This window comes from Aegilops tauschii, chromosome 6 (assembly GCF_002575655.3).
Source record: "Aegilops tauschii subsp. strangulata cultivar AL8/78 chromosome 6, Aet v6.0, whole genome shotgun sequence".
Classification (NCBI taxonomy): Eukaryota; Viridiplantae; Streptophyta; class Magnoliopsida; order Poales; family Poaceae; genus Aegilops; species Aegilops tauschii.
In genome coordinates, this window is record NC_053040.3 from 462,738,266 (window position 1) to 462,809,517 (window position 71,252).

A 71,252-nucleotide genomic window follows, 5' to 3' on the forward strand; every position below is an offset into this window, starting at 1 on the left:
GCTTGAGATCGACTTCCCGCCCGCATTCTTCGACGTTATGGTGCATCTGCTGGTCCATATCATGGAGGATATCATCCAACTCGGGCCGACGTTCCTGCACAGCATGATGCCGTTCGAAAGGATGAATGGTGTCATCAAAGGATACGTTCGCAACAGGGCATGTCCAGATGGAAGCATAGCCAAGGGCTTTCTGACCGAAGAGTCCATCTCCTTCTGCACAAATTATCTAGGCATCGAGAACCCCGTTGGTCTGCCCGTCAACAGACACCTCGGCAGGCTCGCAGGATGGGGTCACCGCGAGGGTCGCCGCGAAATGCATGTCGACTTCAAGGGTCGACTCGCCGACTTTGAAAGAGCAAACCTAGTCGTGCTACAACAGATAGACGTGGTCGATCCTTGGGTGGTAGAGCACAAAACCTTTATTGAGAAGACGTACAATGACCGAGGCCAACAGAGGACGGACGGAGATATAATCAAAGAGCACAACTCATGTTTCACGTGTTGGTTCAAGGAAAACTCATATTCGCCTTGTCACAGGGCACCGAGCACAACCTGATGACCTATGAGGCGTACGATATCAACGGCTACACATTCTACACCGAGGAAAAGGACATGAAGAGCGATGATTATTAGAACTCCGGGGTAACGATGGAATCCTACACCGGTAACGACAAGGACAGATACTACGGAAGGATCAAGGAGATCTGGGAGCTGAGCTACGCTGGAGAGAAGGTCCCGATGTTCCGTGTCAGATGGGCCAAGAGTGTCCTAAAAGAAGACCGGTATTTCACCATCATGGTTATACCCGAAGCCAAATACAAGACCGCAGGCGCAAACGTCACCGCGAAAAATGAGCCATGGGTACTGGCTTCCCAAGTGGACCAATGCTTCTTCATTACCGACCCGTCAAAGCCCAGTCGTGTTGTCGCGAGGAGAGGCAAAAGGAAGATCATCGGAATGGATGGAGTTGCCAATGAGCAAGACTTCGAAAAGTACGGCGATCCGAAGATGGAAGATGATGATGACGATGAAGTATCATACACCACAAGAAGAAGCAGGACCACCCTACCTAAAGGACGTCCGTTCAAGAGAAGAACTCAAGGGGTTCCGGGGCTAAATTATTCAACCGCGAGAAAGAAGGGCAAGAAGATTGTGAAAAGATAGCTAAGGTCGAATTACGACGTGTCGGCCGCGTGTGTGTGTCAGTGGCAAGCTCAATTATTACATGCAACTAAATTATTACATGTATCACTTGATTTCAACCATGTCATCTAATTTTAAATCTTTGCACAATGGTTTTATCACTCCATTTGCATTTTCCTTTTCTTTTATCTCAAATCTTAAATTATTACATGCAACTAAAAATGCAAAAAAAATAATAAAAAAAAGTTAGTAATGGCGCACCAGCAGAAGGTGCGCCATTGCTATCACGGTGTTTATGGCGCACCCCTAAAAGGTGCGCCATTCATATACCAATTTTTATGGCGCACCCCTAAAAGGTGCGCCATTGCTAACCCTCCCCCCACTAAAATATCCAAGACCCTCGCCTCTCATCCTTCTCCCCAATCTGCATCTCCGCCCCGCCCCGCCAAGCGCCTCCGCTCCGGCGCAGCCGAACCCACCGTCGTCGCCCCCGCCGCCTCCCTCTCCCCATCCTCCCCTTCCTCCCCCTCCGACCCCACCCCGCTCTCGCCGGAGCAGCACCGCAGGGCCGACACCAACGTCGCCCTCGCCCGCGCGCGCCGCAAGCTCCACCTCGCCGAGTCCAAAGGTACCCTCTTTCTCCACGACCCCGCTCCCCGGACCCTAGCTAGCAAGGGTTCTAACTGAACTGCTGTGGGTTTCGCATCATCTAGCGGCCGGCGGCACCGCGAAGCTGGAGGAGCTGCTCGTGGAGGAGACGTGGCTGGAGGCGCTCTCCGGGGAGCTGCTCAAGCCCTACGCGCTCGACCTCTTCCGCTTCGTCGCCCACGAGCGCCGGCACGCCAAGGTGCCCGTCTACCCGCCGCCCCACCTCGTCTTCCACGCGCTCCACACCACCCCCTTCCACGACGTCAAAGCCGTCATCATCGGCCAGGTACCCAAATACCAAGTCACTCAAGTCTACGAATCCTGTACTTGTTCACCTGTTGCTTCACTGTGAAGAAATATGCGACAGTTTCACTAATTCAACTTCAGTCTGAGGATCATGTTGCTTACTTACATGAAAATTCAGCTATTTGGTCTAACTGTGGCCTAGAGTTTCTTTTTGTTAGAATGCTACCTGCTGTATGGAGTACTGAAAGAAAATTGAAACATGGATAGCTAGCATAATTTGGAAGTGCCGTATGCAGGAACAGAAACTGTTGCTTCTGTTCTCCATATTCATACTATGCTAGGATAATTGATTTGGTGCTGCTTTGTTTCTGTGATCACATTGTGTTCGTTAAAATATATTTTTGAATGATGCTTGAGATAGGATGGAAACTAGAGTTAATTGCCAGAGACAGAGCCTCAGAATTCAGATGTTCTTTTGTTGTTTGTTAGCTGCTTGGTGTGAGCATTTAAATGTTACATCTGCTACTTCCTTGGCAACGGTCTGTGGTGCTCTGCATGTGCTAGTAGTACTAAGCATCCTATCTAAGATCATCCAATCCAGGTATCTGCTCTAGTCCGATTGCCACCAATATTTTGTGCAGGGACAAATAGTTACCCCTTTCTCGTGAAATGTTGATTAATTTCCGTTTCGGTTGAGAATGGGGCACTCCTAGGTCAAGAAAATTAGCAAAGGTCATGCCCAATTTTCTTGACCTAGAAGGTGCCCAATTCTCAACCGAAACATAATTAAGCATAATTCTCTGCATGGAGGAGGTTCAGATCAACAAATCAGCAAGTTAAGCATAAAATGGCAATAAAGAATACAGGGTCTTGAAAACATTTATGAAAATGTTCAGGTTCTAAAAATGTTTAACACGGTTTTGAGCTACTAACTGAAAAACTTCAAGTTCTGGAATTTACCAAGTTTGTTAACTAAATTCAGATTCAGTTAACTGAATTTACCAAGTGTTAAAAGTGTTAACTGAATTTAACACTTGGGACTTTGGGACTTGGTACAAAAGTGCTCAGTCAAATATTGCTTCAGTGCACAAGACACAAGCAATCATCATCTGTTCATAATTACTCCATAATTATTCTAACTGATCTACTCCATAATATTGCTTCAGTGCACAAGACCTTTCAAATTAAGTTAACTGAATTAGAATGTTACCTCTGCTAATCATTCCTTTTTGAACGAATTTTGTTAACAGAAAATTCATTGTATATGCATTCATTTTTAGTGTATATGCATTCTAGTACACTAGGAATTTTGTTAACTGAATTCCTTTTTGATCCATATATATGCATGCACTGAAAGCTCTTGCAATGTGAATAATTACAGAAGGAAAAGAAACAATCTTTTGGGTAAAGGGGTGTTTATAACCTGTAATGTGAAAATATATAGGATAGAAGAATAGATACTACCCTGATCTCATCCAATAACTCTAGTAGCCTTTTTTCCTATTTAGAGTGAACATGGACGACAACGATGAGGCCGGCGGTTCGGGCAAGCCATTCTGGGAGCTGTCCCAGGAGATGGAGGAAGAACCTCACCGCTATCAGGACGTCGCGGAAGACACCGATCCCGACTACACAACCCCTAGTGGCGTCGGGGATGACACCACTGATGGTGCCGCCGAGGATGCCACCACTGATGATAGCAGCGAACGCACAGATGGCAGCCAACCGGAGAGGCAACGGAAGGACCGGCGCCCGAACGTGCTCGGCACCGTCAAGGAGGAATTTACATAAGTGTCCTCCAGTGGGCATCCAACGGCGCTCAAAGAATTAGTCAGTGGGTACGAGGGACAACTCGGGTGCATTCTCCGGAGCACCGTCTCGATCAACACCAAGAACCTAAGGCATCGTGACCGAGGGAATTTGCGCAACCTCCTCTTCACGAAGCTGCACGAACGATACAAGTCCCCCAGTGACTTCGCAAACACACGCCTCTCAGGGAATAAAGTGAACAGTGTCGCCCTCACGAAGATGAGCACGGCCCTGGCTACTTGGAGAGCCGCGGTGAAGAGAAGGATTCCAAGTGGTGATAGTTATGAGAAGATCAAGGAGACAAATCCTTCGATCAACGAAGCTGACTACCTGAAGTTCAAGATCAAGTGCGAGAGCAACGCATCCGCGGAATCAAGTCAGTGGGGGGAAGATATGCGGGACTTGAACTTAGGGGTCCACAAACTCGGTCCCGACGGTTACAGAGTGGCGGAACCTATATGGGACAAGGAGGACGTGGAGCGTGCCGAGCAAGGCCTACCGCCCCTCTTCGATAAATGCCACGAAAAGAAGACTAGGAACTATGTCCGGGCCCGGTACAAGGTGGACCCGGTAACAAAGGAGCTTACCATGGATCCGAAGGTGAAGGCGCTTGAGCTTGTTCTGGTAAGGAATACACCCCCGCGTAATTAGCTCCATATGGTTGCATTCTAATTAATGAAGCCAAATTTCTAAATGGTTCACGTTCCTTCCGCAGGAAACTGAAAGCAGTAGCGCGGGGTCTCAGAGCTCCCCGTCTGCCCCTTGGGACACCACTTTAAATAGGGCATTGAACATAATGAAACACAAGGATAAGTTCAGTAAGCCGTCGTCAGCTGGTCGTGTGGTCGGCAAAGGGTTGTCCACGAAATGGTCAGAATACTATAAGGCTGGGTGAAAGGAGAGAAAGACCAGCTCAGAAAGCCAGGAGCGCAAGGTTAAAGAACTCAAGGCACAAGTGGCGCGGATTCCGGAGATAGTCCAAGAGCAAGTGCGAGACCAAGTGGGAGCGAAGATCACCGCCATTATGCCTTGCTTGCTTGAGGGGCTGCGGGGGTGGATTGCGGGCGGCCAACAGGGGCCGCCCCCGATTCCCAGCTTCACGGGCAGCAACTCGCACAACGCGTCGGCATTGGTGTCTCCGGCGGAGGCGCCGGCATTGGAGCTTAATGCACCCGGGTGTGGGAAGAATACGCCGGCCGGCACCTCGGCAGCATGCGGCCCCTCCGTCACTTGCACGCCCGCCGTTGGCGGTACCTCGACATTAGCCGAGCTCAACGCCATCACGGTAACTAAGCCTCGGCCGATGACTTCATCTCCTTGCCTTTGACTGGGCATCCCTGACGCCCTACATGTTTTCGCAGGGCGCCGCCAACGTTCCATGCACTCTCCTGCACTTCGTGGACGGCGAGTTGATCGATGTTGCCAAGGCCAAAATCGTTGAACCGGGCAACCGCATGTTCCACGGTAATCCGATGCCACCCACCGTGTATAAAGTTCAACTGGTTCGGGTGCTGCGGGGCTGCGACGACTTGTTGCCTCTGTATCGACCCCCTCGGGCCGACGAAGATGATGTGATGACCCTCAACGCCTGCTTAAACTGGTCCATGCTTTGGCCGAAGAGCCAGATTCGTTTGGGGGCGGGGGACACCACCCCACAGACAACACTGCCAGTCGTGTCGGCGCCAAGCCATGGCAAGACCGCCGCAACGCTACCGCCGTCAGCTGATCCGGACATGCATATGGCACAGGATCCGGATGACAACGACGGTACATTTTCCAACGTCGATAAGTACATGAACGAACATGGGTACGGTGAAGAATTCTTAGGGCCTCCTTTTCAAGAACCCAACCCTGCAAAAGACGATCGCGATCTAGCTGGTACCGCGGAGAACCCCAATTGCAACAGGCGTCGTCTGGCGTTCAGTTCTCAGGAGACGCCTCCAGCTGCCGCCTTCACCGAGACTCAAATAGCTGAGGTGTGAAATATTATCAGCCCCAACACACTCAAGAAGGTGGTCTCTGAGCAGAACTCGATCCCATTACAGCAGAAGAAGCAGAAGGGACGGAAAAGAAAAAATAATAAGGGTGCGAGCCAGCCGGCACCGAGTACGATCCGTGCTCAGGACGGGCCACCAATACCTAAGGATATCTCGAGGAGGATGCATGTGGCGGGTAGGCCGATGCTACCGACTAATCTTCTCAATGCTGCAACCGGTGCTATGCGGAGTCTGCATGACAGTGTTCTTTCTATGGAGAAGCGGCGTCTCTCCGAGAATGATGTGGCATACCCGGTTTTCGTGGCCAAGGTGCCAGAGCGCAAGGGCTTTGTCGATAGCACCATCGGGCGTATGATCGTCCTGCGGTTTGATGACATCTTCGCTATGTTTAACCTTCATCCGCTGCACTACACCTTCATTCGGCTATTTTCGCTCAGTATGGAGATGCGGATCATTAGAGAGTGGACCCCGGACATCGTGATACTCGACCCCTTCTACATGCGTGCCAAGATCTTGGGCAGCGCTGGGGACCGGCAAGTCGCGAGGTCATACCTCGAAGGCGTCATTCTGGCGAACCCAGATAAGGATAACTTTCTCGTGCCTTACTTTTCCGAGTAAGTCATCCCCTCACCGCCCCGTAACATATGATTTCTTAGATTTCGATCTTTTTTTTCTAACATTCCGTGTTTTGTGCAGTGACACACATTGCACACTCATCCTCTTACGCCCGAAATATTCCATGGCCACGTATTTCGACTCCGACCGTCAATCGAAGAAAGACTACACAAATATCAAGAAAGTTCTTGATGATGCTCTCCCCGGCTACGCCAAATCTGGAGGCACCTTCAGGAGGCCAATTTGTAGGTACGGCAAGCACGTGTTCACCCACGTAACGACGTTCCCCTGGGTCAAGCAGCCGCCTGGCAGTCAGAAGGATGCCTACTACGCCCTCCATCACATGCGGGCGATCCTACGGGACCATAATCACCTTATGCTACCAAATAATCTCAAAGAATGGGCCGCACGCTTGTCGGCAATTCAGGACGAGGACATCAGACAAGAATTCTTTCGCATCTAGTCGGAGTTTGCGGAAATCATCTATCAAGATGTCCTTCGTACCTCGGGCAGTTCTACCTCAAATATCAACCGTCCAACAGTGAAATAGAAACAACGCTACAAATGCAGGCTGACAACGACCGCACATTCATGACCATCACGAAAGACGGCGGCTTCATCCACGCTCCGGTCCCTGAGTCGAGTCGAAAGTATTGATGCTATATAGTTCTTAAATATCGATTAGCTCATGTTGTAATTAAACTTTAATGAACTTGTATGTCTCTTTAGTTTGGATAGTCGTTCAACTTATATGTAATCGATGCTATTTATTAGTAGGACCATGAATCGTGCTATTAATGTGTTGCTTTTCTCTTCCGATCCTTTTGTTGCATACTTATATATTGCTTATATATTATCTGTGAATTGCTACTAACGTTTTGTTTGTCTAGTGCATAGAGATGCCGTCGTATGTCGTGTACAAGGGTGAGGTTCCCGGAGTCTACGACGACTGGGAGGAGTGTCAGAGACAGGTCACCGTTTCAACGGTAACAGTTACAAAGCGTACCCCACTAGGGCGAAGGCGCAAGCTAGATACGCGCGCTATCTACCGGGAGAGAGGAGGGAGCGGAGGAGGAACCGGATGAAGATCAGTTTTATCGCAATTATGCTCAGCGTGACCGCAACCCTCTTCTATGTGATGGTAGTTTAGATATCGACTTGTAATGTGAAGACAAACTCGCTACTCGCGGTCTCGAGACTTGTATTGTTCTAACTTTGTTCGGTATTTTGAATTCGGAGACTAATATGATGAATTGTATTCGGAGACTAATCTTCTATTGTATTCGATAAATCTGCTGTTTATATGTTGTGTTGTTTATATTCTGTGTTGTAATGTATTTTGTAACCTGTGCAAATATCAGAAAAGCAAAAAAAATTCCTAATATTCATAGTAGTGGCGCACCATATTGCACTTTAGTGGCGCACAGAAATAAACACAGCAGTGGCGCATTATCTAAAAGTGCGTCATTAGTAACCCAGAGCACAAGGTACACATGGCCCCTTGGAGTAACAACAGTGGCGCACTTCTAGGCCTAGTAATGGCGCACTCTAGCTGCGCCATTAGTGTCTGGGATAGTAATGGCGCACCAGGTGGTGCGCCACTATTATGTAGATTAACAGTGGCGCACCAGGCGTGCGCCATTACTATTTATTAGTAGTGGCGTGATAATAGTGGCGCACCTATAGTGCGCCATTAATAGCCAAAATAGGTGCGCCACTAACAGCCTTTTTTATAGTAGTGGTTGTGTTGCCGGCCGCTGGCTGTGTTGCCGACGAGGACAACTATTCATTTTGGAGGCTGGCTGAGTTGCCGGCGATGGGCGTGTAGGCCACTGGCTCTGTTGCCGACGTGAACTAGGGCTGCTGGCCTGATGAACTAGGGCTTGGCATTTGAAACGTTGCTCTCTTTTTTAAATGGAGGCGAACAAAATGGGGCAAACGGATGCGGCCGCGAGCTGGACGCACGACCACCGCATCCCAGGACACGCCCGGACACGACCCCATTGCCCTACCCAAACGGATAGAATCTGAACAAAATGAACGTCCGTTTGGGGTCACGCGGTGGAGTCGGCCTCACGGTCGCATTACCGCAATGGCTGTTTGGCCTGCGACGGGTGGCGATGCAATGAGCACGGAGCCACAAAATCCCCACTACCATCTGTACCCATCCATGTTTCGATCCGACGGCCTCGAATCAATGTTTCTATGTTTTCACTATAGACCCAGGTTCTACATTTCTACTGTAGTTGCTCCCGAGCCAGGAGTATTCCTTTTCCATATGGCCCGCTTGGTTCATCGTTGGCCCAAAACCAGTGTAATATCAGCGTGTTACGTTGGAGTAATTGGAGGTAGGGAGTGAAAATTAAAGGAATGAGAAACTTTTAAACTAGTGTAATAGATAGGTAGGGTTTTGGTTCTCACAAGAACTTTGATGTGATTTATTTGGGGTGCTTTTTTACTTCCGGTGAATCTTTCTAATAGATCTGATATTTTCGTTAAAAAATGTGCGCATGCTTTTCATACTACCTTGACAGTTTATGAATAGATCGAATTTTTTTCCTCGCAAAACAGAAAAGACAAGACACACACAAAATGGCGGAGCTATGTTGATGTTTGGGGGGGGGGGGGGGGGGGGCTCCAACTTTTATTTGTGAAGAAATCTTTTCTAAGGAGGCTTAGATTCAGAGAAAAATAGTTATTGCCCCCCTCAGATTTTCATGATTTGCCTTTGGCCCCCCGGAACATTTTGCCTAGCTCCGCGACTGCACACACACTTCTCATCCAAGCACCCGTACTACTAAATCATCAACTATCCACCACAGACAAAATATATGACATCAGCATCCTGTAAATCTATTTTTGAAATTTCATAAATGGGATTCCACATGCTTTCCTTCGCCGCTAGTTGATCACACTGAGCACAATATTTTTTGATATGAGGAGAGTACTTCCCTACGCTCGTGCATGTTGGTATAGCCGTACTTTGTAGCCTCAATGCAAAGGTCTGTACCCCGGTGAACATTCCTTTTCCTTTTCAAGTTTGGTAAAGAGTTGAGTAATCTCCATCGACACTTGTAAAGGTTCTCTCTGTTGCACATCCTGCAAGCAAAATACCTACAAGCACTTTGGGAGGTGCATTTCCATCGTCTACGAGGTTTCCAACAAAGAATGGTTCATCCTTGATGATGCATAGGCCTGGGTCTTCCCCTTCTCAAAAAATACCAATTTTTGTGTGTAATTGGGGCATAGTCTGAGTTTTTTTTAATATAAAGGGTGTAAATGAGATTACCTTATGAAACGTCGGTCACTTGATCGTGATGCTCACATATTGCATTTGCTAAGATCCCGCCTCGGCCTATGCCCCAATATCGCCCTTCCCCTGCCCCATTGCATTTAGCAATTTGGCGGACTAAAATGAATCCATAAAATTCTCCTTTTTTTTTTTGCGAGGAAGGTAATTCTCTTGTTATTCTGCACAAACTGTAAGCTGTATAAATTCCACCAAATCGAAAAAACTGAAAGCGCACATCTCTACATAAATTTTTCTGAAAATGTTGGCATCTAGCTTCATTCTCTACATCACGGCTTTTCTGTGTAATATGCGTTTTTTTCAGGTGTCCCCAATATGCTTTGAAATGTCGCAGTTTCCCGGCCCAGCCCTCATCATTGCTCCATTAGCCACAAACGCATGATGACCCAGGCCCAGCCCCATCGCCTCATCCATCATTGCTCCATCACGAAGGCCACGCTTTTCCCTTTAAGCGCCCTCTAATTACTGTACCCATTAACACTGGTCCCGCAATTATCACCCCATCGATGTATCTATCGCCCACGAACTGTTCCAGCATAAATGTATAGCATGGCGGCTCTCACCTCTCTGTAGCCACGGTCCATCGATGTATCTATCCGCGTTGTCCGTCCATCGATCTGTCTGTCTCCCGTCATCGCATCTAGGAGTACATGAACATGATCCGTCGACCCGTCTCGTACCGGCGACAGGCAGGCAGCCAACATCGACGGCGCCTGCGTGACATCTCCTATTCTCCTGGTACGCGACTAGGCGCACGCCGGCAGCGCGCTGTTTCTGGCGCGCATGCCATGGTCTCCCTGGTGGCCTAGTCACCGTGGTGACCACTGCACTGCTCCGTGGTGACCACGCCGAGGCATGGTCGGGTGGCGCCGTGGATGGACTCCCGGCCACTCTGAGCGCCTTTGTCTCTTTCTGGCGGCCCGGTGGCCTGCAACCGAGTATGCATTTTACCAGCTCGGCGCAAATGCTCTTGTGAGGAAAGAACGGTGGCCTTTTACACTGTTTGGGTCAAGAATTCGAACGCGACGATGGACCAAGAAGATTCACTGCGGCGCGGGCTTGCATCTGCACAGCGTGCGCGGTGAAATTTAAGCGATGTTGGGGCGGTGAGCGGACGGGTGCATGCGCGATCGCGCAGGACGAACAGTGCGTCCTGCGCGCGTGTCAAATCGGCGGTCAGATCGAGGAGAAAGACGATGCACGGCGCGGTGTTCTCCGTGGTCTCGCCCCGCTCGGCGACACGCCTAGCCTACGTGCGTACGTGCAGGCTACAGTAGTAGCTAGCTAATAGGTGTAGCTGGTCGCACGTACACGGCAGCTCGTGGGTGCATGATCAGCGGCCGGCTGTGTGTGTTGCCCGGCCCGGCCTTGCCGGCTTGCCCACCGTCGCGTCGTGTCCCCAGCTACGCCAGCCTATCTACTACTGTACGTACGTAACTGGACTGGACCCAACGCGCGGGCGTACGTACGTACGAACTCATGTGTCGGTGTGCGGCAAATTTTCGTATTTGGACCCTTTTTGATATAAAAGCGAGATCTGACCCCCTTTGATTTTTTTTTATGATTTGATCCCTCGTACCGCCACGAGGCCCGGCGGTAGGATACTATAGCCTACCGCCAGCACCTGCGGCGGTACCAAACTTATCCACGTCAGCAGCGATAACGGCCTCCGTGCCCCCTCCGTCACACCCTACCGCCGCTCCGCCTGACGATAGGGTGTGGACATATATAAACCGCGGGCCGGCCGCCCCACCCCCTTCTCCCCCCACCCAGCCCCCCCCCCACCACCACCACCACGAAGAACAGAGCAGTTCCTCCAACTCGCCCTCTCTCATCCCCTCCAGTCCCCCCCTCCGATCTTCTTCGTTTCTTCACGAATTTTGCGGATCGAGATGGCGCCGAAGAGAGAAAAGTAAGCTCTTTCGACCCCTCCAATTAGTTTTAATCAAACACCTTTCGATTCGTCGCATTATTCGATTTAAATCACTCCTTTTTTGAACTAGATTGAATATTTTTTAACCCTAGGATCGATTTAGGTTGATTCTAGATGTTATATTGTGTTAGATATGAACTCTATGCACTAGTTGGTATGGTTGTGTTAAGATGAACCCTAGTTCATATTTGATTTGAATGTTTTTTTATATATGATGCATGTTGGAGGCATTTGTTGTGATAGATGATGCATGTTCCTATGCTATGATGCAAGTATTGGATGTAATGTATGATGAATATTGGAGATATTTGTTATATGTAGAGTATGAATCCTCGGGATGAACCTAGTTCATATTTTTTTTGTTATCAAAAAATTTATTATATGATGAATATTGGAGATATTTGTTGCATGTAGTGTATGTTAGATGATGCAAATACTGGATTTTGTCGGGGTAAAAATGGTGAACCCCTCAAGATGAACCCTAGTTCATGTTTTTTGTTTTTTAAGAAAATATGAGATGATGCATGTTGGATGCTGTTGGAGAAATATGTGATATGATGCATTTGAACCTTGATGAGCCTTTGTTATGCATCTGTATGTCCCCTAGTTAATGTTAAAAATTCTTTTGATATGCTTATGCTTATGTTTATGCAATTTTTTAGGAGGCCACCTCTTGCGGATGACATTGGCATCAAGTGTACTAGGCTTGACCCTACGTTCGACAAGGGCCATCGTGCCTGTTTTATTGAGAACAGAGTGGTAAGTAACTTTCTTAAAACAGATATTTCGCATTGATGAAAAAAAGTTACTAATTGTTTGGGTCTTCATTTCGACAGATGCTCCCGCCACTGCGGATGAGGGGTCACGGGACGACCGTGAAGATGGAGTATGACGAGCGGTACGCGCCGTTCTACAGGAGAGCCCGACTGCTGGGTTTCGTCCTGCAGTTCAAGTGCAAGCCGCCGACGCTCGTCCACTCAGGTCTCATGGTTTTGGTCGATCGGTAGCGGCCAGAGACGCACAGCTTCCATATTCCATGTGGGGAGATGACGGTTACACTCGAGGATTGGGGGATGATTACGGGCCTACCGCTCGAGGGTCATGCTCTGACAGGACGAGTGGAGAGGAAGAACTGGCACGACAGGGTTGTCGCCCTCATCGGCGACTGCCCCCCAGATAAGAAGAACCGGACTTCCGGCGTCCCGCTGCCCTGGCTCCTGAAGTACCGCAGCAAGTGCCCGGAAGGGGCCAAACCCCGGGTGGTGGAGCAGTACGCCAGGGCCTACCCGTGGTATCTTCTCACGGAGGTAGTGTTTCCAGACTGCTCTGGGGGCACTGCCCTCTGGATGTATCTCGACTTCCTGGCGGACTAGGATGCGGGGTACAGCTGTGGGCCACCGGCCTCGCCTACCTATACCGTTCAGTAAGTGAATATCACATCATTGTTTCAAATATCATGGACGTGCGCTGCTTTGGATTTTGGCATCTTATCATCTACACTTGTTTTGTAGCTTGACGATGCAACCCGGAGGACGGAAGCTACGTCCGGTATGTGTGGATGTGTGTGGGGCCTCTCCATTTGGATGCGGGAGCGAATCCCGGTGGGTCGTCCGAAGAAGCTTAGAGCGCGTGCATGGACTGACTATGGCGAAGATGGCGACGATGCTCGATACCCGACCGCCGCATACGCTTGGGACGTGGTGGGTACAATCTCGGGTGAATCCAAGGCCTTGTACAAGATCTTCATCAACGAGCTTGATGCTCTGACGCCTCTCCAGGTATAAGACCTAGCTTTCGAATGTGGTCGACAACACTTTCACTTGAGCTTACCACTTTTGGTGCTAGGTTAACTGGCGGTCGTACACTGACGACCGAGAGTGGGGGTTCGAGCTCAACGTGATGTGCAAGCAGGACCGGCTTCTCTGGCGGTGCATCGTGCCCATGATTTGTGTCTATGCCGTCGAGTACCACTTGCGCGTTGCCGCGCAATTTGGTAAGGCGCAACGTAAACCACCAGCCAACATCGTCAAAGATACCGGTGGCTACGACCTGCACTTGTGAGTACCACCGCCCGTTCTCATGGTTACCAACTTTCGCTTTGATGTTTCATATTCTTCCTAATTGAAAGAACATGCGGTGCCCCCATGTTTGGTTTGATAATTGATGACAATCTTTATGGACTAATGGTTGCCTTGAGTTATATTTGAAGGTTTTGTCCATAGGCTTTTCTTGGAGTACATTTGTTGGTTTCAAGGAGAGTTTGTGATGACCAAGGTGCTATTCAAAGAATTACCTAAAGATTGGTCTTGTGAGAGGTTGATCAAGTCTAAGTAAAAGAGTGAATCAAGTTGATCAACACACAAAGCGTAGAAGATGTACCGAGTGGGATCAAGCGATCCCATGGTATGGTAAGCATTGTCAATTACGCTTTGTGTACTAACCCATGATCTTCATGAGAGTTCTTTGTGGGGTTAGGTTGCGGTGTGCAAGTTCAGAGAAGCATCACGAAGAGATCAAATGCTTGAAGCTTGTCGTCCATTGTGGTGACAATGGACTTGTGAAGATGTGCGGAAGAGTGGCTCACCCATAGTGGAGTATGGGGGAGCAATCAACTAGTCTTCATCGAGCCAACGCAATCAAGAAAGGTGGTCCAACTTGAGGGAGTCAAGATCGTCTTCATCTAGCTCAAGTGGACCATGTGCAAGGCAAACGTTTACCCTTGATAGGTTTTCTATTTTACCGATCTCATGATGGTAGTTGGGAGACCGGGTTATAGGATCGATTGCCGTACTATCAAGGGGGGCTCTCGATGAGTATCTTGATCGTATCATTCGTAGAGAGCTCAAACCATTGCATCCTTGCATCATCTTTCTTGGTTCTTGTTTGCTTCTCTTTGTGAGTTTTGGAGCTTTTGGTCATCTTGTTGACAAGCTCGAGTTCATCGAAAACGGAGTTCACTTGCATCTTCTATGATGTTTTCGATGTTGGAGGTTATGCCGGTTCTTCTCTGTTGGAGGTTTCACTCCTCTATGTGTTAGGCATACCTCCCCTGTCGTTGTTTTGATGCCACTCGTTGTCTTGTATCCAACAAGCTTGAGTTTGCTCAATTCGGAGCTCATTTGCAGAAGTTATGGCAGTTCTGGTTTTATTGGATCCATCTGTTGTCTTTAGCTGTGTTTTGAAGGCATCCAAGTGCTAAAGCCTCTGTGGCGTGCGATAGTACTGCTCAAGGGAGCGGTAGTACCGCAGGGGCCAGCGGTAGTACCGCTCCTGTGAGCAGTAGTACCGCTGCCTCTAGCCCAGAACGCTGGCGCGCACGGAAGTAGGCGCAGAAGTAATTTTTTACTTCCGCGTCCTACGCGGTAGTACCGCTCCTGGTGAGCGGTAGTACCGCTGCCTCGCATCCTGTCGCTGGTTGTGTGCGGTAGTAGGCGCGGATGTAATTTTTTACATCCGCCCTTGCGCGGTAGTACCGCTCCCTGTGAGCGGTAGTACCGTGCCGCCTTTTTCTCGTAGCTAGCTCCAGCGGTTGTAGGCGCGGCAGTTATTTTTACTTCCGTGGTCGCGCGGTAGTTCCGCAAGGGTAGGCGGTAGTACCGCTCCTGCAGTAGTACCGCCCCGTTGCCCGTTTGCAGTGTTATTTCATTGGGCTTCTGCCGCCCTAGCGGTAGTACCGCTCGTAGGAGCGGTAGTACCGCTCGGTGCGGGCTGTGAGCATAACGGTTGGATTTTTTCCCCACCTATAAAAGAGGGTATTCTTCCCCAATGAACCTTATCTTTTGAGATCGTGTTCTTCCCCCATTGTTGACCTTCTTCGAGCTTGCTAACTCTCAATCCCTCCATGGATTCTTGCTAGTTTTTGAGGGAAAAGAGAGAGGAGATCTAGATCCACATTTCCACCAATCACTTTCTCCTCTATGTGAGGGGAACCCCTTGGATCTAGATCTTGGAGTTCTTGGTGTTCTCCTTCTTGTTCTTCCTCTCATTTTCCTCCCTAGCATTAGTTGCTTCGGTGGGATTTGAGAGAGAAGGACTTGGGCACTCCGTGTGCCCATGCCATTGCATTTGGTGCATCGGTTTGAGTTCTCCACGGTGATACGTGGAAGTTACAAGTTGAGAAGCTTATTACTCTTGGGTGCTTGGTACCCTTCAGCTTGTTCCTCTTGGTTGCTTGGGCGCCCTAGACGGTTGGTGGTGTTCGGAGCTCAATCATTGTGGTGTAAAGCTCCGGGCAAGCGTCGGGGTCTCCAATTAGGTTGTGGAGATCGCCCCGAGCAATTTGACGGGTTTCGGTGACCGCCCCAAAGGGTTGCCAAAGTGTACGGGTTCGGTGACCGCCCCCAAGGGTTGACATTTGTACGGGTTCGGTGACCGCCCTCAAGGGTCCCTTAGTGGAATCACGGCATCTTGCATTGTGCGAGGGCGTGAGGAGATTACGGTGGCCCTAGTGGCTTCTTGGGGAGCATTGTGCCTCCACACCGCTCCAAACGGAGATTAGCATCCGCAAGGGTGTGAACTTCGGGATACATCGTCGTCTCCGCGTGCCTCGGTTATCTCTTACCCGAGCCCTTTACTTATGCACTTTACTTTGTGATAGCCATATTATTTCTTGTCATATATCTTGCTATCACCTAAGTAGTTTTTCTTGCTTAGCATAAGTTGTTGGTGCACATAGGTGAGCCTAGTTGTTGTAGGTTTTGTGCTTGACAAATTAACCGCTAGGTTTATTCCGCATTTGTTCAAGCCTTAACCGTAATTATTTTAAAGCACCTATTCATCCCCCCTCTAGGCGACATCCACGATCTTTCACTAATGGTGTTTTACAATCTTTCTTGTGCTTTGCAGGCTGAGTAGGAAGAAGAATTAGTCTATCACCGATTGGGGAGAGCAATGTGCCAAATACGTGACTGAATGGAACCGGTGGAAAACTCGCAAAGATGTGGAGAGAAGAGTGATTGACTGGGAGGAGTACTCGGATCACCTGCTGTGGTTCGACGATGGCATCAATCATCGTTTGCGCCTAAGGCCACAGTGGACGACGGCAGACGCCGAAAGTCTGTACGACGACGACTCCGAGAATGAAGCCTACAATGACAACATCAGAGAGCTACATGGCGGATTTAGGGAGTACGGACCCATCTTGAACAGAGTGGTAAGTTATTTTTATCTATTTTCAACCGACGTTTGGATGAAATCAACTTTAGTGCTACTGACTCATTTTATTCCATTGCAGTTTTCGGAGCTGAACAAAAGCATTTTTGATGCCTCTGATGCGCTTAGTTCTATCCCGGGGACTCGAGCTAGTGAGAACAAGTTGAGGGGAACGGTGAAAGTACCATGGAGTTCATTTGCTTATGTTCATCATGAAGTTGATCCATATTGTGCTTATTGTTTCGTTCTCATTGCAGAAGTTTGTCAAAAAAATGTCGCAAGCTTGTGGGCCTGCTTGGGTGTGCCACCTCCTCCGTTGATGTGATTGCTCCTGCAGCACCGATGCGTAGCCTCGCTTCATCGAGCCAGGCCGCCTCATCGTCTATGGCGGTTCAAGATGACGAGGAGGAGGGCGAGGACGATGATGATGAAGAGGAAGATGAAGAAGAAGGCGAGGAAGAGGGGGCAGAAGAAGAACATGGTGAAGAAGAGGAAGAGGACGATGAGGAAGAGGACGATGAGGAGGAGGAGTACGATGATCCCGACGGACCTCCACCAACTCAGAAAACCCAGCGTGAGAAGAGAAATGTGCCGAAGAAGGATTGGAAGAGTCCATCCCCATTTCAGAAAGCGCGTCCTACTCATCGCAAGAAGGCGGCCGAGAAGCGATCAAAGAACAACGAGGACCAGACCGCGAAGAGGGGAAGGACGGACCGAAGTTGCTGCCGTGTCGTTGAACTAAAAACTTGCATGTTTGCTTCGTGAACCATATGGATTTGCTCGTGAAACTGTTTCTTTAATTTGCTATGTGTAACTTGATGAAAACCTTTGTGGATGTCTATTTGCTATGTATCCAACCTATTTGCTATCTTTGTGGATGTGTTCTTGATATATCATACATATGCTTCATGTTCAGAAGTGTTTAATTGTTGCGTGCCAAAAATTGAAGACAAGAGAAGTTAGGAGGTGCAAAAAATGCACTCTGGGCCACCCTACCTCCAGACACTAAGGCGGTAGGTCTGTACAACCTACCGCCATGCCACCCGGCGGTAGGGTGCCCCCCCCACGCCCCCCTCATGTGACCAAAACAGCCAGCGGCTCAACGGTAGCGGCTCAGCGGCTCATGTTTTGGTCACAGAAACCTAACACACATGCTCCGACCCTACCGCCGCGCCCTATGGCGGTAGGTTGTCTATCCCTACCGCCGGCGGCCCTGGCGGTAGGGTTTGGGCATTTATAAACCCAGCCGCCCCGCCCAACCCACCCCACCCCCTTATCTCCACCCACCCAGCCGCCTTCTTCTTCCTCTCGCCCCTTTTCTCATCTCCTCCACTCCCCCCCTCCGATCTTCTTCGTTTCTTCACGGATTTTGCGGATCAAGATGGCCCCGAAGAGAGAAAAGTAAGCTCTTTCGATCCCTCCAATTAGTTTGAGTCAAATCAATCCGCTTTTTTGTAGCCTAAAAAAGGTTCATTCAAGTTCATGTTCAAAATCATGAGGATCCCTAGTTGATATGATGAACCCTAATTAATATGATGAACCTAGGTGATTACATCATGATGAACCTAGTTGATGAACCCTAGGTTTAGTTTTTTTTACCATATGAAGAACCCTCCCTAGGTTTAGATTTTATTTTGACAAATGTTGAACCATCAACTTCTCAATTTTTTAACCCCCCAAGATGGACACTAGTTTATGGTTTTTGTTGGAGAAATATGATATGATATTGCATTTGACCCATCTTGATATATGTATTTTATTTAGTTAATGATGAACTTTTGTTATGCGTACATATGTTTAGGTCTACAACCGTGGCGCAACCATCGCCCATTCATCTCCAACACGGTCCGTCAGAGATGCCGCTCCCGTACGTGTACGAATCCTTCCCCGAGATGCTGCAGCCGGTGGGATCTGTCTCAGACGAGGTCCTAGAGGCGACGAGGGCAGTGCGGTGGCAGGAGAGGGTCAGAGCGGATCAGCGATGATGTCAAGTGTTGGTCGCAGAGTGTGAAGGAGTGCAAGAGAGTGATTGCAGAGATGGAGGCAGATCCAACTATCTCCACTGTCCGCCGAGAAGGGACCATTGAAGCTGCCAAGCAGCACTCCAACTGGGAGCTGCGCAATTTAGGCCGGAGGATCTACTTTGCAAGCAATGCGGAGGAGAGAGCCAGGATGCCGCCCCCAAATGCATCGGCGTTCTATATCATCAGCTGGGGAAGGGCGGAGGCGAAAACTACAACGGGCAAGGCAAGGTGGGAGTGCTTAAACGGTCGGATGTCGACCAGCGTTCCGCCTTCGCCTGAAACGGTGGATCCGCTGCCGTATCTGTCTCCACGGCCATGCCTGACATACGAGGGGGGGATGTTTAACCGCTCTATAAACTTGTCTTAAGAACTTGTTGCACCGTTTGTTGGCTTTGCGAAAGCTTATTGCGAAACTACTTGCGTTAGTTGGGGTTGTCAAAATATGTAGACAAGTTTACTATTTGTTATTTGCTATTTGTTATGTGGAACCTTTATTAATATGTGAGCTCATATTTTGCTTTCTTTGTGAAACTATGAAACTATGTGATAAAACTTTACAAAAGAAACAATCACTAAAAACTTGTAAAAACCTAAACCATAAAACAATAACTAAAGTTTTATGAATGTGTATATGATGCCCAAGTTTAATTGTTTGAGATCTGTTTTTTAGGTTCAATATTATTGCTGTGATATGGTTTTTTAGATACAGGACCCCACCGCCAAGGACCCTGGCGGTAGGGTCAGACAGGCTACCCGGCGGTAGGCTACTTATCCACGTCAGCTCGGGCAAACGGCCGCCGTCGCACCCTACCGCCAGGGACCCTGGCGGTAGCCTGCCTGGCCCTACCGCCAGGTTCCCTGACGGTAGCGAAAGGGTCAGATCTCGTTTTTTTTCAAACGGGGTCTGTTGAGAATATAGACCTTAGAGTCACCCGCCAGAAGGGGCCGGGTTACTCATAATGGTCATCGCCAGAAGCCCGGCATCAAGCTTGAAGACGGTGGGCCAAAGATGGGCTTAAGACCCGGATACGGCTTAAAGCCCGTAGTTATAAACATTATTATGGTAGAACTTGTAGTGTAAGGCAAGAATAGTTGAGAGTCCGAGCCGGACACTCTTATGAGCCGGCCGGGACTCTGAGAGCTGCTGGGCGTCAGCCTCCCTATATAAAGGGACGACCCGGCAGCGGTTTAAGGACAAGAAAGATCTCATCGAGAGCCAGGCGAAGCAGTTTAGTTCCCTGGTCATCGAAACCCTAATCAATACCACCTCAAACTGGACGTAGGCTTTTACCTTCACCGTAAGGGGCCGAACCAGTATAAACCCTCGTGTTCCTTGTCCCACTTAACCCTTTCAAGCTTCCTAGTTGCGATGGCTCCACGACTAAGTCCTAGCTCGAGGACATCTGCCATGACAATTCCACGACAGGGTCAGATCTTGATTTTATACCACAAAAGGGTCAAAACACGAAATTTGACCTCGGGTGTGCTGGGCTGCGACTGGAATGCAAAAGGGAAACAGTAAAACTTAATCCTGCGTGCCCAAGAAAAGATTTCCAGACGAGGATCAGCTCTCGGACAGTGTAGATCACAGACGCACCATCAAGCCAGCTCTGTCTGATTAAATCTGAACCACTCAAAACGAGAGCACGGGCGCAATGTAGCCGGTCTCTTCATCAGATAATAATAGCTGCTGCTGCTAGGCAACACCTTGTCCTCTTCTGCTTCCCCAGGTCACACACCCCTAGTCAGTCAGGTGATGGCTTAGCTTTTAGCTGCTCGCTAATACTGTAACTTTAAACACGTACAGCACCAGGCCACACAGACACGACCCCACGCCGGTGTGCGCCTAGCTTCAGAGCACCTAGAACCCCGTACCGGTACGACACGACCACCGTTGCCTCTCCGTCTCTCGGTCGGAAACTCGGAACGGAGCTCGATCACGCCCTGTCCGTATTCTTTTCCGCTTTGTTTACGCGGCCCAACGTAGCTCGGAAGCATAGCCGCAGCGGAAAGCGGAGTCCCGATGCGGTGCAGCGAGCTCATGCAACGACGCCATTGCCATGCATCTCCGGCTAGCTCTGCTCTGCTCCTCACCCGCCATGCATGCACGCGGCGCAAGTTGCTCTGCCGGCATTCCCGGTCCCGGACAGCAAAACACCAACGGCGAACGACACGACGCAGGCCCATGCATGCACCTCTTGGCGATACCTGTACGCACGTACGTACACGTCGACACATACGCCCACCAACGCACCTCACGAGCGACGGAGTACCGTACGCTGCTCGCCTCGGATACGCTCTTCCAAGTTTGTTTTGTCTCGGCCGGTTCGTGCCAGCAACAAAAAATAATCGGCCCGAGCGGCGCGGCCGGGCTCATCCCTGTCGCGGTCGCGCGCCCATCTCGATCGGCGCGGCACGATCCACATGCATGCCACTCGCTTTTCAAACAAGACGGCGTCGTCCGTCCGGCCGGTCCATGGCCACGGCCGCGCATCCGGTCCCACGGATCAGGTGGGGGCGCCACGCTTTGAGCAGTAAATGCAACTAGCCATGGCCGTAGCCCGTAGCCATAGCTGACGCCCTGCGCCTGTCACACACTCCCACACCCTCTCGCAGAAAGCGGATGACACAAGTTGAACGCCCCGAGAAGGCGACATGGGGAAGAAGACAATGGAATCGGGAAGCTCAACGAGCAAGCAAGCGACGCAGCAGGTCCACCGGCCGGTGCGCGCGCGCGCGTGCGCAGCCGCGGCGGAAACGGCTCGGCGCGCGCGGCGGAAAGCAGGGCCGGCGCCACCTCCGTTTCCAGCCGCAGCCCCGTCTTCTTCCTCCTGGAGCGTTGCCGTCTGGCCGGACGCCACGCCACACACACACACAGCTCCGAACTCATCATGGCAACAGCAACGGACCAAACTTAATGCGTGCTCACTCATTCGTCGCACTCGATCGCTCCATCGCCCACCCACTGTGCGGGTTGAATCCAGAACAGCGGCAGCACGGCACATGCGCACAGCCGGTCGACCGACCGATCGATATGGCCTGTGGATGAGAACGGACGGACGGACGGCAAGAAACAAAGGGGACGGGACAAGGCTCGGACGGAGATTTGCCATGCTCTCGAAGCGCACAGTGAGAGTACTTACTGCTAGCTGCCCGCTCCATTCTGTTCCTCTTTTGCGTTTGCCAAAGCTTTTTTTCCATTCCGAATCGGGGAAACCAACAAGAACAACAGATCAAAAGGGAAGAAATTACACGGGGAAGAGTATGCAATCATCAATGGACTGAACGGGGAAAGGAGCGCAAAAACAGCAAAACAAGGGAAAGAAAAAGTGATTGAGCCTATTGTGCCAATATCTTACTACTACTCCGGAGCAGGCAGCGCGCCTCTGGTAAGACAGGGGAGGAAATCAGCAGCAGCTCCTCCCCCACCACAGCACCCTCGTCATGATCCCATCTTCCTCGCCGTCTTCTCCTTCATCTTCGTCTTCCTCGTCTTCTTCCTGCTCCTGCAATGCCATGGCGCCTCCTCCTCTTCAACTTCACCGGCACGCTGACCGACTGTAGTGGGTGGGGAACCAAATGGTGGTGGAAGAACAGGATGCCCACAAGCTCAAGCTCTATATAGGGGGAGAGGGATCACACAGTCGCTCACTCCCACACTCACTCACACTCTATCCCTTGCTCACTCAGTGAAGCTTGGTGCCTTTCTTCCCTGCAGCTCGCTTTCTCCTCTCCGCCACCTTCTCTTCCTCCTTCCTCGTCCCTTTATGCTTTCCCCCACCTTTGACGTGAGAGGAGATCCTCCGCCTCCTCCTCCTCCTCCCACCCCGCCCTCCCCCTCACCTCAGGGCCGGTGGGCCCGCCCCAAGGCTCCTTTCCGTTAGCCTCGCTTCTTCGCCCTCACCTTCTTCTGCTCTTCCTCTTTTCACCCTCTCCTCCATGCGATGCGCCGTGCCCGCGGCTGCCTGCTACCTCCTGCTCAGCAAGAAAAGGCAAGTGCGTGTGAGCGTGAGAGGCTCCAACGGGAAGAAAGGAAAAGCAGGGGAAGCTAGCTAGGCCAGCCGTAGCCGTAGCCTGCTTTGGGGCGGCCAGAGCAACTTCTCAGAGGCGGAAATGCTAAAGAAATCGAAGGTGCTGGATACAAGGACGACATGTACAAGACCTCGCTTTAGCCCAAAAGATCATACGCACATGCACGCAGCAGGGTGCAGACGAGACACCACCAAAGCATGGACGAGAGCTGGCTGTGAGCTTCGCCGGCCTGGTATCCTCCTCCCTTGGTGCTCCTCGTCTTCCTCCGCCGCTGGCTGGTGGACACTCTCAAAGGTCTCAAGACGGCGCAGCTCCTTCCTTTCTCTCTATATAACTAGTGGCCTTTCTCTCTGTAGCTAGGCTTGCGATTTCTTGTTTTGAAACGTCCAATCCACACGGCCGGAACGAACGAACGAATTGGTTCGGCTTCCCTTTCCTTTCCCTCCCAACCCTCCACAGTGACACTGAGCGGCTTAGACGAAATTAAATAGGGCGCCTAGATCTGCGGCAGCGGCGGTACAGCATGGGGAGGGGAGGCCGAAATGACGGGGCTGCCCCCGGGCCGGGCCGGTCTCGGCGGGAAGGCGACCGCGGCTGGCTCGCCTGCATCGGAAGACGTACTCCCCCGGATTTTACGTATCCACCGTGGGGTGGGGTGATATGGTGCGGTGGTGGGGCTCGACGTGCCGGCGCTACTAGCCACGGCCTGCGCGTCCCGCTCCGGGAGGCACGTAGAGTACGTTCGCGCGCGTGGGCCCCGCCGTCAGCCACCCCACACCCACGCCACGCACCCCGACGGACGGACGCAGACTAGCTGCCCCTGCATGCTGCATGCTGCAGCTAGTGGCAGCAGCAGGCAGCGGCTAGCTAGCCGCCTGGCCAGCCAGTTCACAGCAGTGCAGTGCCCTCCTGCACTGCTGCAGCGCCGCTACTGGGTGCTCCATCGGTGTAGCGTGGCTAGTTACCTAGCAAGCGATTAGGTTAAAAAATGGACATGTTACCTCTGCCTAAACGGTGGTTGCTGTACCAAACTACCCCGGCCCAGTGCACGTACGCTTGCGCTGCATCTGCTAATTTTGGCACGTATTGACCGTGACTGATGGTTGTTTCTCTTCCCTGCGTGTTTCCCGGTGGATCAGTTCAGAAATGCCATGGAGTGTCTTGTCATCTACTCCATCTGCCCATCCAGTGGCCAAGACGGTCGTGATGTAGTATGTGAAAAGGGGTAGGGGCTATTCCGGTTATAGTAATCGGGACGTAGGCGTGGCAGCAGCAAGTAGTTATTGCAGCAGGGCAGGGAAAGGCCGGGGCAGGGCAAGGGGGTTGCTGCTGCCGTGCCGATGGTGGCCGGTGCTGCGCGCGGCCATGTGCCCTCCTGCCCCAGGCTACCGCATCCCAACGCCACCACCATCGCCACCATCAGGCGAGACCACCACACCTCCCCTCCGCCACCGGCCACCGGGACCAGCCAGCGACCTCCCCACACCGGAGCGAGCAACGAGAACGAGCCACAGTGACAGCCACCCGCCCTCATCATACCGTCTCCGTTTCGCTAGCTCCCAGTGAGCTGCTAGACGCCAACCAAAACTCAACAGTGCCGACGCTTGGACCAGCCCGGGACACCCAGGCCCCAAAGCTCAGACCGTGGACGCATCTACTGCTGGTATTAACCTCAAACCGATCAGCTCTAAATGACAAGTTAAGCTTAGCCATAGCCCTGCATTCAAACGCAACGGACGAGCATGAAGTCACATGCCTGCAAGATGTATTCAGCCTGGCCGGCCGCCTGCACGCGCGCGCGCAGGCAAGTTGCGGCCGTACGTGCGTCGCCGGCGGCGTCTGGGCACCCCCACCCACCCGGCCCGGCCGGGAGGAAGGGGCCAGCGCGGCTTTGGATATGCTTGGATAAACCAGGAAGGGAGGAGCGGGACGTTGCTCCACTGCCGTGCTTTCCGCATTAATTACGGCCGTGCGTGACGTGGGGTGGGGGCGGCCCGCCCGGTCTGGTCGTTTCGCTAGCTCCGGACGGACGGACGACCCAGGGGGCCGGACAGTGCTGCTTGGGCCCAACAGCTTGTTTTATTTCTTTCTAAATTTTTACTTTCCCTTTTAAACATGCTGGACCCACCCTGTAATCAACATATAATCTCTCCGGTACATTACGTTCGCTGTGGCCTGTACCCTGTAGGAGGACCCGACTGCCTCCGGTACATTACGTGCATGTAATGTGACTTCAGGCTTGCATTTTAATCTGTATTGTTTAGGGAGCAACTAGTTAACGTCGGAGCGCTCATAACGAGCGGTTCGGGAGTGCTCCGCGCGTGATAAGTGTCGCGCGCGGAGCGCTCCCGCAAGGAAAAACCAGTTGCGCGGTTGGTTCCCGGTTTCTCCTTTTCGGTTTGTGGTTTCGTGCGTTTTAGTTTGCCCCTCGAACTATCAGAATTTTTCGTTTTCCGTTTCCGCGCGAAAACACAAAAAAAATACCAGCTCGCGCGGTTGGTTCCCTGTTTCCCTTTCCCGTTTCCCTTTTTGTTCCCATTATATTTCCGGGTAATGGAGATTTATGAGGTAGTTACGGGCGGGGACTACCAACACTATCAAATGTCACCTTTCAAATAAAAAAGCAACTTTTTAATGTAAAACAGCAGTCTCCAGAGTCATTCAATCGTGTGACTTCTTTATAGGCACAAGTGAACACTAGGAGAGGCACGGGTGTATAATAACTTTACTAAATTGACGAAAAGCGCCTCCGACTCGCCTTCGGCTCGTTCAATTTTCATAAACATCTTGAAGGGAGGGCATAGATCGAAGTATGTGTTGGTCGTGCGGCGTGCTGGTTCGTGTGGCGCGTTGTATGTCGTCGTGTGGCACGGCGCCTCCGGCGCGAGGGAACTTCCGGCTCGCCTTCGGCTCGTTTAATTTTCATAAATATCTTGAAAGGGGGGCATAGGTCGAAGTGTGTGTTCGTCGTGCGGCGTGCTGGTTCGTGCGGCGCGTTGTACGTCGTGGTGTGAGACAGCGCCTCCGGCGCGAGGGAACCTCCGGCTCGCCTTCGCCTCGTTCAATTTTCATAAACATCTTGAAGGGGGGGCATAGGTCGAAGTGTGCGTTGGTCGTGCGGTATGCTGGTTCGTGCGGCGCGTTGTACGTCGTGGTGTGACACGGCGCCTCCGGCGCGAGGGAACCTCCGGCTCACCTTCGGCTCGTTCAATTTTCATAAACATCTTGAAGGGGGGGCATAGGTCGAAGTGTGTGTTGGTCGTGCGGCGTGCTGGTTCGTGCGGCGCGTTGTACGTCGTGGTGTGGCACGGCGCCTCCGGCGCAAGGGAACCTCCGGCTCGCCTTCGCCTCGTTTAATTTTCATAAACATCTTGAAGGGGGGCATAGGTCGAAGTGTGTGTTGGTCGTGCGGCGTGCTGGTTCGTGCGCCGCCTTGTACGTCGTGGTGTGGCACGGCGCCTCCGGCGCGAGGGAACATTCGGCTCGCCTTCGGCTCGTTCATTTTTCATAAACATCTTGAAGGGGGGCATATGTCGAAGTGTGTGTTGGTCGTGCGGTGTGCTGGTTCGTGCGGCGCGTTCTACGTCGTGGTCTGGCACGGCGCCTCCGCGCGAGGGAACCTCCGGCTCGCCTTCGGCTCGTTCAATTTTCATTAACATCTTGAAGGGGGGCATAGGTCGAAGTGTGTGTTGGTCGTGCGGCGTGCTGGTTCGTGGGGCGCGTTGTACGTCGTGGTGTGGCACGGCGCCTCCGGCGCGAGGGAACCTCCGGCTCGTTTAATTTTCATAAACATCTTGAAGGGGGGCATAGGTCGAAGTGTGTGTTGGTCGTGCCGCGTGCTGGTTTGTGCGGCGCGTTGTACGTTGTGGTGTGAGACGGCGCCTCCGGCGCAAGGGAACCTCCGGCTCGCCTTCGGCTCGTTCAATTTTCATAAACATCTTGAAAGGGGGGCATAGGTCGAAGTGTGTGTTGGTCGTGCGGCGCGTTGTACGTCGTGGTGTGGCACGGCGCCTCCGACGCGAGGGAACCTCCGGCTCGCCTTCGGCTCGTTCAATTTTCATAAACATCTTGAAGGGGGGGCATAGGTCGAAGTGTGTGTTGGTCATGCGGCGTGCTGGTTCGTGCGGCGCGTTGTACGTCGTGGTGTGGCACGGCGGCTACGGCGCGAGGGAACCTCCGGCTCGCCTTCCATTCGTTCAATTTTCATAAAGATCTTGAAGGGGGGGCATAGGTCGAAGTGTGTGTTGGTCGTGCGGTGTGCTGGTTCGTGCGGCGCGTTGTACGTCGTGGTGTGGCACGGCGCCTCCAGCGCGAGGGAACCTCCGGCTCGTTCAATTTTCATAAACATCATGAAGGGGGGGGGGCATAGGTCGAAGTGTGTGTTGGTCGTGCGGCGTGCTGGTTCGTGCGGCGCGTTGTACGTCATGGTGTGAGACGGCGCCTCCGGCGCGAGGGAACCTGCTTGTTTAATTTTTATATAGCAGGTTGTGCAAAAGGCAAGCTGCTTTGTTTCGAAAGGCACGGGTTTGAAGCATGTGCAGTCACGTCTGCTTATGAGCTAGGTTTGTGCGTGCATTCACATGTGTGTATACTACGAAGGCATTGGTATGTTGCCTCCGGAGGCACGGGTTTGAAGCATGTGAAGTCACGTGAAGTCATTGGTATGTTGCCTCCAGAGGCACGGGTTTGAAGCATGTGAAGTCACGTGTGCGTAGGAGCTAGCCACGGTTGAGGCGTTCTTGGTATTTGTATGTGGATATTGCCCGGATGCATTGTGACCCAGGCTTTGGTGGCACAAGGCCATGTCACCTCTGGAGTCACGGGAGGGTGGTCTCCAGAGTCACGCGTAAGGGTATCTGTGTGTGTGGATATTGCCCGGAGGCATGGTGACCCAGGGTTTGGTGGCACAAGGCCATGTCGCCTCTGGAGGCACGGGAGGGTGGTTTCCAGAGTCACGGGTAAGGGTTCGTTTTGGGAGTCACTTCTGTCGTACAAATAAGAAGAGGCATTGTTGTTTATAGTTTACTGGCACTCTCTGATGATGTAAGAGGCACTGTTGTCGAAATAGTTATCTTTTCAACATGAGCACGCAATTTCTAACTACATTACATAGAAATGTGAGTTATTGATAAACTTTATTGTCAAGTCTAGATAGAATTAGCCTCGCGGGCTAAATCAAAAGTTTTAGTCTTCATTTTTGCTCAAGATCTTGCTAATCTCGTCACCCATTTCACTAGCTTTGACTTGATTCATCTCGCTACTTAAGAGAATGTACATTGCCTCTGCCCTCCAGTCTTCGACCTCATCCTGTGAAATTTTGCCGAGAAGGGAAGTATATTATTAGAGTTTGTGCACATAAGTTGTTTATAAGTAAATCTATATAAACTTACTGTCAAATCTTCTAGGTCTTCGACAAACTTTTCACCATTGTAGAGGAATGCAAGCTTTAAAACAGCAAATGTTGATTCTCCCTTTTCTACCACTCGAACATCTTACACGGTATGAATCTACCATCTTGTACCCTTGGCATTCATTGTTTGTCCTAGTATGGTGTTGAAGACTTCTTTAAACCTAGGTACATGGGAATATTGCATTTTGTAATTAATTGTTTTAATATTGCAACTTGTAAAACTGAAAAAATTGTTATGTATAAATGCTTACGATTGCCGACTTATGAACATGATATTCCTGAACTGTCTTTCTCTTTCTTTTTTAGCATCTTCATTTTCCTGAAGAACTCGAGATGCTTCTTTTAGATCCAATTTATCCACATCTATCTTTTCTTTCTCAAATTCCTATGGAGTCGTTTCTCGAGGATCAATAATGTGAACTTTGTGTTTGTATTTGTCCAGCACATATAGTACATAGCGGTCATGCTTCTCTATTGGAACGAATATCTGCGTACAAAATACTTGTTTCTTAGATGACAGTTTAATATAAAGTAATTTAATAGAACGCATATTTTGAGATTTTGTCATGGAGGAAAGGGTTGTTACCATGTTTGCTGTTGAGAGCTTTTTCCGTTGATTTTCCTTGAGATACATGGGAACCAGCTGATTCTTTCTTTTTTGCAATTCATTTTTAAATTTTTTAATAGTAGTTTTGTGTTCCTTTAAATCCAATATATGCTGCAAACAATAATTACGATGAAAAAAATGTTAGAAAAAAGAGTTGTGTAACAATATAAAAAGAGTAGGTGTTGCAATATAGACAAGATTTTGCTTTTTAAAAGTTTACCTCTGCAAAGTTTGGGCCTAATATTACTCTGTCACTCTGTTTTGAATCTTGTCTGCTTTCCCAGATTTCTGCCATGTCATCGAGGACCCTCTTTTCCATATGATGTGGTATGTTCGTCTGTGCTGGTCTTGGACCAAATACTGCCTTCAGTTGGGCTCCAGTAAGTTGCATGCTTTCACTGTCCCTGCGGATGCGCCTAAATATAGTTTTGCTGCGACAGGGAGATTAAATAATTTTGGAGGTCACGGTTAGTGAGAAACAAATTTTTACATTATTTTTGGCCTTTGTCCAACTATTTTTGAGGTGCAATAGAAAACAACTCACTTTTTGTATTCTTCCTGCCAGCTGTCGCTCATGACTAGATGGAAGAGGTCGGACGCCTCCGTTGTGTGTTGGAAGCAATGAGAATGTTTTGGGTATGGACTGGTGCTTCGTCTTTTTTCCCTTTTAGTTTCATCTGTTTCTATCAGCGGAAGTAGATATGAAGTATGTAAGCTCTTGTGATACGAAAGACATTGGTGAACCGTGGGATGGGTAGGTTATTACAAAAAAAAGATAAGTAGAAATGATTTTCTTACCTTTGTTGGTGGAAAAGAACTTTGAAGTTTCTGGTTTGAATTATTTGATTCTTCCAGGTAGTTTCTCGCACTTTACTTGGTTTGTTTCACCAAATATGGCTGTAAAAAGGAACTCTGGTTTCTACTCGGCATCTACGTTGCTTTGCTGCATGGAGATCATTGGATATTCTTTTATTTTTCTTTCATGAGATAATTGAAGTATTCAAGTAGTGCTGCTTGTAAAAATTAAAATTGTTGCTCTCGTACTATTCACTTACATCGAAATCCTCATCATCTTTTATGAGATCAATGCCATTCCAGTATTTTGCAAATTGAACCATGAAGTGTCCGCATTGGGTACCCTGCTGTTTTGGCACGCAAACTCTGTTTGGTGTTTCTGCTATCCTCGACCAGTTCGGTTCGCCGTTGGCTCGTAGCTCCGCTTCGCCGTAATGCTTCTTCAGGAGTGCGTGCATCCTTTTAATCTGTGATTACGGTTTGGTGTTATTGTTGGGTTTTGGCATTAAACAAGGGAATGCAGGAATTGGAAAACCAATTAGAAAACAAGGTTGAATTGACGTACCAGTTCTGGGTGATCCTTATGGTGTGTTTTCCATGTATTCTTTCCGTCTCCGTCTCTGTAATTTAGTGAGTCAAGTATGTCGATGGAGCTCGTGTACTTGTTGAGCACGTACAGTGTGTAGTGTTTAGCTGTGTTGTGAGGTATCATAATCTGCGGTGTTTGGAGACAGAGTGAGTTAAAATTCATTCTTGTCAGGAGAATTAAATGACATGTAAATGTGCAATCTGTAGGAAAAATGAATTATGTTTGTATATTTCTATTAACTTACCAACTTTTTCTTTAAAAGTTCCTTCCCTGTTACAAGGGGTGCAAACTGTTTCAATGCTTCGTCCTCATTGAATTCTGCTAGTCCTCCTTTTTCTCCAATTTTAACACCGAGCACGATCTGCGGCCAATTTTTTTTCTACTTTTTAGTATAATCTTTGTAATCACTGAAATGATGCAAGTGTTTTTTGTCAAATTGGACTTCATAAGTTTGCAAATTCTACGGGAAGTATGGCTTTATCGGTTGTGTTGTATTGTTGCTGCACTGTCCATTCTTCGAACAATGCGTTTGCGATGGATCCCTCCATCTGTCCATGATCTCCTTTCCGTAGCTGTTCCACCATTTGTTCTCCTGTAATCCAATCGTGTCGCTTCGAGCTAATATATACGTTTAGACTGCAAGCAGAAAAAGTTTATACATTAGTTAGGTTGGTTTTAAAAGGGGCAACATTTCTTTTTTTTTTTGTTGTGACAAGAGAAAGTACTTACTCTCCGCATTCGTCCTGTCCATCTTTGCTGAATAGGTATTCATGAAGTGCTCTGGCTTTGTTCATAAATTTGAAATCTTTTGGGACAAAAGTAGGAATTTTTTCATGCAGCTTTCTTGAAGGCTTTACCGGTCTCTTCTTGACCGAGATTTTCTTGTCTAAGCTGTTCTCAGATGATTGAGGCATTGAATGTTCTCCTGATTCTTGCTGCAAGATTGTCAGATACGGCGTGGGATCTTTGTTAAATTCATAGCTTTCATGGTCATTCAGCCATGTTTTGATTACATCGAATCCAACGCCCATCTTTACATGCTTGTTGTATTCCTCTAGTTGGAGCGGGTTAAGGCTTGAAAGAAATTCATCAACTTCGTCGTGCTTTTCCATTGTTTTGGGTTTTAGGAACTCTAGAGAGATGGTGCTGGAGGTGCCTTGCTGATTGCTTGTCGAGCCCGTTTCTTCTTGAAGAAGAACAGGTTGTTTCTTCTGCTCGGAAACCTGTTCTTGTGTATTTGGTACGTCGTTGCTTGTGCCATCCTCTTTTAAATTAGTGCCTGTTTGTTCAAGTTGCTCTGTGCTCGGGGTATTGCTGTTGATATTTTGCTCGTCCGTTTGCTCTTCAGCATGGTGTGGTATCTTGTCGTCTGGTGGTGGTTGATCTGGTTCTACTGGTGGATCCTTTTCTTCGTGATCTGTGCAAGATTCTTGGGCGATGGCGTGTCTGCTGACATCCATAACCTCTTTGTGTTTACTGGATATATCAATAACTTCATGCTCTTTTGTGGTTGTCGCATGCATAATATGTTCTTTTGGCTCGGGATTTGGCGGAAACTCTTCTAGTACGCAACATTATGTGTGTTGCATTTCTTTGTCTCCCATATCGACTTCATACTTCAGCATATCTGTTAGAATCAAAAAATAATAATTTAAAAAAAAGAATACTTCTTCTAGTGTGACAAAATTGTAAGGATTAGTTTCTGAAAAGACTAACCTGTTGTACACTTGATTAATGACAGTTTGGTATTCCCTCTGTGTTGACTAATTAGTTGATTTAGAATTTTTTTCCTCAACTCTGGTACTTGTTCTGGCTCTAAGGTTGCTGCTGTTGCATCATTGGAGTAGTGCTTCAGGTTCATGTACATATAGAATGCGCAGTCCATTCTGCATGTAGAGGAATGGTACTAGTAAGATTGTTGCATTCAACAAACGGAAAGAAGAGAAGTGTTGGAGCAATGGTAGTGGCAATTGTTGCATTGAAAAGACGAAAGAACATGATTATTTCAGTAATTGTAGTAGTGAATCTTGCATTGAAAAAAAGAAAGAAGTGAAATGTTGGAAGTGCTTACGTGTCTTCTCCTTGAAGTGGCACCTGCAGTTTGACCCTTTTGAAATGGTCGATGCTTTTTTGTGAAAGCTGTAGCTCTGTGCTTACGTGCTTCCATATTTTCATTAATTTGCTGGTTACATTGTTAAAGAATTCTATTGTGCCTGGATATGCAGTTGAAGAGTCAAGGAGTTCAAAGCGTTGTTTTTGCATGTTAACTGTAATGGTGAAGTAATGACTTGTATTTTCGTCTTGCTCAAACCCGCGCAACGAACATGGTAGAAGGAGCTGCAAAATAAAAAATAAAAAGAAAATATTTGGAAATCTTCTTATATTTAGAAACATGAAATAAAATGAGAACTTTTGCATAATATACACGCAAGCTGATCTGCTCACCATGTTATAATCTTGCAGTTTTTCTTCTTCTTGCATGTTGAAAAATGATCTAAACTTGGCAGGTAGTAATTTTTTTCTAATGTGTTCTTGATCATTATTTCTGTAGCACATTGGATCTTTGTCGTCGGCTTTCTTTATTGAGTGCTGCTTGTTTTGTCACAGATATACAAAGGAAATTTGTAAGTTCAGTTATAGGGGAAGTTTATCTATTTATAAAGTCATATATATTGTTTTAAACTTGATTCTTTTGCCATGATCTTTACTTACAGTGTTGCTTAACGACAGAATCTTTCTCCCTGTGCCATTTAGTTATTTCCTCAAGATTGTTAGCATAGGCTCGATTGCTTCGGTGCGTACTGATTTACCGACCTTGAAGCTTTCGGCGACATGGCCTAGATTGACATCAAACTTATTCGTTGTAACGAAAAGCTCATCCCTGCAAAGTATAGTTAGAAAAATGTTTTAGTTTACACATGATATAGTAAAAATGATCGTGTGTAATAATGTGTTTTGTGTTAGTTGCATGAACTTACATTTCTCTCTGTGTCCATGGCTTGCATACAGCGTTGTACAGGTCTTCGATGGCTTTGTTGACGGAATCACTATCTTTGTCCCCTTTCTCCATTGTGCCTGCGATTATTTTGAATTTAATGTAAATAATTCCAAGTCACAAGATCACAAGATAGCAATTAAGTTTCTATTGTCTTGCCTGCTTCGAAGCTAGAAGATATGTCCTGTCCAGTGTTGTTCCTTTCTTGTTCTCCTTCTGCTTCTTGCGGCATGTTATGTTCTTCTTTTTGCATTGCACCCTTTTGTTCAGTTTTTGCTGCATCCTCATTTGAGTCGTTTGTGTCTTTCTTAGCATCATGTTTTTCCTTGTCAACCGTCGTGTCTTGCTGGTGGTCTTTTCTGTCTTGTTTCTCAGTCTCGACCTGGTTGGCACTGACTTCTCTGCCAGGGGAATTGGCATCGTACGACGGTGTAGGGTTTTTTCGATGGTTTCTGCTTCTTTCTCTGGAACAATATATGTGTCTGCTTCATTGCTTGTATCTCCGTGGTCGACTTCTTCGTGTTTGTGCGTTATCATTGAAAAAGCATTGAAATAATTTAACTTGCTACTTTATTTTAATTATAGCAGCTGTTATGGGAAAATAGCGAAGCGTTTGGTGCGTTGTTTGTGAAGGAAATATGCCCTAGAGGCAATAATAATAAAGTTATTATTTATTTCCTTATATCATGATAAATGTTTATTATTCATGCTAGAATTGTATTAACCGGAAACATAATACTTGTGTGAATACATAAACAAACAGAGTGTCACTAGTATGCCTCTACTTGACTAGCTCGTTGATCAAAGATGGTTATGTTTCCTAGCCATAGACATGAGTTATCATTTGATTAACGGGATCACATCATTAGGAGAATGATGTGATTGACTTGACCCATTCCGTTAGCTTAGCACTCGATCGTTTAGTATGTTGCTACTGCTTTCTTCATGAATTATACATGTTCCTATGACTATGAGATTATGCAACTCCCGTTTACCGGAGGAACACTTTGTGTGCTACCAAATGTCACAACGTAACTGGATGATTATAAAGGTGCTCTACAGGTGTCTCCGAAGGTAATTGTTGGGTTGGCGTATTTCAAGATTAGGATTTGTCACTCCGATTGTTGGAGAGGTATCTCTGGGCCCTCTCGGTAATGCACATCACTATAAGCCTTGCAAGCATTGTAACTAATGAGTTAGTTGCGGGATGATGTATTACGGAACGAGTAAAGAGACTTGCCGGTAACGAGATTGAACTAGGTATTGAGATACCGACGATCGAATCTCGGGCAAGTAACATACCGATGACAAAGGGAACAACGTATGTTGTTATGCGGTCTGACCGATAAAGATCTTCGTAGAATATGTGGGAGCCAATATGAGCATCCAGGTTCCGCTATTGGTTATTGACCGGAGACGTGTCTCGGTCATGTCTACATAGTTCTCGAACCCGTAGGGTCCGCACGCTTAAGGTTCGATGACGGTTATATTATGAGTTTATGTGTTTTGATGTACCAAAGGTAGTTCGGAGTCCCGGATGAGATCGGGGACATGACGAGGAGTCTCGAAATGGCCGAGACGTAAAGATCGATATATTGGACGACTATATTCGGACTTCGGAAAGGTTCCGAGTAATTCGGGTATTTATCGGAGTACCGGAGAGTTACGGGAATTCGCCGGGGAGAAGTATTGGGCCTTAATAGGCCATATGGGAATAGAGGAGAGAGGCCAAAAGGAAGGAGGCGCGCACCTCCCCTCTGGTCCGAATTGAACAAGGGGTGCAGCCCCCTTTTCCTTCTCCCTCTCCCCCTCTTTCCTTCTCTCCTACTCCAACAAGGAAAGGAGGAGTCCTACTCCCGGTGGGAGTAGGACTCCCCCCTTGGCGCGCCCTCCTCCTTGGCCGGCCGCCTCCCCCTTGCTCCTTTATATACGGGGGCAGGGGGGCACCCCATAGACACAACAATTGATCTATTGATCTCTTAGCCGTGTGCGGTGCCCCCCTCCACCATAATCCACCTCGATAATATCGTAGCGGTGCTTAGGCGAAGCCCTGCGTCGGTAGAACATCATCATCGTCACCACGCCGTCGTGCTGACGGAACTCTCCCTCAAAGCTCGGCTGGATCGGAGTTCGAGGGACGTCATCGAGCTGAACGTGTGCTGAACTCCGAGGTGTCGTACGTTCGGTACTTGGATCGGTTGGATCATGAAGACGTACGACTACATCAACTGCGTTGTGTTAACGCTTCCGCTTTCGGTGTACGAGGGTACGTGGACAACACTCTCCCCTCTCGTTGCTATGCATCCCCATGATCTTGCGTGTGCGTAGGAATTTTTTTGAAATTACCACGTCCCCCAACAGTTTGAGCTATTTTGATTGTGATTAAGTCGTGTAATTTTGTGGAAATATTTTGTGCAACTTCACCTGTTGAGATCGTTGGTGATGCTGACTGTTCCACCCATTCTTTGTCGAGTGTAGTTTCTTGGGTATCCTCCTGTTCTTTGTTTTGGTGTTCATCGTCACTGTCATGGTTTTTGTCTTGCAGCTGTTCAATCATAAAGGTGGCTAAGTTTGAGTGCATTTTAGTTCTCATGGTACGATTTTATATTTTCATAGAATCAGCTTATGTAACTTTACCTCCTCAATCGTTGCTGCTGAATGTTGTGCTTGTTCTTCGTAGAGTGGAGGTTTTTGGGCATCTTCTTCTTCTTTCTTTTGTAGTTCATCGCCGCTGCCGTCATTTTTGTCTTGTAGCTTTTGAAACACACAGGTGGCTAAGTGGCAGTGCATTTGAGGTTCCACATAGCTATTTTATACTTTGATAGGATGAACGTATGTAACTTTACCTTTTCAGTCGTTGTTGCTGCTGCCCTCTCTGCTGCGTGTTTTTCGGTGAGTGAATATTTTGGGGCTTGGTCTTCTGTTACGTTGATGACTGCCTTTTGAAGAACATGTTGCCCTTCTTCAGTGTCCTCCTTTTGCTCATTGGTCTCCTCTCTCTGCGATGCAGGAAAGTAGTGAAATGTCAAATGCGTGTTTTTGAACTATAAGTTCATGAAGAGGTTTTATGTGTTTTCACCTCTGTATTTGTTGTTGTTACTGCTGATTTTTCGTTCAGTGGTGGTTTTGGGTCCTTCTCTTGCTCTTTATTTTGCTGTTCATCATCACTGACCTTGTTTTTTTCTTGCAGCTGTTCAAACATAGAGTTGGCAAAGTGAGAGTCCATTGGACTGAATACAAATGTGGTAGGTTTGAGTTTATTTGATTGTGCACGCAGCAATTTTATAATTTCGTAGTTGCAGGTTTCGTAAGTTTACCTTTTCAGTCGTTGTTGCTGCCCCTGTCTCTGGTACCTGTTGTTTGGTGAGTGAATTTTTTGTGGCTTGGTCTTTAGTGGCATTATTGTCTATCGTTTGAAGAACATGTTTGGGTTGTTCATTGGGCTCCTCTGGTTGTGTTTGATGGTCTTGATTGTTGATGGTTTCTTGAGCTTCTTGTGCCTGCACCAACACAAAAAATACTTAAGAAATGGGTGCATTTCTGACTGTTCAGTTACAATTTTTTTATAAGACCTCTATCCTGGAGTTGCAGGACTGTCTACTGCTTGTGCTACGACTTCTCCTTGTCTCGTGTTGTCCTCTAGTTTTTCTTGTTGAATGTCTATGCCAGTGCTTTTGCATGCTTCCTCTTCCTGTTTAATAAAAATTTAATTTATAGATTGAACTTCATTTGTGTCTGAGCTTTGTAACCTAACCTCTTCAGATGTTGTTGTTTGAAGTTCTTGATCTTCGAGATCAGCGTACTCATTTGTTTCCTGCATTTGTTCAAAGAAAAGGGTGAGACATACCTTATAATCTTTGTATTGCCGTGGCGGGGTCTATTAGGTAGTTCAGACATCATAAAAATATTTTGAAAAGTGGTTGTTGTTGAATTTTTTACCTCCGTGTTGATGACTGGGTTATTTGTGCCTGCATCTACTGTTTCTTTGTCAGGTATAACAGTCTCTTGTTTCTCATCGGCTGGGATGTCTTGCGCTTTCTCCTTTGTACTCGTGATGGTGATCTGCAATGTTGTGGCGCTGGAAATCTCTTGTACACAAAGTTCCTGTTCTGTGACGCCTTCGTCTGTTTGAGGTTCACTATGGGGTTCAATTTCAACACGGGTTGTCTCTTGGTCTTGCAGTGCTTGTGATACCTGGAGATCAAACAATATGAGTTTGCGGTTCACTTTCTTTCCTGCCATTTACGAGCTTTCGGTGTGGGTAATAGTGGGTATGGAAGTTTACCTCCTCCTCGTTGTTTTCTTCTTCTTTGTCGTTTGTTATGCTAACGGTTGATTGTGGGTTAGCGTCTTGCATTTGGTTGGCGGGGCTGCTGACTTGATTGTTATTCAGCTGAGTCTATATTTTGTTGGAGGTTTTTCAGTTAACTTGTAACTCTATCCAGTTTTGAAAGGAAAAATGGATGTTCATACTGACCTCTTCACAGGTTCTGACGTTGATCGTATCTTGTGCTTGTGTTGGGGTAGTTGTTGTTGTAGCATTGTCTATTGTGGGGTTGCTTTGTTTGTTCCGTTCATTTATGTTTTTGGGGTTGTTGACACCATCCTGCTGTTGGAGTTCATCTTGGCCTCGCGTGCTATTGGTACGTTCCTGAAAGCATTGAGGCAGTTCTTTTCAGTAGAGGTATGAAAACAGGGGTTTGCTTTAGGGTGCGTATGGCACCATGCATTACTATTTACTTACCTGTTTTTGCCGCTTTATCTTGTTCTTGTCAATGCCTATGTCCCTTGATTTTGTTCTTCTCTTCCTCTCTTCGTCTTCTTCTTCTTTCTTTTTTTCTCCTTTCTCTTGGTTCTGTTGTGGCTACGATTTCATTTGTGCGGTTGGCATCGGCTAGTCTACTTGAGGCTGCTGGATGTGCTTGCTCTAGTGTCTGCAGGGTCGCGTTGTCTGTCAGGTACCTTGTGCAAACTATGTCCTGAAATTGTCTGAGTTGTTCTAATGAATCCATCAGGGCAATTGTTTGTTGCACGACCAGGTTCTTGTTTTTTTATCCAATATCTTTTCCTTTTCGTTGCATTGGTGTTCAGCTCTGGTGGTTACTGTGGGTATCTGTTCTGCTTCATGGAGTACTTTTTCCAACAATTTGTTTATCCTTTGGAATCTTTCTTCTGCTCCTGTGCTGATGCTTTTGTTTGGTTCCCTGCTTCGACTGGTGCCGACACGTGGTTCGCGCCGGCGTTTGGGTGGAGGTGGTAGCAGTTTGGTCGTGTTCTGGTGTTGCTGTTGTTTGCGATGTTCTACTGCTATCTGATGAATTGAAGACGAAGTTGATGCTGTGTTGGCATAGAAGATCCTCTCTGCTGTTCCTTTCCATGTCTGCATCATTTTGGTGTAATGTAGTTGATTAGAATGGAAACCGTTTTCAAAAAGGGAAGGACTGATTTATGTACAATATAGCTATACCTGTATTTTGCCAAATTCATAGTCATCTGGTCGTGCTTTTCCGTCCCTTTTCATGTCTGCTCTAGCTATTTTCGCTAGGTCACTCTCTTTGAGATGGTTTGCTCGTGGTAATGAGGTCTTGTCCATTGTCTTTGCAATCTTCCGCATTTCTTTTGTGTCGGTTGGCAGCAGCAGGGAGTCGAGGTACATGATTACTGGCCCCTGTGCCAAACCATTGACATGCTTTTTGTTCTTTTCTTCATGAGGCAAATTTCTGTGTTTCTGCCATATCTTGGCTCCTTCCTTAATACAGTAGACGATTACCTCGCAGAAATCCATCTTTGCCATCTCTGGATAGTCCATGTCCTCTACCATTATAGCTTGTCAGGCGAAGATAGCGGCGCTTGACCCGCAGACAACGTTGTGGAAAAAAATAAGAAGAAATATTTTAACTGATTACCTGTTTGACTGTTCGTCATCTAGTTCCACCAATATTTTTAGCTCCCTGAACAGTTCTTTTGGCTTGAAATTTGTATGTTTGAAGCCAAGGTCTGACATGAGTTCTTTCATTGAAGTTGGGCTCTTCGCTGGCCTTGGTGCTGGCTTTTCCGTGCCGTTTGGGTATCCAAACACCTTGTGTATAGCTTCCTTGGTAATCTTGATTTTCTTGTCTTCGGTACCATCACCGAAGGTGATTGTCATGCTTTCTGTGTCTAGGTTGTCGTAGATGTGTGCTGCAAGTGGTCTGCAGATGGAGCCCGTTATTTTGCAGTTCTCTATGCTGCCAAATCCTGCTGTCCTAATATCTTGCTTGTGACGGTCTTTAAGTAAATTCCATGCTTTCTTGACATGAGCGAATGCTGCCCCTGCCTTGATTTGGCATTTCTCTTCGTTTGTTTCTTGCTGTTCTTCGTCAACTGTTGGTGCTGCCAATTCTTTTCCGCTTGTCTTTCTCCTCTTTCTGTCCTTCTGTCCTGATTCGTTCTGTTTCAGAAGACAAAAAGAAAGGGTTTCGTTAGAAAGGAACGTTAGATCCTGAGTGCTGAGTAGTGGTATTCAAAATTAGTACATAAGTGTGTTTTTACATCGTCGTCATGTTCTGCGTCGCTGTCATGCTCTTCGGCATCATCGCCGTCTGTAGGAATGAAATCTGCATCATGTTCCCTGTCATCGTCGTCATCATTGGTATCTGAACCTTTGCTGTTGGTATCGTCTTGTTCTTTTTCTACCCTTTGTCGTTTGTTTTTCTTCTTGCGTTCACCTTGTTTCTTCGTGGCGGTTGGTGCTGTTGGAGGGAGTACCATTAGAGGTAATGGCTGATGCTGCAATGTACTAGTGTCGATGATGTTTTCAGCATTGTCCTTTTGCTTTTGCCTTTTTGCTCCAGGAGTAAAAACAGTGCTTGTATCTGATTTCCTCTTTTTTGCTTGTTGCTAGATGTTTATTCCTGTTGAGCCTGGTGTAAGTTATCATTTCTTCCGCAGGTGGTTTGTTCCTCATGTTTTGTTCTGAGTCCTTTTCTGATGAATGAGGAGACATGCTGCCTATTTCTGCGCTTTGAATATCACCGTCTTCGTGTCCCGTATAATGACCAGGTAACAAAAAAGGATGTTCTTTTTGTCCGAAAATAGTTGATACACATTTAAAATATATATCTTCCATGATTATGCATAAGGAATGTGAAACTGGGGATTTTTAGTTTTATTTTCTTGGGTTAAGATAGGTTATTACTATTGTTACCGATTGAGCTAATCAGGGGATGGAAGAAAATATTAATTATGGTTATGAGTGCAGCTGGGGTAGTGAAGTTAGGGTGAAGCATTTTCTGAGACAAAAATGCACTCTGCAGGTGATATTTCATAATTGGAGGAATATCATCAATGATTGTTCAAGATTTATTGGGTAAGTTAAACTGTTTTTGAATTAAAAATAAGATAGTGTGCGGACATTTTTAATGTTTTCTATAAAGAAATATATAAAAAGTGGCAGGTAGTTTTATTTGTAGACATAGTTAAGTTATTGTTGTCAAGGATAGTAGTTAAGTTATTAATATCTCAATATATTTTTTTGTAGATGGACAGTGGAGACTTTTTGCTCAAACCTTTGACAGGAGCTTGCTGGATTGCATGCTCTTCAGCAGGGTCTTCGTCAATATTTTGCTGCGTTTTAGCTTCTTCGTGAGGATTTGTCATTGCTGCATAAAAAATGGGCAGGTGTTAGAAGCAGAGTCGAGTGTCACGGGAAAAAAACCTGCGTGGTGTGAAAACAAATTTGCATGGATAGAGAGGCACGGGTTGTTTTACCCTAGAAGCACAGGGTACACCTATTCTTTGTTCACGGTATTTCACACCAGAGGCACTTAATTTGAAAAACGGTTAGATTGACGGGACAAGGGATGTAAAAAATCTCGTACGGTTATCAGTTTTGGCCTCTCAGGATGCTTGCGGGGTTTGGATCTATCAACGTATTCTAGTTACTGATGTTTTAGGTTTTTTACCGTTGAGCACAAATCGTATGGCGAAAATCCCAGGGCGGAGAGCAGTAGCATTTCTATTAAATCTCATCTCTGCGCTAGTTCAATTTGTTAGGCAAATTGATTTAGGTTATTAGAAAACTCCTTGGTAGCGGTGGCTAGGGTTGCTGTTCCTGGAAGTGGAAAAATCAATACGATCTACCCGGTGGAATGGAGTGGGATAGAATGATAATTACCTTCAATTACTTGTGCGGTGTTCTTCCCTTCCATCGGCTTATTGTGTCGTTGCTCCTTTTTTGTTGCGATTTCCACCGCCGCTGTTGAAGTCCTCGCCGTCGGTCGCCGCAACCGGCGGGGTTATTGGTGTTGTCGCGGGCAGAGTGTGGCTGTTTGTATGTCGGATTTGAGTGTGGTTGGCGAACGCGGTGGCGGTTGTCCGGTGACGCGAACTCGATTTCGAGTTTGTGTTTGTGTGCAGAAGGAAGGAGGAGAGCGTGCGGGAGTGATGAAGGTTTCGAGATTTACTTTGCGGAATGGGAAGCAAGCTAGTAGAAGAGGGAGGGAGAGATGGAAACCATCGAACCGTCTCTAATCTTCAACCGTGCGTTTGGGCAACAAGATTCATTATGCTTGGCTTGGGTTTTTTGTGTGCTACAGTATTTTTTTTAGTGTTGAGAATGTTAGTGCTGAAGTGGAGCCTCTCTACAGGCATGTGGATGCAGGCACACGAGGCACATAAGTGCAGGTTCTACATGCACGTGGATGTAGGCACAGGAGGCACGGAAGTGCAGGTTCTATAGGCACTTCCAGAGGGAAGCACAGGAGGCACGGAAGTGTGGGTTCTACAGGCAGTTAGAGAACCACGGGATAGGCCAGTGTTGCATGAGGCACGGGGATGTAAGAATCGGAGGCACGGAAATGCAGCTAACACAGGCACGGACATGCTGCTTCTCGAGGCACGGGTATCAACCCTGTGGATGTAGTACAAGAGTGCGGTGGCAGAGGCATGTGTTAGAATGCTCGGTTAAAGAGGCATGGTTGTGAAGTTTCAGGAGCGACGCAGGCGTGGCAGTGGGACCATGTAAGAGTCACGGCACATGTTTCGTTAGGCACGTGAGGCACCTTGGTTCAGGCACGGAAGGCAGAAAAGGTGAATCCAAAACAGGCACGTACGTGCGTTTTCTCAAGTCACGGGTGTGCACTCTCTGGATGCACAAACGTATGGCGGCAGAGGCATGGGTCCGACTACTCGGTTACAGAACCACGTTTGCGAAGTCACATGGGTGTGGCATTACGGGGCACGTAAGAGTCTGGGCGAGTGACACGTGAGGCACGTGGGTGCATGTACGTGTAGGCACAGAAATGAAGGCATCATGTTTGTGAAGTCACGTGGTAGTGCTGAAGTGGAGCCTTTCTACAGGCATGTGGATGCAGGCACACGAGGCACGGAAGTGCAGGTTCTACAGGCACGTTGACGCAGGCACATGAGGCCAGTGTCGTGTGAGGCGCGTGGATGTAAGCAGCGGAGGCACGGAAATGAAGCCAACGCAGGCACGGACATGCTGCTTCTCGAGGCACGGATATCAACCCTGTGGATGTAGTACAAGAGTGCGTTGGGAGAGGCATGTGTTAGAATGCTCGGTTAAAGAGGCATGGTTGTGAAGTCTCGGGAGCGACAAAGGCACGTTGGTTCAGGCATGGAAGGCAGAACCAGAACAGGCACGTACGTGTGTTTTCTCAAGTCACGGGTGTGCACTCTTTGGATGCACAAACGTATGGCGGCAGAGGCATGGGTCAGACTACTCGGTTACAGAACCACGTTCGCGAAGTCACGTGGGTGTGGCATTACGGGGCACGTAAGAGTCTGGGCGAGTGACACGTGAGGCACATGGGTGCATGTACGTGTAGGCACAGAAATGAAGGCATCATGTTTGCGAAGTCACGTGGTAGTGCTGAAGTGGAGCCTTTCTACAGGCATGTGGATGCAGACACACGAGGCACGGAAGTGCAGGTTCTACAGGCACGTTGACGCAGGCACAGGAGGCCAGTGTCGTGTGATGCGCGTGGATGTAAGCAGCGGAGGCACGGAAATGAAGCCAACACAGGCACGGACATGCTGCTTCTCGAGGCACGGATATCAACCCTGTGGATGTAGTACAAGAGTGCGTTGGGAGAGGCATGTGTTAGAATGCTCGGTTAAAGAGGCATGGTTGTGAAGTCTTGGGAGCAACAAAGGCACGTTGGTTCAGGCATGGAAGGCAGAAAAGGTGAATCCACAACAGGCACGTACGTGTGTTTTCTCAAGTCACGGGTGTGCACTCTATGGATGCACAAACGTGTGGCGGCAGAGGCATGGGTCCGACTACTCGGTTACAGAACCACGTTCGTGAAGTCACATGGGTGTGGCATTACGGGGCACGTAAGAGTCTGGGCGAGTGACACGTGAGGCACGTGGGTGCATGTACGTGTAGGCACATAAATGAAGGCACCATGTTTGTGAAGTCACGTGGTAGTGCTGAAGTGGAGCCTTTCTACAGGCATTTGGATGCAGGCACACGAGGCACTGAAGTGCAGGTTCTACATGCACGTTGACGCAGGCACAGGAGGCCAGTGTCGTGTGAGGCGCGTGGATGTAAGCAGCGGAGGCACGGAAATGAAGCCAACACAGGCACAGACATGCTGCTTCTCGAGGCACGTGTATCAACCCTGTGGATGTAGTACAAAGTGCGTTGGGAGAGGCATGTGTTAGAATGCTCGGTCAAAGAGGCATGGTTATGAAGTCTCGGGAGCGACGCGGGCGTGGCAGTGGGACCATGTAAGAGTCACGGCACATGTTTCGTTAGGCACGTGAGGCACGTTGGTTCAGGCACGGAAGGCAGAAAATGTGAATCCAAAACAGGCACGTACGTGTGTTTTCTCAAGTCACGGGTGTGCACTCTCTGGATGCACAAACGTATGGCGGCAGAGGCATGGGTCCGACTACTCGGTTACAGAACCACGTTCGTGAAGTCACGTGGGTGTGGCATTACGGGGCACGTAAGAGTCTGGGCGAGTGACACGTGAGGCACGTGGGTGCATGTACGTGTAGGCACAGAAATGAAGGTAGCACGTGTGCGAAGTCACGTGGTAGTGCTGAAGTGGAGCCTCTCTTCAGGCATGTGGATGCAGGCACACGAGGCACGGAAGTGCAGGTTCTACAGGCATGTGGATGTAAGCATAGGAGGCACGAAAATGAAGCCAACACAGGCACGGACATCCTGCTTCTCGAGGCACGGGTATCAACCCTGTGGATGTAGTACAAGAGTGCGTTGGGAGAGGCATGTGTTAGAATGCTCGGTTAAAGAGGCATGGCTGTGAAGTCTCGGGAGTGATGCGGGCGTGGCATTGGGACCATGTAAGAGTCACGGCGCATGTTTCATTAGGCACGTGAGGCACGTTGGTTCAGTCACGGAAGGCAGAAAAGGTGAATCCACAACAGGCACGTACGTGTGTTTTCTCAAGTCACGGGTGTGCACTTTATGGATGCACAAAAGTGTGTCGGCAGAGGCATGGGTCCGACTAATCTGTTAGAGAACCACGGTTGTGAAGTGATGTGGGTGTGGCACGACGGGCCCTGTAGGAGTCACGGCAAGTGTCATGCGAGGCACATGGATGTACGCACATGAGGCAGGGCTTTGAATGTACAGGAGGCACGGATTCTGGTACAGGAGGCACTGAAGTAAAAACACTGCTGTGACGGACACTAGGCACTTAACTTGAAAATAGTTACAATCAAGGGACAACGGGCAGAGAAAATCTGGTGTAATTACCAAGTTTGAGCTTTCAGTATGCTCGCAATATTTGAATCCTTTGAGGTATTATAGTTAGTGATGTGGCAGGTGTAGTACTTTTAAGCACATATCGTGTGGTGAAAATTCCGTAGCGGGGAGCAGTAGCGTTTCTATTAAATGCGTGTGTACGGTACTTCAATTTTTTAGACAAGTTGATTTTGGATAGTGCAAAACTCGGTTTTTTGTGGTGGCTAGGGTTGTTGTCCCTGGAAATGGAATGCAATGGGACAGATTGTTATTTACATTCGATTGCTTGTGTTCGGCTTCTCGCTTCTATCGGTCTATTCTGTCTGTTTGTTTTTTTTGTTGTGATCTCCGCCGGCGGTGTTGAAGTCCTTGCTTCGTCGCCGTCGGGTGGGTACTTTGTGTTGTTGGGCGCACCGTTTGACGGTGTGTATCTCGAAGTGGGAGGGTGGTTGGCGAAGCGTGGTGGCGGTTGTTTTGCGAGGGGAACTCTACTTGGAATTTGGGCCCGTGTACCGAACCTAGGAGGAGACCTTGTGTGAGTGTGGAATGTTTCGAGATTTTGCTGTGGAAGAGAGGAAGGAAGAGAGTAGTGGAGGTTGGAGAGATGGAAATGATGGAACCGTCTGTAATCTTCGATGGTATGATTTTAGTATCAAGATTCGTGTCGCCTGGCTTTTTTTTTGTTCGCTATAGCATCTTAATAGACGTGTGAGGCACGGAACACCAGGCTCTACAGGCACCGACGTTGGAATTTTAGAGGCACTGGTATCAACTCTGTGGATGCACAAATGTGTGGTGGCAGGGGCATGCATCTGAAGACTTACTCAGAGAGTCACGGTTGTGAAGTCTTTAGAGTTACGAGCGTGTGTCGCCACGGGCACGTGAGAGTGATGCGTCGGGAAGTTTGGTAGTAGAGGCATTTGTGCGAATAGTACTCAGAGAGTATCGGTTGTGGGTCCACATGTGTGAAGTCTGTGCAGCATTGGTCGTGTGGTAGTAGCGGCGTGCGTCGGGAAAGGTGCGAGCAATAACATTTGTTACGTGCTTAATCGGACGATTTGATGGTTGCTTTTTCCCGGCAACCGCGAGCACTGCCACTCGGCGGTTGCCTCGACGCATAGCAACGACGAGCGCATGTCTTCCGCCCTCACTACCACGACGAGGCCGCCTCCAACCGCCTCCTCCATGAACCAGACCTTGGCACAAAAGGGTAACTGCGCTTCCATAGCCGCTCAATTCCGAAAACACTATTGCTGTTCCATCTCAACTAGCATCTCCTCACAATCTCTGTGTCAAGGCGGCCATCGCTGGAGGAGCGTAATGGTGGAGGAACCATCTGCCATGCGTCCCCGTGGTGAGACGTCCGACCAGAGCACAGAGGTCAACGACGTTCAGGTCCCCGGTCAGAAGCACGACTACAAAGTGCACCTCAAGGAGGTTGACATCCACGGCAAGGAAAAGCTGGATGTCGTATGCACCAGCAATCCTGAGGAAGCCGACAAGATGATCAGCAGGATCCTGAAGAGGGTCTGCGGCTTGTACCCTCAGTACATCGGCGTTGATGTTGAGTATACCAGGGAGGACGAACCTCCGCAGAGGGCAGCGGTTCTACAGTTATGCGTGGAGGAACTCTGTTTGGTATATCACATCACCGCGGCAACAAAATGGTGAACCATCCTACAATTTCAACCTCTCCATGCTTCTGTTTAATTAGCTTTTCACCCTGAAATTTGATTAAATTGGTTTATTGACTTGATGTATCAGTGAAGTTTCTGAAGTAGATGCAACAGAATAGATTTTGAACTTGACTCACCACATCAGTTTATGTATTTGATGCACTAGATTAATTTATGGATTTGATGTACGAGATTATTTTCTGAACTTGATGTTCTAGCGTACTTTCTGTTCTAGTGTATTTTCTATATTTCATGTTCTAGTGTAGTTCCGTTTCTTGAATTGATGTGTTAACGTGGCTAAGAAGTAGATAGGTAATTGATTCAAGTGTAAATACCAAAAATAAAAATAACATGCTGTGCTTGTATTTTTATTTCTGAACTCTGCATAGCAGTTTCTGAAAAATTTCGTCCATGAATTATACGTACTATATAAGCATGTACTTGATCGATACTTGATGGATCCACCTTAAATGTGTCATCCCCCTGCAGGCCCAAGAGTCTGCGCCCGTTCCTGAAGGAGGACAGGTTCCACCTTTGCCGGCTTCAGTATTGAAGGTGACAAAGAGATGCTGTGAAGTTCTGGTTTGGAGATCAACCCCGACAAGTACATCGACATCCAGCGCAAATGGAGAGTTCCTTTCAAGGGAAGAAAGAGGTACCACTCTTTGGCTGATGTTGCAGGGGGCGTGATCCACCCATTCTACAAACAAATGAAGGATAAGATTGATAGGGTTGAAGACCATAAATTGTGGGGGATCAGCCCACTGCCCAATTACCTCATTGAGTATGCAGCGATAGATGCGTACACCACCTACGAGTCATGGAAGAGAATTGAAAACATCAGAGAAGGTCTGGAGAGTGCAAAAGAGGCAGAGAAGAATTATGACGATCCTTACTACGGATACTAGTGATGACGAAAACATAGAAAACTGGTCGTGGAGTTGCTTGTGTTTATGCTTGTCGTTTCTATTGTATCAGGTTCGTAGTTTACTTCTGTTAGAACGAAGCAGTTTCTAATGTCATCTGTATCAGGTTAAACAAGTTTCCTTATGTCAAGTTGTAGTTTTTTTATGTGATTGAGCAAGTTATTTAGCTTGCTAAGTACTATGTTTATTCAGCAATCATGTGATTTTGAAGTAGTAATGTTGCTTTTTACACTAAAAACAACAAAATGCAAAGCAGTCTTTTTGCGCGCAGTACAGTTTAGTTGTGCACACAAGCGCGGCTTCTTGAGGAGTGGCAGGAGTGGTATGGGTCGGAATACGCAGTTAGAGAGGCACATGTTTGTAGTCTCTAGAGTCACCGGCGTGTGTTACTACAGGGGCCGGAGGCACGTGGACGGAGTAGCAGAGTTGAGCTCCGAATACATAGTTACAGGGTCACGGTTTGGAAGTGTGCAGAGTCAAGGTTGTGCGACATCATGGGGCATGTAAGAGTCATGGCAAGTGTCATGTGAGAGAGGCACCTGGATCCAGGTACGCAAGGCACGGTATTGTGACTTCTCGATGCACGGGTATCAACGTTGTGGGTGCACAATAGTGTGGTCTCAGAGGCATGTGTTCTAATGCTCGGTTAGAGATGCACTGTTGTGATGTTTGTGAAGAGACATGGGCGTGGTACCGTGACCATGTAAGAGTCGCGGGGCGTGACACGTTAGGCACGTGGATGCAGTTACGGAAGGCACAGAGGTGAAGACCCAAGAGGCACGGAAGTGGGGGTTTTGTTGTTGCGAACAGCTATCAATCCAGTGGATGTTCAAAAGTGTGATACCAGAGGCATGCTTCCGAATACGCAGTTAGGGAGTCACGGTTGTGAAGCCTCTAGAGAGTCACGCGTGTCTGGCATCACGGGTATGGAGTGGTGTGGGGCTTTGAGAGGCATCACTGGCCCTTAACCCTCTGGATGCATGGTGGTGTGGTCGGAGAGGCTTGCTTGCTAATACTGAGGTAGGAAGGCACCATTTTGGATGCACAGGTGTGAGGTCTCTAACGGCGCGAGTGGGTGGCACCACATGCATTTGTTTGAATACTCATTTAGAGAGTCACGTTTGTACTCACGCCAGACTCATGATGTAGGTTGGTGGCATTCGGCAGCACACGGTTTCAGAAAGGGGGAATGTTTGTGAAACATCAAAGTCACCGGCGGTCACGCGTGAGTAGTATGTAGAGTCACGGCGTGTCGACGTGACGCACGTATGTCTAGGGACGGACTTGGGCCTTTATGGGGCATGGTCATCAACCGCCTGGATTGATAGTTGTGAAGTGTCTAGGGGCACCGGCTTGTGTTCGAGTGCTTGGTTACTGAAGAATCAAGGAACTACATCAATAAAAATAGTCTGTTGCTTCATTATTACAGTATGATGTGCGGTTAAACCGTCTTCTGATGTTTCGATGGAGCTAGGCTCGTTCGCTTATCAACAACTTTTTATTCCGTGATGTCGTCGTAGATCTTTCTAATCTCATCGCCCATTTCGCTGGGTTCGATTGTATTCTGATCGCTAAATAGTAGCTTGCACAGTTGTTGTGCTTTCCATTGTTCCGTGCCATCCTGTAAAAAGTTCAGTGAAAAAAAGGAGAAAAACCACATCAGTATTAGGTCATGCAGTTGTATGATATCTAGCAGATTTATTGCGAGTTTTAAGCGAAAACTTATGTCAAAATTATCTATCTCTTCGACGAAGTGGTTGCCATGAAAGAGATGCGCGAACCTTAGAACAGCAAACAGGGTTTCACCTTTGTTCACCTTTGGAACGCCCTGTAAAAATTCAACATCCCATCTAGTCTTTTCCGTTTCGAATTTTTCACCCAGTAATATTTCGTATACTTCTTTAAACCTGGGAACCTAGGAATTGCATTTTGTTTTTGTTTTAGAGAGACATGTAGTGTAATTTGTAAAACTGAAAGATGGCGTTATTTACAATTCTTACCAGTTTGTGTTTATGGTTGTGGTATTTGTTATCGCCCTTTTCTTTGATGGCTTCGTTGTTTTCCATGTTAGCAATCTGCTTAATTAGTTTGCCATCATGCACGTGTCGATCACGTTGATTTTTCAGGTATTCTTGCTTCTTCAATTCTTCAAGAGAGGTTTCTTTAGGTTCGATGATTTGAAGCTTCATTCTATATCTGTCGAGCACCAATATTGTGTATCGGTCTTCCTTTTCAAGTGGCATGAATACCTGTGGCACAAAAGTTTTATTGTTAGAGGAGAGTTTAGAATATAGTATTCTGTTTGAAATGCTTATTTTTATTTTATTGTATGGAAAACGCTATTACCATTTTTGCTGTTTTGAGCTTCTCTGATTGACATTTCTTAAGGAACAAAGGAACCAGGACATCCTTTTCTCGTGTGAAATCATCTCTGAAGTTCTTCATAGATTTTCTTTTATCCTTTAAACCCAGAATGTGCTGCAGGCAACAAATAAAAAACGATAAAAACGAGTTAGAAAAAATAGGTCGGTACCAAGAGATTAAACAATAGTTCGAAAAAGATGAGTTTATATGATCACTGTGATTTTTTTTGAAATTTACCTCTGCAAAGCTTGGGCCTAATAATAGTCTATGTCTTTTGTGTATAGTTTGGTTGCTGCTTTCCCATGCTTCTGCTAACTCATCGAGCACCTTCTTTTCCATTCCTTGACGTTTTTTCTTGTTTGCAGGCCCAAATATTTCCTTTAGCTTTGATCCAGTAAGAGTTGTGCTTTTGCTCTCTGGTTGATCTCTCGAGAATACTACTTTTTTGCTTACATACAGGAAAGTAGAAGAAATTTTTGTTGAGAAAGTCATTAACTAAGTAAGCTGATAAACAAGAATTTAAGGTTCTTTCCAGTTTCCTTTCTGATTTGTGTGATTGCTGCCTAACTTTAACTAATTTGAGGTGTAAAAGGAACCAAGTTACGTTTTGAATTCATCCTGCCATGTGTCACTCATGACTATGTTGTAGAGCTCGTTTGCCTTATCCACGTGTAGAAACGAATGCCGGTGTTGCGGGTATTTCTTGCTGCTCTCTGATTGATGCTGGTTTTTTCGTCTCGCTCTGTCAAAGCAGATAAAAAATTATGGCTGTTGTTTCTAAAAGAAATATTTGAAGCTCTAGTAATGTTGACTGATGGTAAAAATGAAAATAGTTATATTACCTTTCATGGGTGAAAAAAGGTTTGTAGTGTCTGGTTTGTAATCTTTGAGTTTTCCATGAAGTTGATGGTCCTTTATTTGGTTGGTTTTACCGAATATGGGTGTGTATACGTCCTCCGGTTTCCATTCGGCATCGACCTTGCTGGGTTGCAGGCATGTGAAAATGTATGGTTTATAGTTACGTGTTGTTCACAATTGTTAATAAACTAATTACGGTAATAAAGAAATCAAGTTATTTGACGTGTATGTAGTGGTAACTTACATGAAAATCCTCTCTGTCCTTGACCAGTTCTTTCCCATTATAGTATCTCGCAAATTGGGCCGTGAAGTGACCGCATTGTGTTCCTTCTTGCTTTGGTGTGCAGACCCTGTGAGGCCTTTCTACTATCCTTTCCCAGTCTGGTTCGTTCTTGTGTTTTTGTCTGTGGTGCTTGTTCATCAGCACGGACATCCTTCTCATCTGTTATTGCATTATGGTTTTGTTTTTTGGGTGCGGCATTGAGGAAATTAAGAGTATCATACTATCATGAGGAAAAGAGGAAATCAATGTACAAATAGTACGTACCAGTTCTTCTCGATGCACGTGGTGTTGACTCCAAGACAAATCGGCGTAGTTTACGTAGTTCAGTGAGTCAAGGATGTCGATGCTATCTCTGTACTTGTTCAGTACATAGAGCGTGTAGTGGTTGTTTGTGTGATGAGGTATCATGATCTACGTTGAGAGAGGAGATCATTGTTGACGTAAAAATTGAATTTCATTTTATCGTTGAAGCTCAAAGAGAATAGGTCATGTGCTAAGTAATAATACTGAACTTACCATCTTCTAATGGAGGATGTCTTTACCTCCCACGAGGAGCTCAAATCCTTCTAGAGCTTCATCCTCGGTGAATTCTGATAGCTCTTTGTTATCATAATTGAGACCGAGCACCAGCTTCAAGAAAGAGAGTGTGTGGTTTTAGTTAAATATTCTATCGTAGTAATGGCGGTGGTGTTTTTGTGGGTGAGGTATGCATACATTTGCGAAACCTGCAGGGAGTACAGTTGTGTCGTCTGGGTTGAATTGTTCTTGTTCTTTCCATTCCTCCAGTAACGCGTTTAGCATGGAGCCCTCCATCTGTGTTTATTCTTTTCCTGCTTGTTCCATGAAGGATTTTGCTGAAATGCAGTCTTCTCGATTTGAGCTTTTATATTTATATAGCACTTGTCTGCAAGGAGGGTTTGGAAGTAGGTGAGTGAATTGTTAGTTGGATGTTAGAGAATTTGTAGCTCTCTGTAATTGTTTCCATGGAACTAGGAGAATCTGCTTATCCTGCGCATTCTCTCTGTCCTTGTCGGCTCATCAGATATCTATAGAGTTGTATGGCCTTTTCTCTGTAAATGAAATCTCCTGGAACAAGTGATGCAACCTTGACTTTCCCAGGTTCCTTGCTTGGTCGTTTGAATGGCCTCTTAATTGAGATTATGTTTGCTGAGCTGATCTCTGATGATTGAATCGTTGAGGGTTTTGGGGATCTTGTCTGTACTCTTGCAAGATGCCTTGCCTTTTTCTTGTCGTGACCTAACTGCGCCTGCTCATTAGGCTGCCTAGGTGTTGGTAATTCCTTTCGTGTGCTGTTGTTTTTGATGCTCGGTTCTACTAAGATTGCAGCATCGCGTTTCCTCTGTTCAAGTATCTTTTCTGTTAAATCCTTCTCTTTCTGCTTCTTTTCTTCTTGTGCATGTTTCACCTCGGGTGATGTTCCTGGTTTGCGATCTTCGTCAACAGGGTTCTTGTTCTGTTTGGAAAGCTCTTGTTGGCTAGTTGGTATGCTCTTTGTCCTGTTATCACCTTCTAAAGTAGAGCATGTTATGTCTTCTGTCTTTTTATTTGGGGGTGGTCTGTCTGGTTCTATCGGTGGATCTTTCCGTTCGTCTTCTTTTTGTAAATCAGTGTCTGGCTCCGCGTGTTGTTCCCTCTGTAAACCAGCATCTGTCTGGGCTTGTTCTTCCATGAGTGCTTCTTCAGATGCTTTGGTGGTATCCTTGCTGCTCACATGATAATCTTCTTTCTCCTCATCGCTGCTTGTGTCATTAATGTCAATATCTTATATCTCTTGAGCGCTCGTCCCAATGTGGTCGGGAGTTGGAGGAATCTCTTCTTGAATTATGTCACAATGTATTCGTTGCATTTCACTGTCTTCCATATCGACCTCAGAGTTCAGCATATCTGTTAAAATAAAAAATAAAAATTATTGGTGTGTCTCTGAAAATTATATAAGTAGAATTTTACTTTGTTGTCTTCCGAAGGAGAAACCTTTGGTGTAGTTGATTAATGATAGTGCGGACGTATCTCTGTATTGTCTGATTATTTGATAGAGAATTTTGTTCCTCAACTCCGGGACTTGTTCCTCTATTAGGTACACTGTTTCTCCACCGTCGGTGTAGTGCTTTGCGTTCATGAACATATAGAACGCACAGTCGAGTCTGCAGGTAGAAGGATGATTGGTTATGGTCGTTGTCCAAAGATGGTTGGGCAGTTTAGGTGAAGTTGTCCTAACGTGCTATGTTTTTTATGGATTGCATTAATAATTTAATTGTTAAAGTGAGTAAGGAAAAGGAGAAAGGTTTGTAGTGCTTACATTGCTCCCTCAAGTGGCACCTGCATTTTGACCTTTTCAAAATGGTCAATACTACTTGGAGACAGCTGGAGCAATTTGCTTACTTGCTTCAATATCCTCTTTACTCTGCTTGTTACTGTGTTGAAGTAATCCATTGTGCCCTGATATTCATCTGGTAAAGAGTCAAGGAGTTCAAAGCGCTCTTTTTTCATGTTTATTGTAACAACGAAGTAGTGGCCCATAACTCCTTCTCGAACAGGCCCGCCTATGCAAACTGGTAGAAAGAACTGCAAAATGCAAAATAAATAAATAAGGGATCCTTCTTGGATTTAGTCATGATTTGTTGATCGTTAGACGGAATTGTAGTGCCGAGATTGTATTTCTTATCTGTAACATGAGATGTGCTTACTATGTCGAAATCTTGTAGTTGCTCTCCTTCTTCCAGATCAAGGAATCTTTTAAGCCTTTTAGGCATTGTCTTGTCTCTGACGTGTGCTTCGTGTTTATTTTTGAACTCCAATGGATCTTCGTGGTTGGCCATGCGTATTGATGCCTGCTTTTTTGTCACATGTGCGTGAAAGAGATTTGTAAATTCAATTGTACAGAAAGGTTGATTGATCGATAGAGTGATATTCATTGTTGAAACTTGAGGTTTACTTACGGTGTTGTATGTTGATAAAATCTTTCTCTTTGTGCCCCTGAATTGCTTTTTCAACATCTATAGCATGACTGCCATGGTTTCGCTGCGCACTGCCTTTCCAGACTTGAAGCTTTCTGCCATGAGGCTCACCGTTACTGTTGATGTCTCTGTATTTATAAAAATCTCGTGCCTACAACATATATATATATATTTACAGGTATACATGTAAAATGTTTAAGGGAGAAAATCATTGGAAGAATATAGTTCGTTGGTGGTAACATGAACTTACCCTTTGTCCTTATTCGCTGTCATGACGTTGTTGTATAGGCGTTCGATCCCTTCATCTTTTGTGCCTTCTTCGATGGCCAGGTTTTGTATGATCAATGGTTCACGTTCTGTTTGAGTGCCGTCCTGGCTTACCGTCGTGTTTGTGGCGGCAACATCTTTTACATCACAATGTTTCTTGTCTGATGGTGCGGCCTTTTTCTTGTTGTTGTCTGACTTTCTCTCTGGAATGTTTGCTGCATGGTCTTCCAATGCACCGTGGCCCTTTGCTTCTTTGCTTGTGTCTACGTGCGTGTCTTGTTGAGGTTTCTGCGTTATCGTGCAAAAACGTGGTTAAAACAGCGAAGGTTTTCTGGCTTGGTCTACGGCGGTTACGCTGTCCGTTGTTGGAAGAACATCTTCTGCTTGTTCCATTCCCTTGTGTTGTTGTGTTTGTTGGTCTTGAATATTGGTGCTCTCTTCTGTTTCTTGCATCTGTTGGAACGCAAAAAAGTAATTAAAATGTGTCTGTGTTTCTTTCTGGTGGGTGCATTTTTTTATATGCTATAGAAAGAGGTTTTGTAGCTTGACCTCTACATTCAATCTCTCTTTTGCCGTTCCTGTCACTTCTTCTCTGTCTTCTGGAGTTTTTGTACATTGTCGAGCGGTAGCAGCACTTTCTATCGCTTCTTGAGGCACATCTTCTGCTTCATTTGTTTCTTTCTTCTGTTCAATCAAAAAATGTAAATAAAGTTTGGACTTCATCTGTGCATGCATAACTTTTTTGTTTTAACGTTGTAGGAGAAGGTGCGTGTAGCTTTACCTCGTTGGTCTTCGATGCTGGTGGCATGTCTTCTCGGTTGTGTTTGTCACGTGAAGACTGCTCTTTGGTTGGCGTACTGGGTACCATTTTAGTCGCCATTTGCCCTTGGTTTTTGGTTTGTTCTGTTTGTACTCCTTGCTGTTCTTCAGCATGATCGTCCTCGTTTGTTTCCCGCGTTTCATGAAAAAGGAAAAGCATGGTTCATTGCTTGTAATTCTTGTATTACTGTGACAGGTTGTGCTGGGCAGTACATTTCTTATAAATTTTGGAAAAATGGTTCTTGTTGAATTTTACCTTTGCGCCGGTGGTTGGGATATCCGTTTGTGAGTCCACTTTTTCTTTGCTTTGTATACCAGCCTTGGGTGTGTCACCAGTGCAGTGTCTGAGGCTTTCTCCCCTATATCGGTCATCTGAAATGCTCTTGTGGTGAAGAGCTCTTCTATATCAACTTTCTGTTTTGCATGGGCATCCTCTTCTCTTTGCTGTGCTTGTAATACCTGATAGATGAAACAATATGAGTTGACGGTATTTGGGCAAAGTGGGTTTGGAAGTTTTACCTCTTCTTTGTTGTTTTCTTCTTGTTTTTGTGCCATGCTATTAACGGTCGATGCTAGATCAGCCCGTGCCTCGTTTGCGGGAGCGTTGATATGATACTTGTCCGGCTGAGTGTATATTTTGTTGCAGATTTGTCAGTTAACTCAAGACCGTTTCTAGTTTAGAGAGAAGAGACTTTTTAGAAAGAAGAGACTGATTTTTTATACTCACGTCTTTGCTTCCTCCGATCCTGTTCGTCTCTTGTACTGCTCCTGTTGACGCTCTTGAGGGAGCATCATCTGTTGTTGGTTTGCTTGTTCTATTGCTTCCATCCTCTTGCTCGGTGTTCTTGATGAGATGCTGCTATTGGCCTTTATGTTTCGGTGGCGTTCTCTTGCTGTGTCCCTGACAGAATCGAAGACAGATTTTTTAAGTTCAAGTTTGAAAGCATCGCTTTCGAGTCACATGGATGATGTATTTGTTCTCATTTACCTGTTTCTCATCTTGATTCTCTGCTTCTGCAGCTACTTTTCTACCTTTTTCTTGCTGTCCTTCGGCACTTGCTGTATTGGTTGATACGTGCTCCTTGCTTTGCTCTTTTTGCACCTTGTTATGTTCTTTTGTCTCCCTCTGGCTAATTCTCGAGGTCTGTGTTCTTGATTTTGTTATTCTTTTCTTCCTTTCATGTTTGTTTTGTTGGTCTTGTTCTTCCTTCTTCCTTTTTCTCCTCGCTCCTGGTTCTGTTGTGGCTGCGACTTCTTTTGTGTGGTTGCCATGTACAAGTGCAGCTGTGGCTCCTGCGTCTGCTCCATCCTGCAACTTCAGCGTCGTCTCTTCTGGTAAGCTCACTCTGCAAACAATGTCCTGAAATTTTCTAAGTTGTTCGAGAGAATCAATCAGGGCCGTTGTTTGTTGCACCACTGAGTTCTTCATGTTTTCATCTAATTCCTCCTCTTGTCCGTTGCATTGGTGTCCAGCCCTGGTCTTTATTCCCGGTATCTGTTTTGTTTCATCGAGTACTTGTTTCAACGTTTCTTCTATCCTTCCGAATATTTCATATGATCCTGTGCTGGTGCCTGTGACTGGTTCCTTGCTTCCGCTCGTGCTGACATGTGCTTCGTCCTGGCGCTTGGTTGGAGGTGGTAGTAGCTTCGTCGTCTGCTGGTGCTCCTATTGTTGTGCTGGTATCATCTGTATTGAATACGAAGGTGTTGTTGTGCTGGCATAGAAGATCCTATCTGATGTTCCTTTCCATGTCTGCATTGTTTCGGCAGAATGGAATTGGTTAGACTGGAAACCGTTTTTATAAGGGATAATGCATATATATTCAATAGGTCTATACCTTTATCTTGCCAAATTCATAGTCATCTGGTCATGCTTTTTCGTCCCTTTTCATGTCTGCTCTAGCTATTTTCTTCAGGTCACTCTCTTTTAGGTGGTTTGCTCGCGGTAATGATGTCTTGTCCATTGTCTTTGTAATCTTGCGCATTTCTATTGTGTCGGTCGGCAGCAGCAGGGAGTCGAGGTACATTATTACTGGTCCCTGTGCTAAACCATTGAGATGCTTTTTGTTCTTTTCTTCCTGAGGCAACAACCTATGCTTCTGCCATATCTTGGCTCCTTCCTTAATACTTTCGACGATTACCTCGCAGAAATCCATCTTTGCTATTTCTGGATAGTCCAAGTCCTTGACCATAATGGCTTGTTTGCTGAAGGTAGGGGAGGTTGTTCCACAGACAACGTTGTGGAAAAAAATAAGGAAAAATTTGTAGTTCTTTAAACAGATCGTTGTGATGGAAATCCATTTTCTTGAGGCCAAGTTCTGTGATCAGTTCTTTCATTGAAGTTGGGCTCTTCTCTGGCCTTGGTGCGGACTTTTCCGTGCCGTTTGGGTATCCAAACACCTTGTGTATAGCTTCCTTTGTAATCTTGATTTCTTTCTGCTGATCAGCGTCACCGAATGTTATTGTCATGCTTTCTGTGTCCAGGTTGTCGTAGATGTGTGCTGCAAGCGGTTTGCAGATGGAGCGCTTTATTTGGCATTCCTCTATGCTTCCAAACCCGGCCGTCCTAACATCTTGCCGGTGACGTTCTTCTAGTAAGTTCGATGCTCTATTGACCTGATCAAATGCTGCTCCTGCCTTGATTTCACATTTGTCCTTAGTTGTTGTTGCCTCATGTTCATCATCCGTTCTTGCTGCAATTCTTTTCCACTTGTGTTTATCCTCTTTGTCCGCTTCTGTCTTGGTTTTCCCTGTGTAGAAAAGGAGTGTTTCGTTATAGAGGATGGTTTAGTTTTCATGGGTGAAAAGCGGTAGGAAAAATCTGTAGAGAAAATGTGTTTTACATCATTGTTGGTGTCCCCTGCTGCGCCACCGTTGTCCCCTGGGGCGTCATCCCCCTCTGCACGAATGAGATCATCATCATGTTTTGTGCCAAACATCATCGTCGGCAGCATCACGCTCTGACTCTTTGCTGGCATCATCCTCGTCTTCTTCCAACCATTGTCTTTTGTTTTTCTTCTTGGTTTTAGTTAGTTCATTCTTGACCCCTATAACTGCTGGCGGGAGCACCATTAGAGGTCTTGGCTGCTGCTGCTGCAAGGTAGCACTGTCGCTGATGAGTTGAGTTTTGTCCTTTATCTTTTGTCTTTTTGTTCTAGGAGGAATGGCAGTCTTGGTTTCTGATGGCCTCTCTTTTTGTAGATCCCTGCTCGAAGTTGGTGCTGGCACTTGCTCGGGTGCTTCGTTGTCCATGTTCCGCTTCGTTCTTTTTTCTGACGGGTTAGGAGAGATGAGTGGTTTTTCTGGATATGCACTATTAAGTTCAGACAAAATCGTTTCAATATCTCCTCCTGCACATCCGTCACCTGCACGATGATTATGTAACAAAAGGATTACTTAGCAAAATCGAAATAAATGTTATATAGTTTTAAAACCATGTCTTCCACGACTGCACAAAAAGAATCTGAAACTTAATCTACATAGATTCATAAGATAGCCCTTTTCTTTCATTTCCTGAGCTAAAAAGGCGATCAATCCATCATTTTCTTGTTATATCAAGTCTTCCTCTTAACTCTTGGTTTGGCCAATGAGTGATGGAAATTAGGGTCAGGTGTGAGCAGTATGGCTGCTGTCAAGTCCATATCAGTGAGGGGAAGTCTTCTTTTATAGGAAAAAAACACTACAAATGATATTATGTAAATATAATTGTAAGGTTTAGAGGGTAAGATAAAATGTTCTCGAATGAATAATGATACACATAGTGTGTGAAAAATTTCATCGAAGTGTAATTTCCCAAGATTGTGTGGACGTAAGTGGTTAACTTACTGCTGCTGCTACATAGTTTTTGTTATATGGTTTGTGTGAGCCTTTTATAGCACCTTGCTGCACGGCAGGCTGTTCTGCAGGTACCCTGTTTTCCTTATTACCATTCCTTGTTGCGTAAAAATGCCCAGGCGTTAGCAGCAGTAGAAGCAAAATTTAATTTCACAGCAAAAAGAGGAGATGCATCCCGTGGACAAAAAACGGCACTGCCGGAGAGGCACAGATTGTTTCACGCTATAAGCACACAACTAGATCTATTATTGGAGCACGGATGTTGATATGAGAGAGGCACATAATTTGAAATAGATACAATCAACGGATATATAGAATCTCCTGTAAATAGCAGGTTTTGAATTTAAGGAAGCTCTCATGGTTTGAATCTAGAGCGGTGTCCTAGATAGTTCTGGCATGCACAATACGTTTTAGGCAAATATCTTGCGAGCAGATTTATGTGGCGGATAGTGGTAGCATCCTATTGCACGCGTGTCTACCTTATTTTAATTTTGCTAGAAAAGTCTAAACAGACTTTTTGGAAACGCGGTTTTGTGTGGCGGTTAGGGTTCATGTCCGTCAAAAAGGGGGAAAATCACTTTGATCAAACTGTGGTAATGGAATGTAATGGATTAATATTTTTTTACCTTCGATTGCTTCTAAGGGATTCGTCGCATCCATTGGCTGCTTTTTCTCCTTGCTCTCTGTTGGTACCTCCGCCGCGAGCAGGGGTCGTCGCCGTCAGTCGCCGCCGCCGTCGGGAGACGTTTTCGATGCTTTCGCAGGCACCCACCGACTGTCTGTATCTCGAAGTGGATGGCGGCTGGTGGGTGAGGCGAACGCGATTTGGATTTTTGGTTGGTCTGCTGGATTGGACAATGCGGGCAGAAGGAGAGAGGAGGGTGTTCGAGAGAGGGGAACTGGTGAAGTGTTCGAGATTTTCGGTGCGAAAGCAAAAGGAAGAAAGGAGTGGAGGGAGAGAGGGAAATGGTCCAACCGTCACGAATCTTCGACCGTCCGGTTTCACATCAAGATTGGTGTAACTTTCTGTGGGCTTCGATGGGCTTGTTTTTTTCCTTGCTTGCTCAACTGCAGGAGCGTTTTTTTTATTTTAGTGTGGTGACATCGATGTGGGCATCGTTTGGTGTTACCCAGAGTCACGTTCGTGCCTCCGCGTGTTACAGACGTTTTCTATGACATTCCACGAGGATGCGCATGGAAGTGAGGCCACCAGCGCTCACCCTCCTATGGAAATGGCGAAGCGTCTCGAATCTTCGACCGTCCGTTTGGACATCAAGATTGGTGAAACTTTCTGTGTACTTCCATGAGCTTGTTTTTTGCTTGCCATCTTAACTGTTAGTCGGTGGGATGTTAGCATTTTTTTGATTTTAGTGTTTTTGTGTGATCCACAGAGGCATGGCTTGGCGTTACTCAGAGTTACGTTCATGGTTCTTTGTGTTCCAAACGATTCCGCTCGCCAGTTCATTTGGAGAGGCATGGACATGAACTCATGGGAAGCATGTTAACGCATTGGTCAGAGTCAAGTTACCATGGTTGTATGCTTTTGGTATTTCCAAATGATTCCACTCGCTCGTTCTCTTGGAGAGGAATGGACATGAAAACGGCGGGGGCAAGTATTGTTATTAGCCAGAGTCACGTTTGTCCACGCGTGTGTTACATGCATTTTCTCTGGCGAGTCACTATGAGGTGCGTGGAAGTGAAGCCGAGTTCGCACTGTGTTGCTAATGCAACAGGCACACTACTGGCGCTGTGTATGGAAATGTTTTCCTTCCATTTTTGTGGAGAGTCGCGGTGGTGCGTTCCAGGGAGGCACTGTTTGTTATTAGAGAGAGTCACGTTTCATGGTTCTTTGTGTTCCAAACGATTCCACTCGCCAGTTCATTTGGAGAGGCATGGACATGAACTCATGCGAAGCATGTTAACACATTGGTCAGAGTCAAGTTACCACGGTTGTGTGCTTTTGGTATTTCCAAATGATTCCGCTCGCTCGTTCTCTTGGAGAGGAATGGATGTGAAAACGGCGGGGCAAGTATTGTTATTAGCCAGAGTCACGTTTGTCCACGCGTGTGTTACATGCATTTTCTCTGGCGAGTCACTGTGAGGAGCGTGGAAGTGAAGCCGAGTTGGCACTGTGTTGCTAATGCAATAGGCACACTACTGGCACTGTGTATGGAAATGTTTTCCTTCCTTTTTTGTGGAGAGTCGCGGTGGTGCATTCCAGGGAGGCACTGTTTATTATTAGAGAGAGTCACGTTTCATGGTTCTTTGTGTTCCAAACGATTCCGCTCGCCAGTTCATTTGGAGAGGCATGGACATGAACTCATGCGAAGCATGTTAACGCATTGGTCAGAGTCAAGTTACCACGGTTGTATGCTTTTGGTATTTCCAAATGATTCCGCTCACTCGTTCTTTTGGAGAGGAATGGACGTGAAAGCGGCGGAGGCAAGTATTGTTATTAGCCAGAGTCACGTTTGTCCACGCGTGTGTTACATGCATTTTCTCTGGCGAGTCACTGTGAGGTGCGTGGAAGTGAGGCCGAGTTGGCACTGTGTTGTTAATGCAACAGGCTGACTACTGACGCTTTGTATGGAAATGTTTTCCTTGTCAACTCGTTCCTTTTTTGTGGAGAGTCGCGGTGGTGCGTTCCAGGGAGGCACTGTTTGTTATTAAAGAGCGTCACGTTCGTGCCTGCGTGTGTTACAGACGTTTTCACTAAGGTGTCACCTCGAGAAGTGTGCAAGTTAATTCACGGATATAGTAAGATTTTGATATAAATATCATTTCAAAAAAAATGGCAATGGATAATAGTATGAATTCGACAGTAATTTCTCTGGAATACAGACAGACGTACACAGTAAGTTAACTGTGTTTGAGATGTTTTTATTGAATATATACGGACCATTTGAAAGAAGTTGAGTGGTTGTAGTGTGGACGAACGCACGGGGAGACGAAATGATAGTACTTGTGTTTCCCAGGCGTGTAGAGTTCGAGGTATTTAAGAGAGATTGTGAGAATTCGAGGCGTCGGTTACTCTGTTTGACCGTCTGACCGGTGTGCATGTGTTATAAAAAGGTACCTACTCATGGAACACTCCACGTCCACAATTCTCCAGAGACAGGCACCTCTTTCTAGCTGGTAGCTCCTTGCTTGCGCCATGGCAGGTAAGAGGGGTTCTGGGTGTTCAAGCAACCACGCAGCAAGGACCAAAGCCACAGAAAGAAGGGAGAGGTGCCGCCGCTACACTGTAGCGGCGGCAGGGATATCCTGCCCCGTTGCCCAGGTGTCCAACGATCTCTCGCGTGGAGGTGAATCCTCCCACAAGCGCATTCGCCATGGAGACGATCTCGGCAAGATGGCAGTACCGAATTCCTTAGCCAGTGACGACATGCTCGAGGAGCTAATTAAGCAGCAGCAGTTCATCGCTCGCCTGGAGAAGTTGGTGCAGCAGAGCAATGCCTCTGTGGAGAAGTCCACTGGTCTCATATTTCGATCTCTGTGTGAGAATGAGAAGCTTCTCAAAGAGCTCCACCAGAAGGATCAAGAGGCCGCCCACTGGAAGAATCTGTATGAGCAGAGCCATGCGTTGGTGCAGAAGCTGTTGGGCGAAGTGGAGCAGCTTAGGGATGAGAAGGCTGAGGTCCTCGTCAAGTACAAGAGCCTGGTTGAGGATTCGTATGCTGCTGTGAAGGAAGGTCATGAGGCGACGAAGAAGCAGATTGAGGATGCGCTCGCCCACCAGCCGATCAAGAACGTTGCTGGAGTGTAGGCAGAGAGCTTGAAGCGTGTGTTTTTTTGTTGCGTTGGGGCATGTGGCCTTTTGTACTTACATGAATCTGTAAAGCATTTATGCGTTGCATTGTCCTCGTGTTGTTTCGTTCATTGGTACATGTAGATGACTAGGCTCTGGGCATGGATGTCGCTTGTTAGCGTCGGTCGTGAAGTGAATACAGCCGCGGTTCTGTACCAGGCAGCGACATGAGTTGTGTACTGACAATGGCGTGGACGTTCGTGGTACTGTTAAGGGTCATAGGCACGGGCGTGAAGCGCTAAGAGGCATGTTGCCGTATAATATGGAGTCACGCTCCCCTGTGTTTTTGTTCCGAGTGCTTCCGTCAGACTCTATCAGAAGGAGAGGGACAGCCGGTGAGGCATAGCTTTTCATTACGCACAGTCACGTTCGTTTCTTTAACCCAGCGGAATGGGTTGAGACGCCAACACTTTCTTGATGTTTCGTATATTACTCGATAAAGGCGTGGACTCGATTAGATGGAGAGGCACGGGCATGGTGTGGTGTTATATAGAGTCACGCTCGTCTGTGTTTGCGTTTCGAATAATTCCGTTGACTCGATCAGATGGAAACCCAGCGGAAAGGCATTGTTTGGTCTTACTCACAGTCACGTTCGTTTCTTTAATTGCGGAAACACAGCGGAAAGGGTTCAGGTGTGAACACTCACTGTTTACTCGGTGAGGCACGGAATGGCTTGTTCGAGAGAAGCTGCTGTGGTGTATTCTTTGCACGGTGGTGGGTCCCAGGAAGTGACGGCGTGGTATTGTGAAGAGTCACGTTATGTTGTTTTCGTGTTCCAAATGATTCCGTTGAACCGTTCGCAACGGCAGCCATATCCGTGCAGCGCGAAGAGGCATGGTTATGATTTACCAAGAGTCACATCCGTGCGTTTATCACGGAAACCCAAGGGTTCGACGGGCGTTCCCTAAGTTTATTGTTGAAACAAAGCGGAATGGGTTTAGGTGTTAACGCTAAATGTTTACTTTGCGAGTGGCCGGTTCCAGAGTCGAGGTGTTTAAAAGCGTAATGTTTTTAAAAGCCACGACTCTGTGTGGCGCTTGTTTTATTAGAAGCACGGGCGTTAAGTGACTACAGCCACGGTTCTGTACCAGGTAGCGACATGACTTGTGCACTGATAATGGCGTGGACGTTCGTGGCAGTGTTAAGGGTCACAGGCACGGGCGTGAAGCGCTAAAAGGCATGCTGCCCAATAATATAGAGTCACGCTCCCGTGTGTTTGTGTTCCGAATGATTCCGTCGACTCGATCAGACGGAGAGGCACCGCCGTTCAGTGCACAAAGGTTCTTTAATTGGGGAGACCCAGCGGAATTGGTTCATATGTGAATACCCACTGTTTACTCTGTGAAGCACGGAATGGCCTATTCGAGAGACGCTGGTGTGGTATATTCTTCGCACGGCTATGGGTCCCAGGAAGGCACGGCGTCTCATTGTGTAGAGTGACGTTAGTTTGTCTTGGTGTTCCAAATGATTCTGTTGAATCGTTCGCACTGAAAGGCACAACTATGAAGTCAGTAGAGGCACGGTTATGCGTTACACGGGGTCACATTCGTGTGTTGATTGCAGAAACCCCACTGTTCGACGGGCGTCCCCTCGTATTCGGTGTGAACGCCGCTCCGGAAACCCAAGGGTCCGACGCGCGTTTCCTCCGGTGACGCCGTTCTGGAGGAGGTGGAGGTATTTAATAGAGTGAACGCCATGTGTCGGCGTTGCGTAATCCAAAAGGACCGACAGCCGTCTCATCCGTCAGTGAAGTGAACGCCGCGTGTCACCGTTCCATCGCCCGAGGTCAAGAAGCAGTTATTTAAGCCGAGCGGCGTCCGCCACCACTAGACATCATCCTGCTTCTCCCTCTTTCGCCGGCAATCTTAGGAAATCACCCATCTTCCTCTTTTCGTTTCTGACGTTCCCCGCCATGGTTCGGCACAAGATAACTACTTATGCGATGCTTACTCCCGAGCGTCGCTTTCAGTTGCAGGAGGACATCCGTTCGAGGCACACCGCTCGGGTCGCAGCGGGCATGACTACGGACTCGCCGGGGCCGGAGGAGATTGGGGAGGTGGAGGAAGTGGAGGGGGATGCGTTGGAGCTCATGCAGGGAGTTGATCCAGTGGGGGGAGATGTGATGGAGGAAGAGGAGGGGGTGACAGGGATGAGGAGGACGACGTGGAAGGCGTGGACGAGGATGACGAGGACGATGAGGAAGGCATGGACGAGGATGAGGAGGACGACGAGGAAGGTGTGGACGAGGACGACGAGGAAGGCAAGGACGAGGATGAGGAGGACAACGAGGAAGGTGTGGACGAGGACGACGAGGAAGGCGTGGACGAGGACGACGACGAGGGAGATGACGAGGACGACGAGGAGGCTGGTGACGAGGAAGACGAGGACGACGAGGAGGCTGGTGACGAGGAAGACGAGGCGGAGTTCTATCTCGGTGAGTCGGCCTTGATGGCGGAGCAGACCGCATCCTGGAGTCCATCCAAGATGAGGCGTATGTGGAGTCCAACCGGCGCTTCCTCCGGGAAGAGCAGGCGAAGACCGATGTGCTCTTCGACGAGCTGGATGCGGAGTAGGAGGTGGAGGCCAACGACGTCGATGTCAGAATGGAGATAGTGGACATCTCCGACGACGGGGAGTAGTGTAGTTTTGTTGGTAGATGTTTGCTTTTCCATGCTTTTTATGCCTTTCATGTTTTGTGTGTCTGTAAAGGTTGAACAATGTCAAGCAATCGTTGTTGTCAGAACGGAGACAGTTTCGTTTCCATGTCAAGCAATCGTGTTTTGTTCTTAAGTAGTAGTACTACCCCGTCCAAAATAAATGTGTCAACTTTGCAGTACAATTCACATTGTACTGGTTAGTATAGAGTTGAGCGAATTAATTTGTGATGGAAGGTGTATGTTTTATTACAAATTACAGTTTTAAGTACCATATTTGGGTCGGAAGGCGTATGTTTTATTACACTGTATTGTTTTATTATAGATTGCAGTTTCAAGTACAAAATAAACGTCTCAACTAGGGCACATATTTGATTCTAGAGATTTCAGTGTGGTTAGATTTGAATATGGTTTCAACATGGTTAGATTCTAGAGAGGCACTCAACAACATGCACAAAAAAGCCACTGATGTGCTTCTAACAAGCACCATCTTGCATGGTCTTACCGCAAGATGGGATTCGACATTTATCCAGGACATTCCGGGTTTTATAAGTGTAGAAAGAATTGTTTTTCACTTATATGTTGTGTGGCAGAGGCACGACAATTACTTTTGTGAGAGGCATGAATGTGCCGACGGAACGGGCACGGTCACGTATGAAATAGGTGCAAGGTGGTCCCTAATGTCTCCTTAATGTATCATCTATACACTTTACTGTTACAAGCACGATCGTCGTTCTTGTTGAGGCACGGAGGTGAAGGATGGAGCCTTTGCCTCTGCGATAGTCACGTCCCATATTAAGAAGGAAGCAAATCTTCACAGACCCGATACGTCGGAAGCTGGCCGTAAGGCACGCTCCTGCCTCTGCGTTTTCGATGACGTCACGTTTAGTGCCAATGGGGTGGACGTAATGCTCGGTTTGCTGATGTTTTTGTTGTCAGCAACTTTCTTAACATGTTACGCCCGACAGAGGTACGGTGTTACCCGACGTAGAGGCATGCACGTAACTAACTGGAGGCACGGAGACGTGATTCCATGGGAGGTACGGTCGCGAAAAGGATCGTTATGCAAGGACGTGAAGGTGTGCCTCTGCTTTAAAGAAGCTTTCACTGACACATTTTCATTGTGGGGGGCATGGACTATGAGCTCCATGTGTTTTCGAAGGCATTAGGCCTCATTAATGAACATATCAGAGAGAAGGTGAATCTTTTGGTTGACGTCTAGAATGTTGCGTAAAATGACGTGAAGCCAAGTTACGCATGGTCCCCTTGGTATCAGGGGCACATAGGCACATAAGTGCCTATTGTGGTGCACAGGAAATAAACTTGTGCAAAAGACATGTAAACTGCAAGCAAACTACAAGGTTAACTGCGACACAAGCAAACCTAAATTTATAACAAGCAAAACGCAGTCTTGAGGGAAAGCAAATCTAATGAGAAATCTAGAATGTTCTAGATACTTTTGTTGGCCGGGACCATCTCCTTCAGTAGTCGTAGTCGCCACAGGACCTAGCGCGCTTCCTGGTCTGCTCCTTGTCGAGTTTTGCCCGGCGAAGCCCTTCCTGGATGATACTGAGGCGGCTCCATATCTCGTACGCAGCGTGAGTGTCCTTTGCCGCGTACTCGATGTTCCTCATGGACAGGGGCATGCACGCCCAGAGGCTGCGTTCTGCGTTGGTGAGCTCTACGTTGTGGACAAGGATGCCTGAGACGTCCCCAAGGGAGTCCAGAGGCTTGGTAGCTGTAGGCACCCTCCATTCCTTCTGGATGTAGACGAAGTGGGCGATCTCCAGTCCGACGCGGCCAAGCAGCTCTATGTCGCCGTCGATGGAGAAGCCAACAAACGTGTATGTGGGGTCCGCGAGGAAGTTGTCGAACTTGGTGCAGTTCTTGTCGGCCGCGCTCAGTTGGAAGAGCTGCACCGGATGATCCTTGCCGACGGAGAGCTGGACGAGGGCATGTTTCTGATCTTCGCCATGGTCGTTGGTGTACTTCACATCAACTCCGACGATCTTGTGGCGCTCGAACTGGAGGTGTCGCTCGAACTGCTCAATGGTGGTCGCCGCCTTGTGCAAGTCGTTGGTGTGGATCACGTGCAACTTTGTGTTGCCGTGGGCCTGCACCTCCATGAATTCCCTGGTGAATCCCATGGCCTGGAGCAGTTGGTCCTCCTCCAATCTGATTTTTCGTGGGAAACAATGAGTGGGAGCGCAATGGCGATTTCTGTTCTTTGTGTGTGAGAAGGCCGCGACGGGAGTCTAAATTTAAGGGCGGGGAAGTGTCCAAGGAGTGCACGATCTCACTGTCGACGCGGTTGTGCACATCGTGGGTTCTGGATCGTGGTTTTTCTTTATAAAAAATAAAAATAAAATCAGCAGTTATATTTTTAACAACCGTCGTATCTCCAGCAAGTCGTGGAGATGATCGTTGTCTTTCGTAGTTTGCTGTCAAATGTTAACTTTTACAATCTCGTGAGGCATGCAGTTATATTTTTAACAACCATCGTATCTCGTGAGGCATGCAGGGGCAGTATGTAGAGGCACAAGTCTCTGACCAAGAGAAGCATGCTTCAGGTGGCAGCTTTAACTCTCAGACACACGAGCGTGGTACATTTATTGGGAGTGGCAATTGTTTTCAGTGATACATTCGCTGGTAGGAGCAGTGCTATGTTTCTTCAGAGGCACTGTTGTGTGTCAGTGTTGCAACTGACGCTACGAGATGGTCAGAAAGAACGAGAAGCAACGAGAGGCGTGGTCATGCAGCCGCAAGAAGCACTCATACAACTAGAGGCGAAACAAGAGGCACAGATACGATGCTACGTGATTGCACGGATGTCTATTCGTGCTATGGTGCTACGTGAGGCACGGGCACGAACAAATAGCCGTGCACTCAAGTACATGTGCAAAAAGCCACAAATGTGTTTCTGAGAAGCAGCGACCTCCATGGTTTTACCGCAAGGTGGGATTCGACATTTATCCAGGGCATTCTGAGTTTTACAAGTGTAGGAAGAATCGTTTTTCACTTATATGTTCTGTGGCAGAGGCATGACTATTACTTGTGTGACGAAGGAATGTACGTCAAATGTACATGACGCGAGGATTGACAATAGGCGTCCGTTACTATTTTCCCGGAATGTTTTTGAATTAACTGCGAGAGGCATGAATGTGCCGACGGAATAGGCACGGTCATGCCTGAAATAGTTGCAAGGTCGTCCCTAAGGTGTCCTATATGCTTTACAGTTACAAGCACGGTCGTCGTTCTTGCCAAGGCACGGAGGTGAATGATGGAGCCTATGCCTTTGCGATAGTCACCTCCCATATTAAGAAGGAAGTAAATCTTCATAGACCCGATACGTCGGAAGCTGGCCGTAAGGCACGCTCCTGCCTCTGCGTTTTCGGTGACGTCACGTTTAGTGCCAGCGGGGTCGACGTAATGCTCGGTTTTCTGATGTTTTTGTTTTCAGCAACTTTCTTAACATGTTACGCACGACAGAGGTGCGGTTTTACCCGACGAACTGGAGGCACGGACGTGATTCTAAGGGAGGTAGGGACGCGAAGGATCGTGATGGAAGCACGTGAAGCTTCCATTGACACATTTTCATTGCGGGGCCATGGCCTATGAGTTTCATGTGTCTTCGAAGGCATTCGGCCTCATTAACGGACGTGAAGTCAATTTATGCACGGTCTCCATAGCAGTGTAGGCACCGAAGTGCCTTCGTGGGTGTTTTAAGTAGCTAGTTGGTGTTATTGACGGACAACCGTGCCTCTGTAGTGTTCTTCTCTGAGGGTCACGGGCGTAAGCAATGTTTTCCAAGGAGAATAAACACCTAACTACCTCTGTATTCAAAATGTCATCGAAGGAACATTGTGCACTGCTTTTAGGAGCATTTTGTAATTGTTGTCCCTACATTTCGACACTGCATCCACAAAGGTACTAGTGCATTGCATGCTCGTCATTTTTGTGGATTGCTATGTGTACCTGCTCTGTGCGTTACGCTAATCATATAGTATCTGTACCGTGTTTATATTTTTCAGTTCACGCCAATATATTCTAATAATAGAAAACTGCAACATTGCACTGGAAATAAACTTGTTCAGAAGATATGCAAACTGGAAGCAAACTACAAGGTTATCTGTACTGTGTTTATATTTTCCAGTTCACGCCAATATATTCTAATAATAGAAAACTGCAACATTGCACTGGAAATAAACTTGTTCAGAAGATATGTAAACTGGAAGCAAACTACAAGTTTATCTGTACTGTGTTTATATTTTTCAGTTCACGCCAATATATTCTAATAATAGAAAACTGCAACATTGCACTGGAAATAAACTTGTTCAGAAGATATGTAAACTCGAAGCAAACTACAAGGTTATCTGTACTGTGTTTATATTATTCAGTTCACGCAAATATATTCTAATAATAGAAAACTGCAACATTGCACTGGAAATAAACTTGTTCAGAAGATATGTAAACTGGAAGCAAACTACAAGGTTAACTGCGACACAAGCAAATCTAAATTTAGAACAAGCAAACGACAGTCTTGAGAGAAACCAAATCTAACGGGAAATCTAGAATGGCATGAGCAATCTTCTAGTTACTTTTCTTGGCCGGGACCACCTGCTTCAGTAGTCGTAGTCGCCCCAGGACCTTGCGCGCTTCCTGGTCTGCTCCTTCTCGAGTTTTGCCCGGCGGAGGCCTTCCTGGATGATGGTGAGGCGGCTCCATATCTCGTACGCAGCGTAAGCATCTTTTGCCGCGTATTCGATGTGCCTCATGGACAGGGGCATGCGCGACCAGCGCTGGTGCTCTGCGTTGGTGAGCTTCTTCTTCATGTTGTTGTAGTAGTCGTGGACAATGATGCCTGAGACATCCCCAAGGGGTCCAGAGGCTTGGTAGCAGTAGGCACCCTCCATTCCTTCTGGATGTCGACGAAGTGGGCGATCTCTAGTCCGACGCGCTCGAGCATCTCTATGTCGCCGTCGATGGAGAAGCCAGCAAACGTGTATCCGGGGTCGGCGAGGAAGTTGTCGAACCTGGTGCAGTTCTTGTCGGCGGCGCTCAGTTGGAAGACCAACACCGGATGATCCTTGCCGACGGAGAGCTGGACGAGGGCTGGTTTCTGATCTTCCCCAACGTCGTTGGTGTACTCCACATCAACTCCGACGATCTTGTGGCGCTCGAATTCGAGGTGTCGCTCGTACTGCTCGATGGTGGTCGCCGCCTTGTGCAAGTCGTTGGTGTGGATCACGTGCAACTTGGTGTTGCCGTGGGCCTGCACCTCCATGAATTCCTTGATGAATCCCATGGCCTGGAGCAGTTGGTCCTCCTGCAACCTGGTTTTTCATGGGGAACAATGAGTGGGAGCGCAATGGCGATTTCTGTTGTTTGTGTGTAAGAAGGCCGCGACGGAAGTCTAAATTTAAGGGCGGGGAAGCGGCAAAGGAGTGCACGATCTCACTGTCGATGCGGTTGTGCACATCGTGGGTTCTGGATCGTGGTTTCATCTCCCTGGTGGTGCGGTTGTGCACACCTTGAGTTTTTGATCGTGGTTTTCTTTATAAAAAATAAAATAAAATCAGCAGTTATGTTTTTAGCAACCGTCATATCTCCAGCAAGTCGGGGAGATGTTCGTTGTCTTGCGTAGTTTGCTGTAAAATGTTAACTTTTACAATTTATCTCATGAGGCATGCTGGGGCAGTATGTAGAGGCACAAGTCTCTGACCAAGAGAAGCATGCTTGAACTGGCTGGATTAACTCTCAGACACACG

At 47.2% G+C, this 71,252-nt stretch overlaps 2 protein-coding genes, 1 long non-coding RNA gene and 1 pseudogene across 3 annotated transcripts; 1 reads left to right on the forward strand and 3 right to left on the reverse strand.

Annotated features, from left to right (window-relative positions):
* Nucleotides 1-22,048: 22,048 nt before the first annotated feature.
* Nucleotides 22,049-23,682, reverse strand: LOC109748560 (uncharacterized). Its single transcript, XR_002229369.3, has 2 exons — nucleotides 23,039-23,682; nucleotides 22,049-22,851 (listed from the first exon to the last, which is right to left on the reverse strand). It is a non-coding gene; the product is annotated as an uncharacterized lncRNA (long non-coding RNA).
* A 22,658-nt stretch (nucleotides 23,683-46,340) lies between these two features.
* On the forward strand, nucleotides 46,341-47,604 carry LOC141026189 (uncharacterized). The gene is made up of 2 exons (XM_073502180.1): nucleotides 46,341-46,658; nucleotides 47,287-47,604. Exons 1-2 carry the CDS (start codon nucleotides 46,341-46,343, stop codon nucleotides 47,602-47,604), a joined length of 636 nt encoding a protein of 211 aa, XP_073358281.1.
* Nucleotides 47,605-66,965: 19,361 nt separating this feature from the next.
* On the reverse strand, nucleotides 66,966-67,631 carry LOC141026190 (uncharacterized). Its single transcript, XM_073502181.1, has one exon. It carries the CDS (start codon nucleotides 67,629-67,631, stop codon nucleotides 66,966-66,968), a length of 666 nt encoding a protein of 221 aa, XP_073358282.1.
* A 2,475-nt stretch (nucleotides 67,632-70,106) lies between these two features.
* LOC141025428 (uncharacterized) lies at nucleotides 70,107-71,044 on the reverse strand (annotated as a pseudogene).
* Between the last annotated feature and the right edge of the window lie 208 nt (nucleotides 71,045-71,252).

Bases quoted from the DNA above. Each gene is read 5' to 3' on its own strand.
- LOC141026190 (XM_073502181.1), bottom strand. From the start codon at position 67,631: ATGGGATTCACCAGGGAATTCATGGAGGTGCAGGCCCACGGCAACACA.
- LOC141026189 (XM_073502180.1), top strand. From the start codon at position 46,341: ATGGTGGAGGAACCATCTGCCATGCGTCCCCGTGGTGAGACGTCCGAC. The intron at 46,659-47,286 runs GTATATCACATC...TCTGGTTTGGAG, and splicing joins GCGTGGAGGAACTCTGTTTG to ATCAACCCCGACAAGTACAT.